Source organism: Telmatherina bonti (genome assembly GCF_933228915.1).
Source record: "Telmatherina bonti genome assembly, chromosome: 11".
Taxonomy (NCBI): Eukaryota; Metazoa; Chordata; class Actinopteri; order Atheriniformes; family Telmatherinidae; genus Telmatherina; species Telmatherina bonti.
The window spans coordinates 10189898-10261986 of record NC_136629.1 but is presented as its reverse complement, the minus strand read 5'-3'; the positions used below and the strand labels follow the sequence as shown (position 1 = coordinate 10261986).

The window sequence follows — 72089 nt, the reverse complement described above, 5'->3', positions numbered from 1 at the left end:
CAGTTTAAAAAGAGTCTAGAGGTTGGTTTGGGTTTACATTTGAAGGAAAACGGTACACATTTACTAGATTACCACAAGTAATGCCTTGCCACCAAGTCGGATCCCCTCAACACCTCGGCTGCGCCTAGAAATTCTGTCCATATAAGTTATGAACAGAATCGGTGATAAAGGGCAGCCTTGGCGGAGTCCAACCCTCACCGGAAACGAATCCGACTTACTACCGGCAATGCGGACCAAGCTCTGACACCTGTCGTACAGGGACCGGACAGCTCGTACAAGGGGGTCCGGTACCCCATACTCCCGGAGTACCCCCCACAGGAGCCCCCGGGGGACATGGTCGAATGTCTTCTCCAGGTCCACAAAACACATGTAGACTGGTTGGGCAAACTCCCATGCCCCCTCCAGGACCCCAAAGAGGGTATAGAGCTTGTCCACTGTTCCGCGACCAGGACGAAAACCACACTGCTCCTCCTCAATCCGGGATTCGACTATCCGGCGGACCCTCCTCTCCAGGACCCCTGAATAGACCTTACCAGGGAGGCTGAGGAGTGTGATTCCCCTGTAATTGGAACACACCCTCCGGTCCCCCTTCTTAAAAAGGGGGACCAATCCAGCGGTACTGCCCCCGATGTCCACGCGATGCTGCAGAGGCGTGTCAGCCAGGACAGCCCCATAGCATCCAGAGCCTTAAGGAACTCCGGACGGATCTCATCCACCCCCGGGGCCTTGCCCCCAAGGAGCTTTTTGACCACCTCAGCGACTTCAGCCCCAGAGATATGAGAGTCCACCCCTGAGTCCACCAGCTCTGCTTCCTCATCAGAAGACCAGAATCTCCTCGAAGCCATCCGAAAGTCTTTCTCCATGGCCTCGCCGAACTCCTCCCATGCCCGAGTTTTTGCCTCGGCAACAGCCGAAGCCACATGCCGCTTAGCCCGCCGGTACCCATCAGCTGCCTCCAGAAGGCCCGATAGGACTCCTTCTTCAGCTTGATGGCATCCCTCACTGCTGGTGTCCACCAACGAGTCCTGGGATTACCGCCACGACAGGCACCAACGACCTTACAGCCACAGCTCCGGCTGGCCGCCTCAGCAATAGAGGCACGGAACACAGCCCATTCGGACTCAATGTCCCCCGCCTCACTCGGGACATGTTCGAAGCTCTGCTGAAGGTGGGAGTTGAAGCTCGCTCTGACAGGGGACTCAGCCAGACGTTCCCAGCAGACCCTCACAACACGTTTGGGCCTTCCAGATCTGACCGGCTTCCTCCCCCACCATCTGTGCCAACTCACCACCAGGTGGTGATCAGTTGACAGCTCCACCCCCCTCATCACCTGAGTGTCCAAGGCATGTGGCCGCAGGTCCGACGATACGACTACAAAATCGATCATCGAACTGCGGCCCAGGGAATCCTGATGCCAGGTGTACATATGGACACTCTTATGTTGGAACATGGTGTTCGTTATGGACAATCCATGACGAGCACAGAAGTCCAATAACAAAACAACATTTGGGTTCAGAGGGGGGGGGGACCATGCCTCCCAATCACTCCCCTCCAGGTCTCACTGTCATTGCCCACGTGAGCATTGAAGTCCCCCAGCAGAACAATGGAGTCCCCAGAAGGAGCACCCTCCAGCACTCCCTCCAAGGACTCCAGAAAGGGTGGGTACTCTGAACTGCTGTTCAGCGCATAAGCACAAACAACAGTCAGGACCCGTCCCCCCACCCGGAGGCGGAGGGAAACTACCCTTTCATCCACTGGGGTAAACCCCAACGTGCAGGCACCAAGCTGGGGGCTGATGAGAATGCCCACACCTGCTCGGCGCCTCTCACCATGAGCAACACCAGAGTGGAAGAAAGTCCAGCCCCTTTCGAGGGTACTGGTTCCAGAGCCCAAGCCATGCGTCGAGGTGAGTCCAACTATATCTAGCCGGAACCTCGCGCACAAGCTTAGGCTCCTTCCCCACCAGAGAGGTGACGTTCCACGTCCCTAGAGCCAGCTTCTGCAGCCGGGGATCGGACCGCCAGGGTCCCCGCCCCTTGCTGCCGCCCAGCTCACATTGCACCCGACCCCTACGGCTCCTCCCGCAGATGGTGAGCCCACGGGAGGTGGGGCCCATGTAACCCTTTCGGGCTGAGCCCAACCGGGCCCCATGGGCGAAGGCCCGGCCACCAGACACTCGCTCTCGTACCCCACCTCCAGGCCTGGCTCCAGAGGGGCGTCCCGGTAACCTGCGTCCGGGCAAGGGAACATTCATTCCCAGGTTGGTCGTCATCATAGAGGTCGATGAGCCGTGCTTGGTCTGGTCCCTCCTCTAGACACCTGTTTGCCATGGGTGACCCTATCAGGGGCATAAAGCCCCCAACAACATAGCTACTAGGATCTTCGGGACGCACAAACTCCTCCACCACGATAAGGTGACGGCTCAGGGAGGGGATGACACAAATCTTTAAGAATAAATCTGTTGTTAAAAGCAATGATCTGCCAGTCTGTTCTCCTCCTCTGCAGGAATCATCGGTCCTGGCCGAGCAGAAAAATTGGGCTTCTCCGAGGTGGGCAGGTCCATTTTGTGTCTTACACGCAACCCCCACCGCTGTAAAACTTGAAGGCAAATCTTCCTGGACTCATGCATCGCATGTGAAGCGTGTGTTTCAGTTCCCAGCCGAAACGGAGGACACTGACTAGTGTCTTACCTAACATGGCAGGAACGACTGTGTGGCACACCTGAGAAGCCTCTCCTCTGTGGAGGATTGAGGGGAGGATTGCCATGAAGAAGAGCCGTGAAGAACCGTATCTGGACATTTCCTTTCGGTGGTTCAGAGTCGTTGGTATCTGTAGAAAAGTTGAGCTAAGGATTTTTCCCTTAGTAGATCCACATGGAAGTGCTAATGTGTTTTGGAGGCCTTGTCTTCATTCATTTGTGGTCTATTCACCCTATCTAACGGATAACTTTGTGTACTGCATAGTCACATATGTTTCTTTGTAAGATGGCCAAATTAATGATGGAAAAGAAAAACACTTGGCCCATTACTATATACAAGTAATATGACGTCACTTTCGAAAATGCTTTGGCAAGTGAAAGGCGACTGATGTTGACATAAACTTGTGTATTTTTCTGTCAAAGAGGAGGGAAATGTTGGGAATTTCAGTTTATATCATTCTTAGTTTATATTATAACTTCTCATTAATCTCACACTGATATGTTACTCATCATGTACAAGTTAAGAAGACTTCAGTTTGGATAAACAGGATGTCTGGGCAATATGCCATGAAACACTGAACAGCGGACGTGGAAAACATCTGTTCCCCAGAAGAACGATTACGGGAAAAGGATTACGCACACACATCGAACTTCTGAACCAAGCATAGCCACACACACACACACACACACACACACACACACACACACACACACACACACACATTGTCCACACACTCACATGGACTGAAATCGCACCCACATACGTGCACCGTTTGTGCACGTACATATACATTGTATTGTATCATTTTGCATGAATGTCACGTGGTACCTTTCAATAAAGGGCTTGGAGGTTTTTTGAAGCTCAGGCTTCTGAGATGAGCCTCCTTGCAAGTTGAACAAGATCGTCTCGTCTGGCTTCCTCCTTATTTAATGATAACTATGTTAAGCTGTGAAGGGTTTATACTTAATAATCTGATCTTTGAAAAATCCTTGTCTAGATTTTCCGGTCCATTATAAGATTTTTTTTGGAGTATGAACACGATGACACAACTTCCTCTTATTTCCAAAAGATCCAGTTATTGTTGAACATGGCAGTCCCCACAGTCTTCACATTAGCCAGAGCAAACATGTCCTCTTTTAGAGCTACAAATGCATCTTAAATTCAACAAAACTGTCCAGGCATCAACTATGATTTAATGGGATTTGTGCCGCTGTTCCACTCTCTGACAGAGCAACAGGATAGGTAAGAGGAGGAGGGACGTAGAGCGCCAAGAGCTCAGAGTTAACTGGTAAGGATGGCACCTACTTTGGGTGTGTTTGATCAAAAGTGCAGAGAAAATGTGTAGAGAAAGAATCTCCCTCCTTGTACAGTCTTGAATGGGCTTTGCACCAATGAGAGATTCAAAGCCAGTCTAACTTTTCCAAGGGAGATGTTTCAACTCCTTTACTTTCTCCATAGTTTAACAGCTTAATAAGACGAGATGAAGACCAGAAGCCTGTGTGACGAAGTTGGAGTTTCTTTTATCAAGGTAACTTCAAGGTTAACACGGGATTTTCTGTACTATTGTAAGTTCGAGTTTCCCACTGTGGTGGTGTGCGTGAATGCATCTTCAGCGATGCACCTTCCCCGTTACTTCCGACCTCCCGTGACTATTGATAGATTAAAGGTGTGCATCCCAAAAGTGTTGGGGTTTTCTGGCTGCTGGAATGAACAAGTTGTGTCGGAAAGCGATGAGGGTCGGTGGTGGCGTCCTGAGCTCCATTTGAGCTGGAGATGGAGCTGATCAAGTGAATAGCTAAACTCATATTGCAGTATGAGACTGTTAAAGTTGGGATGAGATTAATATGTGCAATTTCTATTTGCAGCGGGCCTCTGCTGTTTAGTTTATGCTCTCGAAACAGGATCTGTCAGTGTTGCGTTCGTACAACTCTCCGTAAAGACTTTGGTTAGGTTAAGTGGACTACCTAATTTCTCTATTGATATTTAGTAAAGAGTCTTTACACCATCAGTAGAGGTAGAACTCGGTTACACTATGACACTGGTTCTTGGTTACTTGTGCTGACCTGCTCTGGAGCAGTTTATGTTCTGGACAAGAGATCAACGAGTATAAAAACACCACCTCCTGATCAATTAGTTTTCTTTAAAAATTGCTGCCAGTTCTTAAAAGATCCTGCTATGTTGTGTTAGTTTGAGTGATGTAACATGTGTTATTTTATCCTATTGGTTTGCTTTTTAAAAAATATTTCTATCGAACCAGAATTAGAAAATAATATCATTAACACTTTTTTAATTTTTTTTTTTATTATTACTATTGTCAATTTCAGCTTATTTCCCAGGCAGCAGTTTTTCTCCTTCTTCAATGGGAGGGTTAGGGTTAGGGTTATGAATACATATGACTGTATTCGACTGTATATGTGTCTAACAAGGATTATTTTCCACTGAAGTTAACGTCAGCTTGACAGGATGAGCTGTCAGCCAGAGGAGAGCTCGTCTCGGCCGCCTCCTCCTTATGTTTGTAATTTAGATACAAATTAAAATCAAAATAAATCTAAATTAAATTACTGGCACAATTTTCTGTCACTCAAAAAAATATTTACGTGTCTTTTTGTGGAAGAATGGAATCAGTAATTGGATAAACTTGGCATATATATTTGCCAGGCAACAGAGGGCCAGAGCACTATGGGTAATTCTCGTCCACTAGAGAGGCTGTCTCATTTTACTGGCAGTAAGCGCACTCCGGTGTGTGCAGACCACGTAGGACACTTCTTTGCCTGCACAGTCTGCACCCTTGGAAGTGTGTGGACCCTGAATTGAGAACATAGGATTGAGAAACACCCCATGTTTACCTCCTAGCAGAGTTTTTTTCTTCTTGTCCTCTTTTGCTAAATACTAGTGCAGTGCCACCTTTGGTGGGAATGGGGATTTAATATTGTAAAAGTTTTGCTCGTTTGACCAAAGTGCAGCGTGAACAGATCATCATATGACAGCTGAATGAAACAATTTCCTGTGTACCAGATAAGGACTCCTTAAAGGATCCAGGATGAAGCTGTAAATTAGTTGCACTAATTGTACTTGATCTGACATTCTGTGTTTCTTGTCAACTGAATGTTTTTGAGATTCTCCCCCTCCTTCCAGGAGAACCGTTAAATGACAGAACCCTTTGTTAGTCAGGGCTTCCGGGCGGAACCTTGAACATGGCGGCAGCATAGAAATACAGCTCCCCGACATTACGCAGCAATAACACCCCACATGACCCAAACTCGAGAATTGATGGACAGTATGTAAATATTATTTGGGGCCGGGATTATGAAAAGAGGAAGACCAAAAAGGACGACATATAAAGTGGGGTTGCATACAAAAGACGGCATTGGAAAAGCTAAGCTAACATCGGAGCTAGCCAAGTTGCCATCAGGGGCTGCGTCTGAGCTAATGGAGGAGCACCTGGAAATGCAGAGGCAAGTGACCGCAAACATGACCGACCTAGAATTAGTACTGCGAGAGATAAGAGAGTTCCTCCAGGAAAATGCTGCCAACCTTAAAGACATAAGAGAAGAAATCACTAAAACAAATGGCAGTATAGATGCATAGTTGAGACAGAAGACCGTGTTCAGAGCATGCAGGAAGCGACATTGGAGCTAATTAAACTTCAGAAAAAACTTGAAGAGAAGCTGATAGACCAAGAAGGCCGCTCCAGGAGAGAAAATATAAGACTGCACGGTGTTAAGGAGGGGGCAGAGGATAATACAGAGTCGATGGCCATTTTTTGTAGAAAAACTGCTCCGGGAACAACTGGAGTTGCCACCGACATCCACACTCAACATTGAGAGGGCTCACAGAGCGCTGTCAACACGCCCCCCAACTGATGCACCCCCACGGTCAATTGTGGTCAAACTGCTAAGTTACAAGTGCAAACAGGATTTAATTAAAGTTGCTTGGGAAAAGAAAGGGTTCGTTTTTGAAGGGAGACGAGTTACTGTGGACCATGATTATGCTCCTGAAGTGATGAAGAGGCGAAAGGAATATACTGAAGCAAAAAAGGTCCTAAGAGAGAAAAAGATTCGCTTTCAGACACCTTTCCCCGCAAAGCTCCGTGTCTTCTATGAGGGTGAAACACGGTTATACAACACAGCTATGGAGGCGACCAAAGACATGGCAGAGAGGGGATTTCAGGTGAAAGTCATTAAACCAACAGATGACCCATTCAAGACGATGCAGAGACAGATGTGGCGCCGAGCCGAAGCACTGGATAAGCCGGAAGGGACAACGAGGTCAGGCTGCAAACAAAAACTGCAGGCTTTTGGAAGAACCAGCGACATTGAAAAAAATTAGAAAAATAATGTCAGAATTGGGTATTCTAGATATATGGAGGGAACTTTACTCTACTAAACGAGATTACACTTTTTTTTCTGCACCACATGATATGTACTTACGGATTGATTATTTTCTAATGTATAGCAGCGATCAATACAGGGTTGAAAGCTGTGAATTTGGTGTAAGGGATTTATCTGATCATTGTCCAGTGTGTTTAAGAATACATTTGGGGATTGAAAAGAAAACTACATTATGGAGACTTAACTCAAATTTACCTATTGGTCATAGGAGGGAAGAAATTGAGAAAGAAATTCAGGAGTATGTAGATATCAGTGATAATGGGGAGGTGTGTCCATTGGTTTTATGGGACGCTTGCAAGGCTGTAATGAGAGGGAAGATAATAGCTAGACCTTTTGTTAGTCAGACTCTGGTCTTAATCTTGCCTCTCACAGCTGCAGCTGTTTTATTAAAACCCTCATCGACAAAGATCTTTTACTCCGGTGATTTTTTAAAGTCAGATTTCCATGACAGTTAATAGAGTAAAGTCTAAAGGTACTTGTCAAAGTTTTGTGCTCACCTTTCAGATGACTGTGAAGTATTAAGACAACTTACACAAGAACAGTATGTGGGAGTGGACTGAGGTCCAAGAGAAAGAGGTTGAAAGACAACATAAGTGATGCACCACTGCTGAAATACTATGACCAGAAGGAGGAGTTGACGCTGCAATGTGACGCTTCAGAGACAGGTCTAGGTGCTGCGCTGACTCAGAAAGGCAAACCTGTAGATTTTGTGAGCAGAGCACTGACTCCAACAAAAAGAGGTTGTGCACAAATAGAAAAGGAATGTTTAGCCATTGTATTCTGGATAGAAAAGTTCCACAAGTACACTTATGGTAGAAAGCATAAACAATAAAAATGACAATAAACACCAATTCAGCCTATTTTTTAACAATAAATGTATCACCAAAATAGCACTAAAGGCTACTAAAGACTTTCTGAGGTCATATTCCATCTTAAGAGGATGTTGTGGTGGATGTAAGTAACAGCTGACTCTTGAACAAAATCAGGCCATTTGAGGGTTTGTGAAGATTCCACATTTTATTGATGGAAATGCACCATGATCAATTCAAGTCATAATTCATGGACATCATTGGAAATGATACTGTAGCCTTCTCCACATGAACCTTTCTGTAATAAATGAATGCATAATTCACATTAATTGGCCTTTACATCCTAAATGCAAACAGGCATAAGACAAACGCATTACCATTGGACCTTCAGTAAATTCAACTGAGCTGCACTACTGGAGTCTGCCTATTCCCTCTGACTATAAACAATTCAGTTGACACACCATTGACATCAACAAATACCCATACAGTCCATAACACACAGAGATACAACTTTTTCCATCTGGGATGCTTTGTGTCGTTGCAGCAGAGTTTCACTTCACATGTTAGCAAATTAATATAAACAGAGTGACTGTTTTAAACACGCAAAAAGGCAAATTCACCTACTCAGAATTATGTAGTTCCTAAAAGTGGAGAACAGAGAGTAAATACATAATTGAATATAATAAACACATACCTGTAGACCAATTCAAACTGGTAAGAGCCGGCTGTCAGGAACCCAGTGGTTAACACCTGGAATTGAACTGGGATGGAACTTTTGCATGAAAAGGGACATACGGAGGTTTCAGGTCCTGTTTTGTGCTCATGCAGTGGTTATAAATGAGACTACAGCTCAGTCAGTATCTGGTGAGTCCAAACATTTACTAAACACTTCCTCATCCTCACACAAACCTCATCCTTCAACCTTCCCAGAAGTTATTTTGCCCAAATCAAATTATTTCTGCGATAACTCTCAAATGTTCCAAACACAAATGACTCATCCCCACGTTAAGATCTAAAAACATGCAGATCACCACATGGCAAGCTGCTGCCGGAACACATTATGCTGGCAATTCCTGTCTCCTTTGTCATTACAGCTCTCATAAATCAGCTTTTACACAAGACAAGCTGTCACATTATTGAACCATAAACTGTATAATGGTTCTTTTTACTAAGCAGATTATAAATAAATGTGGTATAAAAATCCAGTGCAGCAAACATCAACTCTTAAGGCCCATTTATGCTCCTTTATGTGCATAAACAGGAACATTCAAATCCATAACAACTCATTTCAAACGTTTCCCTTCCTCGTTTTGACACTGCCTGGTAGCAATAATTTACAGTTATTGACTAATTTACAACAAGCCAAAAACACACGAAGAGGTAAAACAATAGCATTTTTTGTCATTCTCAGCTTTTTCTGTTTCTTTTTCTCATACTTTTTTCTTTGGCGTATTCTGTCTGGGGCATCTTCTTCCTGTTTCTCCCCTTTGGTTTGTTCATTTCGCTGGTTGCACGCGGGCTACACAATTTTTCCCCTACGATTGCCAGTGGTATTACTCCTTTGTGTCAAGTGATAAATCTGCAATAACCCTAAAAATACATTAAATTACATATGTAACTGCGCTCAAGATGGATGAAACTACCCTTCCGTCTGCATTTCAGTCCTTTGTGTCGAGCACAGATGAACCATTAGGCCTGTAGTCCCACCATTAGACTACACTTAATAGTTACAGGATGACCGGTGATAAAAACTAGTTTGGTTTTCTGAAGGATTCCTGAGTCCAGATGATGACATCCTCCACATAATACATTTTGAGACAGAAGGTTTTCGGCCTTGCCCCTTGCAGCGATTTCTCCAGATTCTCTGAATCTTTTGATGATATTGTGGACTGTAGATGATGAAATCCCTAAATTCCTGCAATTGTATGGCGAGAAATATTGTTTTCGAACTGTTGGACTATATAATCACCCAGTTGCTCACAAGTGGTGAATCTCAGCCAATCCTTGTGAACGACTAAGCCTTTCGGGGGATGCTCCTTTTACACCCTAATCATGACACTGACCTATTCCAATTAACCTTTAACCTGTGGAATAATCCATACTCGTGTTTTTTTAAGCATTCCTCAGCATTGTCAGTCCTTGGTTGCTCCTATCCCAGTTTTTTTCAGAACATATTGCAGGTATCACATTCAAAATGAGTGAATATTTGCAAGAAAGCAATAAGGTTTTTCAGTATGAACATTAAGTATCTTGTTTATGTAATGTGTTCAATTTATTAGGGTTGGGAAAAAAAGGAAAATATTGAATATAGGTATTTTTGCTTCACAATTTTAAAATAGATTTTTGTGTTAAAAAAATCTATTTTTTTAAATCAATAAAAATGATCCATTATAAAATCTTTGTCATTTTCTTTGTATTTATTGATCTTTTTACTTGTCTTCTTGGGTATTATAGCAGCTAAATGACGTTCTGGCTACTGTGGTGTTCTTTTTTACTAAATTAAATCAAGATAAATGACGAGCAAAATAAGTTTTGTACTTTTTTTGTTTTAGTTTTTAGTCTCCAAAAATGATCAATATCAAAGAATTGTGAGAATTACCATTAATATTGAATCAGCGCCCAGAAGAATCGGAATCGAATCGAATCGGGACAAAAGCATATTGTCACATCCCTACAATTTAATATGAGTTAAAAAGAATTTGCAAGTTGTCTTCTGTTTTGATTTATGTTTTACACAATGTCCCAGCTTCATTGGACTTCTGGCTGTATAATCTTATAATGTGTATTTCTCTACATTAGCCTGTGAAGCAGCAGGTAAGTAAGTGTAATCATTTCCAGCTAAAACAACTAACTCCTGCTTTTCATGTCAGGGCACCACAGATGACACACCAGTAACACAGACAGCATGACTCCTCTGACAGAAAACAGCAGTACTACAAACTTTTAGTTTACACCGGGAACATATCGGAGGTATTTTGGTGTTTATTTGTACACAGAAAGCTTCACTTTCATTACACAAAAAGTAAGGAGTTCATATCAAACCAAAGACAAATGGACACAAAATACAGACAACTAAAATATTTTTCTGTATTTAAACTAAAATCATATACATCAGAACAAAACACTATAATAATAATAATAATAATAATAATAATAATAATAATAATAATAATAATAATAATAATAATGTTATCTAATCACTTTTCAGGAACTGATTCAGCAGCATCTGATGATTCATTCCTGACATTAATCCACCATCCTCCTGTTAAGCTTCCTGTTCACATAAAAACCCCCATTAGCTAATCACACAGCAGTGTGTATTCATGTAGACAAGGTGAGGACATCTTGCTGAAGTTCAAATGGCACGGTTGCATTTACTGTGAGTTTCACACGCTACCATCTCTAGTGTTGCCTGGACCAAAATGTAGCAGAAGACCACATCGGGTGCCTCCTGTCAGCTGTAAGTTCCACAAGTACACTTGTGGATTACACTGTAAGTAAAGGAAACAGAGGTTACAATTCACACACACTCACCAGAACTGGACAATAGAAGATGGAAAAAATATTCCTGGTCTGATGACTCTCTATTTCAGCTCCACATTCACATGGTAAGTAAGATGAGAATATTCACAACATGAAGCAATCCTTCTTTGGATCAACCGTATCTCTGTCCCCTTCAGAGGGAGTCCTGCTGCTGACCATGTCCATCCCTTTATGAGCACAGAGTAGCATCTTCTCTTCCAGCAGGATGATGCACCATGTCACAAAGCTCACATCATCTCCAACAGAGCAGCTTCGGGATGAGGTGGAACGGGAGATTCTCATCATGATGAGGTGGAACGGGAGAGTCTGATGGTGGTGAGGTGGAACGGGAGATTCTCATGGTGATGAGGTGGAACGGGAGATTCTCATCATGATGAGGTGGAACGGGAGATTCTCATGGTGATGAGGTGGAACGGGAGATTCTCATCATGATGTGGTGGAACGGGAGATTCTCATGGTGATGATGTGAAAACGGGAGATTCTCATGGTGATGAGATGGAACGGGAGATTCTCATCATGAGGTGGAACGAGAGATTCGCATGGTGATGAGGTGGAACGAGAGATTCTCATGGTGATGAGGTGGAACAGGAGATTCTCATCACGATGAGGTGGAACGGGAGATTCTCATCACGATGAGGTGGAACGGGAGATTCTCATGGTGATGAGGTGGAACGGGAGATTCTCATCATGATGAGGTGGAACGGGAGATTCTCATCACGATGAGGTGGAACGGGAGATTCTCATGGTGATGAGGTGGAACGGGAGATTCTCATCATGATGAGGTGGAACGGGAGATTCTCATCACGATGAGGTGGAACGGGAGATTCTCATGGTGATGAGGTGGAACGGGAGATTCTCATCATGATGAGGTGGAACGGGAGATTCTCATCACGATGAGGTGGAACGGGAGATTCTCATCACGATGAGGTGGAACGGGAGATTCTCATCATGATGAGGTGCAACGGGAGATTCTCATCATGATGAGATGGAACGGGAGATTCTCATGGTGATGAGGTGGAACGGGAGATTCTCATGGTGATGAGGTGCAACGGGAGATTCTCATCATGATGAGATGCAACGGGAGATTCTCATCATGATGAGGTGGAACGGGAGATTCTAATCATGATGAGGTGGAACGGGAGATTCTAATCATGATGAGGTGGAACGGGAGATTCTCATCATGATGAGGTGGAACGGGAGAGTCTCATGGTGATGAGGTGCAACGGGAGATTCTCATCATGATGAGATGGAACGGGAGATTCTCATGGTGATGAGGTGGAACGGGAGATTCTCATGGTGATGAGGTGGAACGGGAGATTCTCATGGTGATGAGGTGGAACGGGAGATTCTCATGGTGATGAGGTGGAACGGGAGATTCTCATCATGATGAGATGGAACGGGAGATTCTCATGGTGATGAGGTGGAACGGGAGATTCTCATCATGATGAGGTGGAACGGGAGATTCTAATCATGATAAGGTGGAACGGGAGATTCTCATCATGATGAGGTGGAACGGGAGATTCTCATCATGATGAGGTGGAACGGGAGAGTCTCATCACGATGAGGTGGAACGGGAGATTCTCATCATGATGAGGTGGAACGGGAGAGTCTCATCACGATGAGGTGGAACGGGAGATTCTCATGGTGATGAGATGGAACGGGAGATTCTCATCATGATGTGATGGAACGGGAGATTCTCATGGTGATGAGGTGGAACGGGAGATTCTCATGGTGATGAGGTGGAACGGGAGATTCTCATGGTGATGAGGTGGAACGGGAGATTCTCATCATGATGAGGTGGAACGGGAGATTCTAATCATGATAAGGTGGAACGGGAGATTCTCATCATGATGAGGTGGAACGGGAGATTCTCATCATGATGAGGTGGAACGGGAGAGTCTCATCACGATGAGGTGGAACGGGAGATTCTCATCACGATGAGGTGGAACGGGAGATTCTCATGGTGATGAGGTGGAACGGGAGATTCTCATGGTGATGTGATGGAACGGGAGATTCTCATGGTGATGAGGTGGAACGGGAGATTCTCATGGTGATGAGGTGGAACGGGAGATTCTCATCATGATGAGGTGGAACGGGAGATTCTCATGGTGATGAGGTGCAACGGGAGATTCTCATGGTGATGAGGTGGAACGGGAGATTCTCATCATGACGAGGTGGAACGGGAGATTCTCATCATGATGAGATGGAACGGGAGATTCTCATGGTGATGAGGTGGAACGGGAGATTCTCATCATGATGAGGTGGAACGGGAGATTCTCATCACGATGAGGTGGAACGGGAGATTCTCATGGTGATGAGGTGCAACGGGAGATTCTCATCACGATGTGGTGGAACGGGAGATTCTAATGGTGATGAGGTGAAAACGGGAGATTCTCATGGTGATGAGGTGGAACGGGAGATTCTCATCATGAGGTGGAACGAGAGATTATCATGGTGATGAGGTGGAACGAGAGATTCTCATGGTGATGAGGTGGAACGAGAGATTCTCATGGTGATGAGGTGAAAACGGGAGATTCTCATGGTGATGAGGTGGAACGGGAGATTCTCATCATGATGAGGTGGAACAGGAGATTCTCATCACGATGAGGTGGAACGGGAGATTCTCATGATGAGGTGGAATGGGAGATTCTCATCATGATGAGGTGGAACGGGACATTCTCATCACGATGAGGTGGAACGGGAGATTCTCATCACGATGAGGTGGAACGAGAGATTCTCATGGTGATGAGGTGGAACGGGAGATTCTCATCATGATGAGGTGGAACGGGAGATTCTCATGGTGATGTGGTGGAACGGGAGATTCTGCAGAGGGAGATTGAGGCCTTTGAAATGCTGTCTTCTTTGTTTGTGGGATCTGCTGCAGGAGGGAGGTGCCGGTTTGGAGGAAAAGTCTGTAAACAAGTTAAGGTAGGTGGTAGATGGTCAAGAACACGCATGAGGAACTGACTTCACCAGTCGGAGGTTATAATGTTATCGGCAAGCATCGGTGAGATCATTAAAGATTTGGAGAAAAGAGAACAATCTTACCTCCTGCAGAAGCAGCGACATGTTCACCTCACACAGCGAGGTCTGAAGATGTTTCTACCGGATCATCAGAGGATCAGAACACAGTTACCCACCATGACCTGGACGGACAGGGGTCTGTCTCCGACCTGCAGAAACACAGAAACTTCTCTCATATTCTACATCACATAGTTTCTGCTGTTTACATGTAACTACACTCTCACATAAAGACGTTGTAGCAACTGGTAATGAAATACTGACTTTGAGCAATCTGCAGTGAAACACAGAGGTGAAAAAAGAGACCAGTAACCCCCCACCCCATTACTGGTCAAAAACTGTTTTTTTCTAAGTGATTTCTCTTTTAATAAGTACAGGCGGCTGTTTCCTAGCAACTTCCCTGTCATCCTGGTGACAGACGGTAACAGCAAGAAAAGTTAGTAAGTGGCAAAAGAATCCAACACGTGTGCATTATTCTTAAACAGGACCTGGTCTGATGTCATCTAGATGCCAACCATAAACCAAATAAATAAAATGAGCATTTTTGCATTTTCATAAACAGAATAAAGATTTGCCCTTTTTTTTGTTTCTCAACAACTGATGGATAGAAAACTGACAGTAAAATATTTTTCTGACTGTCTCATTGATGAATGAACTTAATGAATCGGGTTTTCTGTTACCAGAGAAAATGAAAACAACAATAATTTGCAGCTCTACAGATACTTAACTAAATTATTTTACTACTATGCAACATCCTACACTCAGATAATAAGATAAGTTGGTATGCATGGGGTCCATGATTAATTGAAGTGTTTCATTGTCAAATACATTTAATGAAAATCATTAATGAATGAATCATTTAACGAAATTTAATGAAAATCATTTACCCTTCCTATTTTATCTATGTCTTTCCTGTCGTCTCCACCCCAACCAGTCGAGGCAGATGGCTGCCCTCCCTGAGCCGGGTTCTGCCGGAGGTTTTCTTCCTGTTAAAGGGAAGTTTTTTCCTTCCCACTGTCGCCGCGTGCAGCTCAGGATGGGGGATTGAATTGAAGTCATGACTCAATGCAATCAGTTGGTTTCTATTATAGGATATGTATGAATTGGCTAGAAATGATGTGTATAGTGATTCATGTATGTAAAGTGCCCTGTGACAACGTGGTTGTGAAGTGGCGCTATACAAATAAAGTTGAATTAAATTCATATACATATATATATATATATATATATATATATATATATATATATATATATATATATATGTATATATATATATATATATATATATATATATATATATATATATATATATATGTATATATATATATATATATATATAAATTATATAAATGATGATTATATCTAGTTGTTTTGTTTCTATGTATCCAGGTTCCCTCAATAAGCTGTAAATCGCTCCTTAGAAAGATTTCATTCACACAAAGTTTTACAACTTTTATAGTTCTGGAAAATGTGTGGCATAAAAAAAAACATTTGATTAAAATCCTTTTAAAATTTAGCAGCAGCTAAAAATATAAATATAAATATTAATAAACATGCTCATAGCTTATTAGAAACAGTAAATATGATAGTTGTCATTTACGACAGGTATGTAGCATGTAAGCAGTGTGAAAACATTTCACTCACCTTTATAGAGAGTTTCTACCTTTTCCAGCTCACTGGCCTGAGTACCGCCATCACCAAATGTCTGCCTATAAGAATAAAAAACACATCATTTAAACATTCAGGTATTGAAATCACGATATGATTAAACGTCATGATACATTTTCCGGGCTATGAAACACCTGTCTTCATGTCATTATGTGATGAAACTGTGGCAGAACTCAAACTGAGGCGCCTCATAAGAGCTATACCACAACAAGAGGACCACTGTACATAGACCACAACAAGAGGACCACTGTACGTAGACCACAACTAGAGGACCACTGTACGTAGACCACAACTAGAGGACCACTGTACGTAGACCACAACTAGAGGACCACTGTACGTAGACCACAACTAGAGGACCACTGTTCGTAGACCACGAGAGGACAACTGTACGTAGACCACAACTAGAGGACCACTGTTCGTAGACCACAACTAGAGGACCACTGTACGTAGACCACAACTAGAGGACCACTGTTCGTAGACCACAACAAGAGAACCACTGTACGTAGACCACAAGAGGACCACTGTACGTAGACCACAACTAGAGGACCACTGTACGTAGACCACAACGACAGGACCACTGTTCGTAGACCACAACGAGAGGACCACTGTTCGTAGACCATGACAGGACCACTGTACGTAAACCACAACGAGAGGACCACTGTATGTAAACCACGAGAGGACCACTGTACGTAGACCACAACGAGAGGACCACTGTACGTAGACCACAACGAGAGGACCACTGTACGTAGACCACAACTAGAGGACCACTGTACGTAGACCACAACTAGAGGACCACTGTTCGTAAAACACAACAAGAGGACCACTGTATGTAAACCACGAGAGGACCACTGTACGTAGACCACAACGAGAGGACCACTGTACGTAGACCACAACGAGAGGACCACTGTTCGTAGACCACAACGAGAGGACCACTGTTCGTAGACCACAACTAGAGGACCACTGTACGTAGACCACAACGAGAGGACCACTGTTCGTAGACCACAACGAGAGGACCACTGTTCGTAGACCATGAGAGGACCACTGTACGTAGACCACAACGAGAGGACCACTGTATGTAGACCACAACTAGAGGACCACTGTTCGTAGACCACGAGAGGACAACTGTACGTAGACCACAACTAGAGGACCACTGTTCGTAGACCACAACAAGAGGACCACTGTACGTAGACCACAACTAGAGGACCACTGTACGTAGACCACAACTAGAGGACCACTGTACGTAGACCACAACTAGAGGACCACTGTACGTAGACCACAACTAGAGGACCACTGTACGTAGACCACAACTAGAGGACCACTGTTCGTAGACCACGAGAGGACAACTGTACGTAGACCACAACTAGAGGACCACTGTTCGTAGACCACAACTAGAGGACCACTGTACGTAGACCACAACTAGAGGACCACTGTTCGTAGACCACAACAAGAGAACCACTGTACGTAGACCACGAGAGGACCACTGTACGTAGACCACAACTAGAGGACCACTGTACGTAGACCACAACGAGAGGACCACTGTTCGTAGACCACAACGAGAGGACCACTGTTCGTAGACCATGACAGGACCACTGTACGTAAACCACAACGAGAGGACCACTGTATGTAAACCACGAGAGGACCACTGTACGTAGACCACAACGAGAGGACCACTGTACGTAGACCACAACGAGAGGACCACTGTACGTAGACCACAACTAGAGGACCACTGTACGTAGACCACAACTAGAGGACCACTGTTCGTAGACCACAACAAGAGGACCACTGTATGTAAACCACGAGAGGACCACTGTACGTAGACCACAACGAGAGGACCACTGTACGTAGACCACAATGAGAGGACCACTGTTCGTAGACCACAACGAGAGGACCACTGTTCGTAGACCACAACTAGAGGACCACTGTACGTAGACCACAACGAGAGGACCACTGTTCGTAGACCACAACGAGAGGACCACTGTTCGTAGACCACGAGAGGACCACTGTACGTAGACCACAACGAGAGGACCACTGTATGTAAACCACGAGAGGACCACTGTACGTAGACCACAACGAGAGGACCACTGTATGTAAACCACGAGAGGACCACTGTACGTAGACCACAACGAGAGGACCACTGTACGTAGACCACGACGAGAGGACCACTGTACGTAGACCACAACTAGAGGACCACTGTACGTAGACCACAACTAGAGGACCACTGTAAGTAGACCACAACTAGAGGACCACTGTACGTAGACCACAACTAGAGGACCACTGTACGTAGACCACAACTAGAGGACCACTGTTCGTAGACCACGAGAGGACAACTGTACGTAGACCACAACTAGAGGACCACTGTTCGTAGACCACAACTAGAGGACCACTGTACGTAGACCACAACTAGAGGACCACTGTTCGTAGACCACAACAAGAGAACCACTGTACGTAGACCACGAGAGGACCACTGTTCGTAGACCACAACGAGAGGACCACTGTTCGTAGACCATGACAGGACCACTGTACGTAAACCACAACGAGAGGACCACTGTATGTAAACCACGAGAGGACCACTGTACGTAGACCACAACGAGAGGACCACTGTACGTAGACCACAACGAGAGGACCACTGTACGTAGACCACAACTAGAGGACCACTGTACGTAGACCACAACTAGAGGACCACTGTTCGTAGACCACAACAAGAGGACCACTGTATGTAAACCACGAGAGGACCACTGTACGTAGACCACAACGAGAGGACCACTGTACGTAGACCACAACGAGAGGACCACTGTTCGTAGACCACAACGAGAGGACCACTGTTCGTAGACCACAACTAGAGGACCACTGTACGTAGACCACAACGAGAGGACCACTGTTCGTAGACCACAACTAGAGGACCACTGTACGTAGACCACAACGAGAGGACCACTGTTCGTAGACCACAACGAGAGGACCACTGTACGTAGACCACAACTAGAGGACCACTGTAGCTAGACCACAACTAGAGGACCACTGTAAGTAGACCACGAGAGGGCCACTGTACGTAGACCACAATGAGAGGACCACGGTACGTAGACCACAACAAGAGGACCACTGTATGTAGACCACAACGAGAGGACCACTGTACGTAGACCACAACGAGAGGACCACTGTACGTAGACCACAATGAGAGGACCACGGTACGTAGACCACAACGAGACAACCAGTGTACGTAGACCACAACAAGAGGACATTTCTACGGAGACCACAACGAGAGGACCACTGTATGTACCACTGTATTAATGTATTGTTAGTTGTTTACATTACATGTTTATAATATAAAGTATTGCGTGAGATGCATCAGACTCCTGGACCGGTGGACTGGGACCAGCATCTCAAGCATCCAACAGCAATTAGGTTATTTCAAATTCGTTTTAATCATTTTTAACTGCTTGGAGAGAAGTTTATTTTAGCCATAGTACAACTGATGCAGAAAGTAATCAATGTATTTAAAAAAAAAATTTTGTGGATCTGGTGGCCAATGTAGAGAAGAGAGTTCCATACAGCTAAAAGCCAGGATTTAGACTAGGCCCAAAACCTCTTTGGTGTATATGACACTGGTGAACTAACCACGTACACAGAAATGCAGCACTTGGATTGCCTTCAGATGTCAGAATCATGACACGTGTTCTACAGACAATATGTACACACTAAGAGACAATAATCACACCAAAATGACTGGAGGAACTTGGACAAAAGCCTTTACCGAGCACCACTACCCAAAAAAAGCACAATTAAAAACAACAAAAAGTTTTTACAAAAAAAAATCAGTCTGTCCTATCGTTTCCTATGGACGAACCTTTGATTCCAGGCAAAAATAAAAACAAATAAAAACCACTGGTCTACTGTTTCAACTGTTAGAGGTCATTCTAGTTCAGGTTATTTATATACATAACAAGTTTGTTTTGTTGTTTTTGTAGCAGTGTGCCATATTTCTACAATATACTACCTTTGGTTCACTCTCTTCTGGATCCTCATTGGTGTTTTTTAAGGCCTCGACAAATTACCAAAAGTGAACAACGGATTCCTATGGCCATAAAGAACACTTGAACACCTTTTTAAAAATAAAGGAGAGGATCTGCACTCACTTATATGAAAGCCTGGTTCCATGGAGAGACAGAAAGTTAGCAGTAGTATATCCAGTTTCCAAAGATACTGATGAGAAAATCATATCGTGAACCTCAGTAAGGAGGACAGATGCTCAGAATGGCTGGAGTAGAATACTGTTTCTACAAGATTATCTTTCACTACAAAGTGTCACTGGAATGTAAGTGCAACTGCAAAGGACATTATAACCCTCCTGCAGGGGACTATCGTTGGAAAGCGCACTCTGAAGGTCCAACACCAAGAACTGAGATAACAGCGTTCCCAGATGGGGGTTGGGGATGGGATGTATTTAAGGGTGTCATTCTAAGCTGAATGTTAGGGGTTGCAATGGTTCAGGTGGTTGAGCTGCTTGTTTTGTGACCTCGGTCTGCTGTTCTGGTCCTGCTCCCCTATTCTGCTGAAGCCCGCAGGAGGATTGTTCTACATCCATAAAAACAGAGGGCTGCGTCAGGAAGGGCATCTCGTGTAAAACGTGTCAATTCCCCTGTGCAATGATTCGCTGTGGCGACCTCTTTAGAGGCAAGGCAAGTTTATTTGTAAAGCACCTTTCATTTACAAGACAATTCAAAGTGCTTCACATGAAAAATTAAAAGCATTACAGGAAAAAATCACAATAAAATCATAAATTATATTAAAATAATTAAAAGCCGAATTAATTAAATGTTACTGTTCAGATGTCATGAAAAGATGAAAAGAAATGTTTTTAACCTGGATTTAAAGGTTTCTACATTTGGTGAGAGTTTAGTCTCCACTGGCAGATTATTCCACTTGTTTGCAGCTTAACAGCCAAAGGCTGCTTCTCCATGTTTAGTCTGGACTCTGGTCTGGACTAGCTGTCCCGAGTCTTTGGATCGAAGAGCTCTGCTTGGTTTATATTCACTGAACACATCACAGATGTATTCTGGTCCTAAACCGTTTTGGGATTTGTAAACAATCAGCAGGGTTTTGAAATCTATCCTGTGATTGACTGGAAACCAGTGGTTGTCCCTCTGTGGTCAGAGGGACAAGCCGAAAGGGACACAACATTCAAAGCTGAATGTTGGGTCACCTTTTCTGCTAGCTCGTGTTAACTCCTTGCAGTAAGTCAAACTTTTGTGCCTTCTCACTGATCTGAATGATTTTTCTCCAGCGGAAACTGATCAGGTGCATTTAGAAATGACAGATCTCAACCATCCAGCTGAGGTAAGAACCGGTGCTGTTCAGCTCGTCTGAATCGAGCTCAGTTCTGACAGCCTGAGGTGGAGGGTGGCGTCCATCTTGGGGGCCCCACTGCACATGCTTTCTTTCCATGGCCTATGCCAACCGGCCCCAATGGGGCACACAGGAATAAGATAATGGTTATTACCATTATAAATATAATTGATTATTATAAATACAAGCACAAATATTTTACCGCTATTTTTTATTACTATTATTAGTATTTGTGAGTAATTATACATATATACTCAGCATAGTAATAAATTCTTACGGAAATCTGTATGGAACTATTTTTTGGGTTTTTTTTGTGTGCTCTTTCTTATCTTCACAACCAAGAAAAGGAGGTCATGCATCCATCTGCATTGGTTTGTCTGTTTGATATCAATATTAGGGGTGGGAAATCGAATCGAAAAATTGAATATTGGGATTTTTTTGCTTCACAATTTTAAAATAGAAATTTTTTGTCAAAAATTTTTAAAATAAAAAATAATCCATTATATAAAAAAATTTCATTAATTTGCCTTCTTGGGCATTATAGCAGCAGAATGATGGTCTGGTGACTTTGCTAAGTGAAATTAGGAAAATGATGAGCAAAAAAAGTTTTTTACATTTGTTTTTTGTTTTCAGTCAACAAATTTTTAGCAATATTGAAGAATTGTGAGAATCGCAATTTAAATCGAATCGGGACAAAAACATATTGTCACAGCCCTAATTAATATGTTCATTATTCATTAAAATGAAAAGAACTGTCTTTGTGGTCTTTATGGGACTGCTGCAATGATGAGTGAGCAATATAAAGGGAAGAAGTGTTCAATGCTGAACCTGAAGTCTGTTGTAGATCTGGCAGATGAGGAACCTGGACCTACTGTATAAGTTTTCACTCCTCCAGGCAGGTAAAAAGATGAAAAACTCATGTAAAAGATTTAAAAAAAAACCAACTCATGACTTCTTTTTAATCTTTATTTAAATGCCAAGCTTTCCACATTTACCTTTGATCTGCATCACTACAGGATTCATATAAAGATGCACATTCCACATTAACACTACAATGCTGTTGGTCCTGAAAGCTAAACAAACAAATAAAGATGTAACCATGGTGATGAAAGATTTATGCAGGAAATGAGGAAATATAAATCACTTACACACTACTGGGTGAAGATGTCTAACCGCTGAGTTACTTACCAGAAGTTACATTTATTTTGATCCTGCGCAGTTGCATCCAGTCATGTCCAGTTGTGTCCTGTCACGTCTAGTTAAAAATCCCATCCAATCACTGAGGTCACCCACTTGGAGAAAGTCGCATCCATTTGCGTTTAGTCGGGAAAAGCCGTGTCCAGTTGGGGAAAGTTGCGTCCAGTCGGAATAAGTCGTGTCCAGTCGGAATAAGTCGTGTCCAGTCGGAATACATCGTGTCCAGTCGGGGAAATCGTGTCCAGTCGGAATAAGTCGTGTCCAGTCGGAATAAGTTGTGTCCAGTCAGAATACATCGTGTCCAGTCGGAATACATCGTGTCCAGTCGGAATACGTCGTGTCCAGTCGGAATACGTTGTGTCCAGTCGGAATACATCGTGTCCAGTCGGAATACGTCGTGTCCAGTCGGAATACATCGTGTCCAGTCGGAATACATCGTGTCCAGTCGGAATACGTCATGTCCAGTCGGAATAAGTCGTGTCCAGTCGGAATACATCGTGTCCAGTCGGAATACATCGTGTCCAGTCGGGAAAAGCCATGTCTAGTTGGGGAAAGTTGCGTCCAGTCGGAATAAGCCGTGTCCAGTCGGAATAAGTCATGTCCAGTCGGGGAAAGCCGCGTCCAGTCGGCAAAAGTTGTGTCCAGTCGGGGAAATCGTGTCCAGTCGGAATAAGTCGCGTCCAGTCGGAATAAGTCGTGCCCAGTCGGAATAAGTCGTGCCCAGTCGGAATAAGTCGTGTCCAGTCGGAATAAGTCATGTCCAGTCGGAATACATCGTGTCCATTCGGAATACATCGTGTCCAGTCGGGGAAATCGTGTCCAGTCGGAATACATCGTGTCCATTCGGAATACATCGTGTCCAGTCGGGGAAATCGTGTCCAGTCGGAATAAGTCATGTCCAGTCGGGGAAAGCTGCGTCCAGTCGGCAAAAGTTGTGTCCAGTCGGGGAAATCGTGTCCAGTCGGAATAAGTCGCGTCCAGTCGGAATAAGTCGTGCCCAGTCGGAATAAGTCGTGCCCAGTCGGAATAAGTCGTGTCCAGTCGGAATAAGTCATGTCCAGTCGGAATACATCGTGTCCATTCGGAATACATCGTGTCCAGTCGGGGAAATCGTGTCCAGTCGGAATAAGTCGCGTCCAGTCGGAATAAGTCGTGTCCAGTCGGAATACATCGTGTCCAGTCGGAATACATCGTGTCCAGTCGGGGAAAGTCGTGTCCAGTCGGGGAAAGTCGTGTCCAGTAATGCTGAGTCATGTCGAACTAGGGAAAGACTTTTCTGCAGACATGGACAGAGATCAGAATGTAATTTCCAACATGTCAGACAGCAGTTTTAACCCTGACGAGTTAAAACCCACTTCTGCATCCAACTGCAGCATCAGAGAAAACAAACAATACAAAAAGGAGTTCAGGACGCTGAGCATCATCCTGAAGAAAGATTAGGACAGATGAACTAAAACAGTCAAGACTTGTTCTTCTTCTTCTTTTTCTCCTTTTTCTTTTTTTTCTTTTTTGGCTGTTTAGTTTTAGGCGACCTGTCGCTATCGCTGCTCTCAGATCTGTCCTTCTTGTCCTTCTCTCTGCTGGTCTTTGATTTTTTATAGGGGCTTTCCATTCTGGCTTTGCCTGTGATTGGCTTCTCCTTGTTCACCTCCTCTTTGACTTTGATGTTGGGAGGCGTCCGTCCACGGGACACAGTTATGAGCATCCTTTCCTTTTTCATTTCCTCTTTCAAATATGTGTTTTCCTGGCTGGCCCTGTGACCTCTGAGGTCGTCGCTGTGGCGTGGGCTCCTCTGATCTTTCCCATCTCTACATCTCTGCTGGAGGTCTCTGCCATTCCTGTGGCTGCTTCTCTCTGAAGAATGGGTACTGGTGGAGCTGTGATGCTGGGAGTGTCCTCTGCCATCTTTAGTTACCTTGTCCGACTGCTCCATCTAGTAAGAACACGTGAAAACAGTTGACACTGTGAATTTAAGAAAGTAGAAGCAACTAAAAAATTTAGTAAATTTACTTTGAGTCGTTTTGGCGATGGTGCTAAAAGACGAGGGAGAGGTTTTATGGAGTTGCATTAGAACAAAAAAGCAGGTTTTCTAGCATAATTCAGTCCCTCCAGAAATTCATGATTCTGCAACAGAGAAATACTACTCCTGTATGTCTTAGTAACTTTGACCAGTCACAACATTCCTACCTGATAAACATACCATATTAACTTTACTTTCTGTTTCTAATTACTAGCCTGCAGACATGTGAGAAGGAAAGGTGATCTGGATCGTTCTGAACCGCAGATGGCAGAAATGTGATATCGTTATAAAAAAAGTGTAGGATATTCCGCTTTGTGCGTGATGTCAGAATGAAGCTAAAATCCACTGAAACCTTTATGGGTAAACTTCATTAGCATGTCCAATGTTTCAGTGTTTATTCTTCAACATGCTGTTGTAAAACAACACGATTAGCCACAAAAACCCCAGAAGAAGAGTCTACACCACAAATGGAGCATCTGGTTCAGTCACAGCTTGTAAAGAAATAGTCATCATCCTTTTCACATCATCACACCAAGATCAGACCTCACACTGGACACATGCTAGTTTATTACTGCAGTTTAGTGAAAATAAAGCTTCATTCATTCATTCTATTCTGCAGTCATTTGGCAGACGCTTTTATCCAAAGCAACTTACATGTGAGAAGGAATCGATTAACCAAAGCAGTTAACCAAACACGTCTTGTGGGAGGAAGCCGGAGTACCCAAAGAAAACCCACACATACACATTGAGAACATGAAAACTCTACCCAGAAAGGCCACTCTTCAAACCTCCCCCAGCCAAGCCTCAAACCAGTAACCTTCTTGCGATACTAACCATTACACCACCATGCTGATTCATTCGTTGTAGCCGGATGTATGTGAATAATCTGGGAACGCTGGATAATCTGTTAGCATTACTGTGTCGGCTCAAAGGCCTCGTTTCTGCAGGAAAGGACTTCTGATCATTTAAATCCCTCCAGGTTTCCCGGTTTTGCATTAGAGCGTGGCTAAAGATTAAAATGCTACAGATCTTCCTTCATTTTCTTTATTCGAGTTGCATTGTATGGGATGCATGGTGCCGCAGTGGTTAGCACGGTGGCCTCACAGCAAGAAGGTCAGTGGTTTGATCCTTGGCTGGGGAGAGGCTAAAATGGTGGTCTTTCTGTGTGGAGTTTGCATGTTCTCCCTGTGTATACACAGGGAGTACTCCGGCTTCCTCCCAACATCCAAAGACATGCATGTTAGGTTAATAGGTTACTCTAAGTTGTCCCTAGGAGTGAATGTGAGTGTTTGTTTGTCTCTTTGTGTTGACACTGTGTTGGACTGGCATACCCCGCCTCTAGCCCAAAGGCTGCTGGGATAGGCTCCAGCTCCCCCGTGACCCTTGATCGGATTAAGTAAGTGGGTGGGTGGATGGATGGATGGATGGATGAGTTGCATTGTCACACATTATGTGTGACTTTTCCAGAATTTTCCTTGACAGATGCAGACTGACTGACAAGAATGGTGAACTGGAGCAACTTTTCTTTAGACTAATCCCTTTGGTTTTCACCTTGTCTGCTGGAAGTTTACTTGGACCACTTCAGGAGTGTCGGCTGCACTATTTTCCCTTTCTTTGCTGAACATCTTTTTACACCAGGAACTTGGAAATCTTGCCGGTATACACATTCATGTTGGTTTGCTTTTTACATTTCTAAGCTAAATTATGTCAAAATAAGTGACATGCCGATGTAGCAAAGGCAGCTTGTCCTCCACTGACTCGTCAGTAATGCTGCATCTGGAGTAGAAAGTCTATAAAACTATAGATTCTTATATATTATCCCACATATAAATGTTGTAACTATTTTATGTTGCATTAACATATTTTGTTTGGCTCATTACTGCATAAGAATCATAACTTGTAAACACAGAACTATGAAAGGTCCCTCTGTGGACTGGTGAGGTAGATCAGGAGAATTCATGGGGTACGTCAATATTGACCCATATGGGATCAAATTAGTTCCAAAGCAGCTTAGATTCAACTAACAAAATATGACCTTATGGTACACTAAAAAGAACTATAAAAGTTTTTTTTTTTTATTTTCATTTATAGGTGCAGTCTTTCATCAAACTAAAAAACTTAAAATGAACTAAACTTTAAACTAGTTTAAAATTGAAATGGTGAAGGTTAAGACTTCATTTTAACCTGTGAGACTAGAACTTTGAGGGAGTTCATGGGAAGCATGAACTTTCACAACAATAACCTGGGAGGGAACTGGCATTACTCAGAGAGGCGGATGTAAACAGACAACTTAAAATGATAAAGATAAAACATCTGCAAAATTTGTAAATGTTTCCAGTTATACTGATAAGTAAATAAAAAAGATAAATAATGCAAATGGCTTCAAAATAAAATTAAGCCAAGACAGATACTCACACTGAGGTGGGAAACAGCGTGTCTTTCAGCTGAGCTCAAATCTCCAATAAACTCCTGACAATTCTCACAGTAAAATCCGATGACTGGAGACAGGAAACCCTGTCCTGCAGAAGGACAGTAGAGATGGTACAACATATGGGCTACTCCAGGAGGCCGAAAGAAAAAAATGAACTTCTAAAATAAAAAATGGATTACCATCCTGTTTTAGCATTTCCTGCAGTTCTTTGGCCAACGTTTCTATTTTAGATACTTTGGCTCGTCTTTCTCTTTTCCTGTCTTCGTCATTAACCGCCTGAAACACAAGGTTACAGTTTGGAAAACAATCTACTGCAGATTCCCCATTCATCCATGTTTTCATTCATCCTATCACTTACCCTGTGTTTATCAGACGCCTGGTCATTTCTTGCCCGTTCCTCTTTAGTTGCTTCAAAAAGAAAGAACAAAAATAAATTATCATATTTGAATGTTTTTTCATAAAAAACACTCAACTTTAAAAATGGAGAATATAAAACATCACACTAGCTGGTTCCAGCTTCAGACATCCCAACACTCTTCTGCAGAAGACTATTGCTGCTTGTTTTGCTATAATTTCTTTTCCCAACCTTTCTGAACAGTTTGTTTTTTGTCATTCCTTTAAATATATGACGATTATTATTCATTAATACCATATTATAGTCAACAAGTAGTAAAAAGCCCAAAACGATCTTAAAGAAGCTCTACACAACTAATGCAGATTTTCTCATTCATGGCCCCTACGACGGCTTATCCAGCATTATCTTCACCCTACCTGGACTTTGAGATCTCTCCGGCTAGTAAAAGTCAGTCTTGACTGATGTCTTTGATGAATCAGCCACAAAATCCGTTCATAATGGTCAATGTATTTCTGCTTGCTAGTGGGCCAATTCTATATTAATCAATATATTGTGATGCAATACATGCTGATTCAATTACGAGTCATCAATCTTCAAAAACAATCATTTTTCATAACTAAATGAGAGAAACGCAGCTGCAAAATGTGGCAGGAAGCTTAGTCATGTGTGCCACCCAGGACTTTTCAGTGAGACAAAGCAGAAGTCGGTCCCCCTAAAGCTAGAAGTATCTAGGTCAGTCCTCGAAGGCCACTGACCTGCAGGTTTTCAATGTATCCCGACTCCAACACACCTGGCTTCCGTTAAAGGGATTCAACAGCCAATTAAGTTCTTCACAATGAGTGATTAGATTGAATAAAGTATTGGAATAGGTATACATGTAGCCCTTGAGGACCGGAGCTGGGCATCCCTTGCCTCAAGTGCCTCGTGGCATATAGTAAACAACAAAGATGTCAGGAAGCTACCAGCTAGCTTTTCAGCTAGTGCTACTGAGCGTGAGATTTACTCATCGCGTTTGAAGGCTACCACTTAAACACATTTGCTTTTTATGGACGGGAGAGCAGAAAAGGCCTGGTCAAGACTTTATCCATATGGAAGTTGTTTAAAGCCAGAAAAAAAATATTGCAGTAATACTACAAATGTGTGACAGCAGCTCTGTTCCAGCCCAGGTTAAAGGAGTTTGTTGTTCCCAACTATTACCAACACATTTTTGTAGTTTATTCCATTAAATATTTAAAGACAATATGAAATATTTATGTGTTGAATTTATTAAAGGTTTGACATAAATAATGGAGTAAAACATTGTTTGGTTTACTTGAACTAACGGGTAATGAATGGCGTATAAAGTAGTGCAAAGGTAGTCACGGAGTGAGAAAAAACCTTTAATAGGGAAAAAAGATGTATTAAAAAACCTGATAACTTTAATAATCAAATCGTAGCACCCTGAATTACAATTAAATCAAATCGTGAGAAACTCCGATGCAACGTCATGCTGGATTAGATGTTGATAAGGGGGCCAGTTCCTGAGGAAATCGGCTAAAAGTTCTGCAGTAATTGTTTAAACTAGATGTGTTTAAAGATTTAATCCTTAATATTTAGACACAAAACTTTTTATAATGCCCAGAATGTAGATAAGAATATATTATGTGAACAGATGATAGATCTGATTTTAGAATCTAAATATCAGATCAATAAATGTGTTAAGAACCTAGAAAAGATAAGTATGATGGTGTAGTTGCTGGCAACAGTTTTTAGCCTTACAGGCTTTAATCCATCCGTTCTTACACCTGTCATGATCATCAAATGATCAGAACAGGTCATGACAGATTAAGAACGTTCCCCAAACAACAGGTAAGGACAAACATCTGAGACAACAACGGGTGGTAACATCTAAAGAAGAAATTTGTTTTATTTTTCAGCAGCTTGCAGGATTTAAGTTATTAATACCAGTTAACTAGTATCATAACAACTCCCATCCTGTAGCTAATTGGGGTAAGGATGTTTCTCTCTAGCATGTTTTTGACATTTTTTTAACAAGGTTAACTGGAGAGAAACCTGCAAGTGGAGATAGTAAAAGGTGATGGGTTCTCCAACATGGAGGACAAGATCACAGAAATGCTACTTGATGTGGATGGATGTGTAGTTCATGAGAATTCAGTCGTCTGGTTCGGGCAGGCCTAAATCTGTCTTTTTTTTCTCTCTATTTTACAACAGTGTAAATGGGAGCATGTGGGATGAATGGGATTACCCATTTGGGTTGGGTCTGTGAGTCACAAACACGCAAGCAAACCATTTCATTCATTCATTGTAGGATGTAAACAAAATCATAAAACTACCTGCCCTATGTATGTATGTAGAGGGAACAGAAATGGACGATAAAAATATAATTTAAGTATCCAAGAGTGGGTTTTTCCTTTTTTGACAAGTGTAGGTGAGAAAACAGAAAATGTAGTTTATCTTTTATAATGAAACCTGTTGATCAGCACTGCTTCTAACTAACTCCACAACTTTGGATTTACTGATGAGAAATTTCACCAAATTATCCGTCAAAGGTTTCGCTTCAATTAAAACTGGAAGTATTTATGAAAATGATTACTTTTTAAAATAATATCCCTGTTAATGTTGCTGTTTCATTAATCTAAAAATACCATAACTTGTAATACAAACAGCCTGAAAGTAAAATTTTAAACCTAAAATCTGCAGTTAGAGCAATGAAAGACCGATTTAGTGGAGGGTCTAACCTTTGATTAGAGACTGCAGTGACTCCAGAGCCTTCCGGACACTGGGGTTATTCAGTGTAGCTACTACTGTATCTGAACTGAGAGGTGCAGAAGACAGATCATTCCCATCCTTTGGATCTTGTGTCTTCATCTTGCCAGCATCCGAAGATGCTCCCAGAGTTTTCAGTATGTCTTTGACTTTCTCACATTCAGCACTACTCAGACTGGAGGAGGCAAAGGCCGCTGAAACACTCTGAAGACTTTGTTTCTGATTGAGAAGACTGCCCAAACTACTGAACAGGGACAAGTTCTGGTGATTCCCTGCACCAGAACTGTCCAGTTCCTCCAGTTTGGCAAGTCCTCCGACCTGGGAAAATGAATCAGTCCCATACAAGAAGGATTCCTCATCCTCAAGCTCATTGGCTTTCTGGGCTGAGATGTCCTCCATGCTTGTCTCTTGGAGCCAAGAGAAGTCACTGCCCACTCTTTCATGAGGAAGCAGCATGCAATCGTTTTCCAGGGATGCTGAATCGTCCTGAATGGCATGTTCACTCGTATCTTTACACGCAAGTTTGTTGCCTTTATCCGAGGCCTGTGAAGAAGAATTAGAAACTATTATTATGTAGCTCTGTTTGTATTAAAAACTGTTTCTAAGATTAAATATGACATAGTAAACACACATTACCAGGGCCACCTGGGTCAGTATTTTGCATGTTTAATCTGAAAGCAGTATATCTGATGCCTTTACGATTGAAAAATCCATAGATTAGAAATTCCGGAAATGCCTTGAAATTTTGTCAATCTCTAGCAAAAGTTGTCTTTATTGAGTAACTTTGTTACATTTAGAAAATATAGACATGCTTTGAATCTGCTGCAGAAGCACACCCTGTAAATGCTGGGACGGGCAGGTGTACTTCAAATGAGACTTATTAAAGCTTTAAGAACACAGGACATCAATTGTTTTAGTATTTCACATGAATCTGTGTCCATCATGGTTGAATCAAAGACCTGAGCTGCTCAACAGTCTGTGGTTTGCTTTTAACAGTCCTGCTCCACTTCCTTGGATAGTCCAGTTCATTGCTTGATCACTGTGCTGGGTAGAGGGTGTGCAGTGATGTCGAGCAGCATTTGCAGCAATCTTTGTTGTACAATCTTTTTTCTTTATTTTTCATGTTGATGGTGTGGTGGTCTAGTGGGGCATGTAGGCAGGCTCAGGTATTCAGGTTCCTTGTCAGATAACAAAAGATGAACCACTATAGCTCCCCAAGCAAGGCCCTTTACTCCCCTCTCTGAGGGGATAGCCAACTGGTAAACGTCTAGTCAATCTACTGGAGATGGTAAAACTCAAAGCCTAATTTCCCCAACTAGTAATTTATGAGTAAAAATGATCATTATCATTATGATTTTTCTCTTCACTGTTATTTCTCCTAACTTTTTGAGTGCACCGGGTCCTGAAATTCAGCATGGGACTGTGGATGTTTGCACACAAGTTGAAAATAGACAAGATAATGCAGGGTCCTCCTGTAACAATTAAAGCTAACCGCTTTCAATTAGGTCAATTTGGTGTCATTGTTTGCTGCGGGCATAATCAAAAGAATACACCATACTACAGTACAAAAAAATATTATTTTCACAGATCGCACTTTTTATGAAAAGCTTATAAGAAGTTGAAGAGGAAATGATGAGCTTTACCTGAATGGTGAGGATTGCTTCCTTCAGAGATGGTAACCGTGCTTCCATGTCTTTGCTGCTCATAACGAGCTTCAGTCCTTCTAACAGACTATTTTCTGGCAGATTGTTACTGCTGCCACTGAGGCTCCTCTTCCTCTTCTTGTCTTTGCTACGGCTCTTTTCATTGCTGCTGCTTCGTGACTTAGACCTTCTGACCTGGCTCTTTGCCCGTACATGACTCTTCTTGCTTCGGCTTGGGCTTTGACTCTTACTGCGGGTTCTGTTTCTACTTCTGGCTCGACTCTTCCCACGAACTCGACTTTTGCTCCTCCTCCTGCTTCGACTTTGGCTTCTGCTTTGAGCTCGGCTTTTGCTTCGTGCTCTACTCTTGGCTCGGGATCTGCCGCGACTTCTTCCGCGACTTCTGCCACGACTTCGGCTTCGACTACGACTATGACTCTTGCTCCTGGCCAACTGTTTCTTCAACTTTGGGTCCGATTTGATGGCTTCTTTTAAGACAGATGCAGATTTAAATGCATCAGCCAGGTTGTATGCCATATTCCCTTTGAGATAAGCTGGGAGAGGTTTGTTGGCTGCGATACATCGAAGAAACTCCTCACCAGCTTTGTCACTAGAAATTACAAGGCATGAACGTAAAAGTTAGCATATATAAGTGCTTCACCTAATGAATATGAATGACAACCTGCATATCATGCATTCAATACCTGCTGTCTGGGAGATGATGCTCCACAGAACTGGAATTCCACTGTGGGACCTGAAGATGGGACATTTCTGCTGGAGGGATAATCTGCTGGCTGCCTCCCAAAGCAATCACTGTGCTACGGTCTATGGAGAAGTTGCTACAGTGGGGCTGAGAGTATTCAGAGTTCATGTTACAGTGCTGTACATGACAGAACTGCAGTAATCTTCAGTAACAGTTAAGATGAAAGGGAAAAGTCATCAGGACATGTCAGGATTTTTCTGGAGGTTCATGCAAGAAAGTAAAGATACCACATCTCTGTTTTGACTTCTTGGTAAATTAACAGTGAACACCTCATAACCTTCAGTAGTTAAAAAATAAAAAAATCTGCATTTTTTAAATTAATGTACATCTAAAAGAAAAGCTGTAATACATATGAGAAAGTAAGGATTACACAATGAGGAGCCGTGCATTAGACGGTTATAATGCACGACGCAGAGTCTAAAACACATGTTCCTCCGCAAAGTGCATTATAACCATCTAATGCACGGATCTGAGTTGTTTAATCCACTTGTACCATGGTCCCACACTGTAAACATTTGATGACAAATTTGTATTTCTTTTTTACAACACTTGCTAAATATGCTATATAGTTCTGGAACTATTTAATGTTGGCATTGATGTACTTTTTATACCTAACAACTGCTGTCAAGCTACAGCCCTTTTCTCTCATTCACCTGTTAAGACAGCTGATCTGATCCAGCTTATTAACGCATTGCTACAGTGGGACCCCATAGTGGAGGGATATTACAGTGATTTCACTCAGAGAACTACATGCGCGTTTATACAAAAATAATGCACGCCAGTCGTCATTAGAATTATCACTGACCATGGTATATAAACTTTCTGAACCAAGACAGAACTGATACAATAGAACGAAGAATAATTGACTATATATTATTGGTAGCCTAGCAATGGTTACCTAGCAAAATTTTTTTTAGGTTATGCATTTGTCTTCTGGTTTTATGCTGGTACCAAGAGATTCATGGAAAAGCATAAGAAAGTTCTTGTTTGTAATTAGTTTCTTTATTTTTTAAGAAGGGTCTGATATGTAAATAAGGAAAAGAAGTACTTGCTGTAATGTTGCTTGTTACCTGTGCTTAGACAAAGAATACCAGAAAAGACAAAAAAAAAATGACAACAGCAGAAAGAATTTCATGACTCTCTAATCATTTATACACTGGGATGTTTTGTCAAAGGTAAAAAAAAAAAAAAAAAGTCACTTGGATAAAACATGTCAATTTCGTACATAAATATTACACAAAAGGTGTGACACAGCCAAACTTATAGTCAGGAAACTACTTCAGAACATAATCCATGAAAAAAAACCCAAAATATTTATTTAAAAACAGTTATTACTGGGGCTGTATAGAAAAAAATGTGTGTGTATACATACACACACACATATATATACACTGCTCAATAAAATAAAAGGAACACTAAAGTAACAACAAAATCACACAAAAATGATCAATGAAAATCAAATGAGGTATACTAGAGTTATGCTCAAAAATTAAGTGGGAAAACACACTACAGGCTGATCCAACTTTGATGTAATGTCATTTAAACAAGTCAAAATGAGGCTCAGTAGTGTGTTTGGCCTCTGCGTGCCTGTATGACCTCCCTACAACGCCTGGGCATGCTCCTGAAGGATCTCCTCCCAGACCTGGACTAAAGCATCCACCAACGCCTGGACAGTCTGTGGTGCAACTTGCAAATTAGATTCAGGTCTGGGGAACGGACGGGCCAGTCCATAACATCAATGCCCTCATGTTGCAGGAACTGCTGACACACTCCAGCCACATCAGGTTTAGCATTGTCTTGCATTAGAAGGAACCCAGGGCCAACCGCACCAGCATATGGTCCCACAAGGAGTCTGAGGATCTCATCTCGGTACCTAATGGCAGTCAGGCTACCTCTGGCGAGCACATGGAGGGCTGTGCGGCCCTCCAAAGAAATGCCACGCCACACCATTACTGACCCACTACCAAGCCGGCCATGCTGGATTTGCCAATCTTGGTGTTCTCTGGCAAATACCAAACGTCCTGCACAGTGTTGGACTGTAAGCACAACCCCCACATGTGGACGTCGGGCCCTCATACCACCCTCATGGAGTCTGTTTCTGACTGTTGGAGCAGACACATGCACATTTGTGGCCTGCTGGAGCTCATTTTGCAGGGCTCTGGCAGTGCTCCTCCTGTTCCTCCTTGTACAAAGGAGGTGGTAGCAGTCCTGCTGCTGGGTTGTTGCCCTGCCACGGCCTCCTCCACGTCTCCTGATGTACTGGCCTGTCTCCTGGTAGCGCGTCCATGCTCTGGACTCTACACTGACAGACACAGCAAACCTTCTTGCCACAGCTCACACTGATGTGCCATCCTGGATGAGCTGCACTACCTGAGCCACTTGTGTGGGTTGTAGACTCCGTCTCATGCTACCACTAGAGTGAAAACACCGCCAGCGTTCAAAAGTGACCAAACCATCAGCCAGAAAGCACCAGAACTGGGAAATGGTCTGTGGTCACCACCTGCGGAACCACTCCTTTATTGGGTGTGTCTTTCCAATTGCCCATAATTTCCACCTATTGTCTATTCCATTTGCACAACTGTATGTGGAATTGATTGTCAATCAGTGTTGCTTCCTCAGTGGACAGTTCGATTTCACAGAAGTGTGGTTGACTTGGAGTTACAATGTGTTGTTTAAGTGTTCCCTTTATTTTTTTGAGCAGTGTGTATATATATATATATATATATATATATATATATATATATATATATATATATATATACACACACACACACACACACTCATACATTATATGTACACACACTACTATTCATTTCTATACAGCAAATGTTGCAAATCAATGATTAAATTGAGGTAATTCTTATTACATTTTTTTCATTTGTTACAGCAACCTCAATAAGAGAGAAGGGGCATCTTCTCTTTTGCAAATGTATGATGCAAGCAAATCACAACTAGTTTTCCTATCATTGTGGAATAATAATGAAAATGTGTCTTCAGCTCCAGAATACCAGAAGAGCATTAAGACAAACGAGTTAGCGGCTACATGTAACAACAAAGAGCAGCTTATAGGTTGGCGAAACATCTGCTTTTTTAGGAAGATCAAATAGCCTGTATGAGGTGTTTGGACACCCTCTGGACATCAGATAGAAAACAAACCAGGAGATCTCAGAAACGCAAAGCAAAGACACACAAACAGAAACAAGAAAAAATGCTTCTCTTTGTATGCAGCGGGCTCTCACTGTGGAGATAAAAAACATAAAATAAACAGATTAAAAGCATTAATTATGTTCAGTTTAACAACTGCAAATTTATACGTCCAGAATGTTTCTTTACGTTTTCATTATAACTTACACCTACACACATTGATGGAATAATTCAACAGGAGCTCCACAGTAAAACAGATTATGATGCCGCTCTCTGAGCTCTTTTCTTTCAGGTGCTCATTAGCAAATTCTTCATCTTTTCCAGTTACAGAATCCACAATCCTCATCAGGGTTCGGGTCATTGTTTTATACATGCACGTGCAACAGATGCCGAACTATGTAGAAACTTTTTTTCTTATCAATAACAGGTCAGAACAATAAACGTGACAAACTAAACTAACATCAAAACTGCCGACTTTTACTGTTAAAAAACTTTTCTACTTAGAATGTGAAACACAAAGCAAAAAATACAGTCAAAAAGACCTTTTTGAAAATATAACTTTTTTCTTCTGTTATAAAAAATTTTAAGATTTTTTTTTAAAACTTACCTATATTGATGAAGAACAGGTAAATAAACACGAAGAAGTCTGGTCCTCTTGCACTGGAAAATCTGTGCTGTGTTGCTCCAACAGGGAAACCACAATACTGAGATGAAGGGTATTCTTTCATAATGTCTCCATGTACCCATTAGCCGGACCCACTTTCTCAATCAGGACCATTAAAATAAACGTCTAGTTTCTGAACATGAAGGCTAAAGACTGCAGTGATGGGTCATGTGGGGCTGGAAGCAATCTCAGCTGGACAGAGCAGGGGTACAAGCATCACCGACAGCGAGGCAACCATTCACATCGACATTTACAGCCAGGGCCTGTCGCGATAGGCGATACGTCAATTAATTGCACGGTAAGAAAAAATAAACGTGATAAGTTTTCCGGCTGCGATATTATTTCGTTCTCTCTCAAACTGTTTAAGATTTTATCGCGGTTCATCTCGACTGAACCCTCTTGTTTATTGCATAGTGACCTCTCGTGTCATAGGCTGCTTAACAGCAGTGCCGTTTGGAGGCAAGCAGTGCCTTCGCCTACACTGTGTCACAATTTCGCAGCCCATGAGAAGAAGCAAGCCCAAAGCAAGCCAGGGAAACTTGAGCTTTGGAAAGAGAAAAAAGACAATTGAATTAGTTTCAAAGCCGAACATCACATCTGCAGTGTGGGAGCACTTTAGTTTTAAAACTAATGACCGCGGTGAACTGCTTAATCTGTGCGAGCCAGTATGCCGCATTTGTTTTAAGACAGTCTCATCTAAACGTGGCATACAACCAACCTGCATATGCACTTAAAACACAACTATCCACGGCAATTTCCCCATTTGGGGCGGGGCGGCGGACTCAGACAAGCCGTCTCTGTCTTCCCGACAGTCCACCATCACTGGAGCTTTTAACCCTCTGACGAAATACAAACAGGACAGCGCAAAATGGTGCGCATTCACAGACAGTGTGGTTCGTTTAATCGATAAAGAGATGCCGCTCTTTTATATTGTTGAAAGCCCGGCATTTCAAAAAATGCTACGAACATTTGACAGCAGGTACGAATTGCCTGGACGAACATACATATCACAAACAGCAATTCCACGACTTTCAATAACATGAAAGACAACATACTGAAGGAGATCAAAGGGATTCAGTTTTACTCTGCCGATGCTGATATGTGGTCAAGTTCAATATGACTCCTTACATGAGGTTGACCATACACCATGTTCAGCTGTGCTCATATTTGTTCATACCTTACATTAAAAAAGGAAAAAAACAGCTGCCTGTAAAAGATTTATGAAAATCATGACATTATTTTCTAATTCTGGTTCAATAGAAATATTTTTTCTTAAAAAGCAAACAAATAAGATAATTTATTACATATTACATCAGTCATAAAGTAATATTTAGTAGAACAATCCTTTAATGTTTCCGCTCCAGTCAGGTGTTTTCTGTTCCTCTCAGTCAGACTTCTGCACCTGTTGACAGGTATTTTGTCCCACTGTTCAACAGAAAAGTCTCTAATTTGTCCAGGACACATTTGTTTGTTTGTTTTTTCTTTCTTCAACTCATTTAAATGAAAAAACAGCGTCTTATATTACTAAATTATATTTTTGCAAATTTTTAGTTCTTGTTCCTTTTTTGAAGTCTCCAGTTATTTGAGTGACTGTTGTAAATTTAACCTTTTCTTTAATGAAAGGGGATGAAGACATGTGAGCACAACTGTAAATGCTGACTGGACCCTGAACTCCACGTGTTTAGAGACCAGGCACGTTCCGGAGAACCACACTGCCGAAACTGTGGGAGAAAACCTGAAGTCTGCTTTAGTAGACGGGGGACTGGATAAGGAGAAACTAGACTGCGTCACTACAGACAATGGTACAAACATTGTTGCTGCAATCAGGAATCTTGGCTGGCCATGGCTGAATTGCTTTGGCCACAACCTTTATCTTGCTGTGTCCCATGGTCTGGACAGTGACAAAGATCGGACAACGCCTGCTATAGGACTTTGTAAAAGTAAAACACTTTCAACATGTGCTGGCTTAAGAGGAAAGACTTCAGAAAGGCACACAGCGAGGCTAATCTTCCACCACACAAACTTATACTGCTGAGTAATGTTTGATTAATTCATCATTTATTTTTCAACATAAAATAATTTAAGAGTTTATTTTATTTAAACTTCAATATCACTCCCACAGGATGTTCTCACACCACGGGGCACAAAGCAGGAGATGGTAGAGTGACTGTTAGAGCAACTCCCAGCCATACATGGCCACCTCAACCCAACCTGGCAGGATGTTTCCGCGTTGGAGTCCATCAACGCAGCAATCAAACCGCCGGCTGACTTTACAGACATCCTCTCTGGGGTAAAATACGTCAGTGTCCTCTGTTACGCATGTTCTGGAACTGATTAAGGTGATCTCCTCTCTCCAAGCCCAGAAGACACTGCACTGATAGCTAGTATGAAACAAAACATTTGCAGGGTACTGGATGTAAAATACACCTCCCCTGCTGTTCAAGTCCTCCTGAGAAAGGCCACCATCTTGGATCCAAGGCAGCATGGAAGAAGCAGAGGCATTGGATGATATCAAACATCAGCTGGTGCAAAAGCTTGTGGACTTAAAAGAACCAGAAAGATGTGGAGACTATGCCAGCGGTGAGAGCTGCAACAAAGCTGCTGGAAGAAAGAGGATGAAACTACTGTTGCCACGCCAACCAAGCTGAGTGACCTCCTTCAAGTCAGAAAGGCTCATCTTACAAGTCAGACCCAGGTTGCACTTCCAAAACAAGTGCAGAGCTGACCAGGTTCCTCCAAGAAGATGCACTTGATGCTTCTTGTGATCCCTTGATGTGGTGGTGTGAAAATAAAAAACGATATCCTTTGATGGTCAAGTTGGCTGAAAAATACACGTGCATTTGTGCAACAAGCATCAGCTCCGAGAGAATGCTCAGCACAGCTGGCAACATTGCTACTCCTGAGAGATCTTGCCTTAAACCACACAAAGTGAATATGTTGGGATTTCTTTCTCAAAATGTCCGGGACTAAAGAAGCTACGGATATTTCATCTGGTCTGTTAAGATATCTGCTTTTATTTATATGGTATTTTTATATGACATTTTTGTTGCTAGTTTTTTTTTTAGCATAAAAAAGGTAAACTGGTAATTTTTCCAGTTTCTTCTGTCTGAGTTCCATGGTTAATATTTTTTTTTTAGATATTTTAGAAGAGCAATTTTTTTCAGAGCAGAGACTTCATTACTTATCTTTCTTATTTAGTATTTTTGACTGTTTGTTTTTCATTAATTGTTAATGAGACTTAGAGTCCATTATAACTTTGTTTAGTTATTTCACATTTCTTCCAGTTCCAGTGTGAAATGTTCTTTAAAAAAATAAAAGTTTATATTTTTAAAGGTACACTTGCATTATTATGACATTATTTTACTAGTAGAAAACTGTCTAAAAATACAACATTGATTGCATAGCGAAATATTATCGTTTATTGCAATAATTTCTGAGGCAATAAATCGCAAAGCAAAATTTGTTATTATGACAGGCCGAGTTTAGCCTTCCAAATTAATCTTAATAAACATGCCAATCACAAGGAAAACTCAGAAAGGTGCAGCTGTATTTCACTGTGGATGAGAAATGTTCACACCTGAATGAATGTCCACCAAGAGTGCTGATTTATGATCCGACAACATGACAGCTGGTTCATCTATTTATAATCAGCACAACTATTCTATGCAAACAGCTGCTGATATAAGAAGGAGCCAGGTAGCAGTTATTTAATAAAAACATTTTTCTGTCTTGTCTTATCACAAACAAGATGCACAGACGGCACTAACGTAGATCTAAACATCTAGTTACACTTGTAAACATTGTGTTCATACGGCTGTAGTGTTGCTTTTCTGCTGTGTAAATACACAGCAGAGACCATGGAACATTACACAGAATGCTGCAAGCTGTCCATGTCAGAGATCATAGAGCAAAAAGCTTCAGGTGTACAGAAAAAGTATTTAAGTATCATGAAAAAGGGGTGTAATGGAAGGGGGGGATTATTTTTACATACAGCCTGTATTTGGAGAGTGAGGGAATTTGCAAAAAAAATTCTATAACATCCTATATTTCATGCCATTATTTTCCTCAAAATACTGCAAAGGATGAAGAAAGCAGTTAGACGTTACTTCTACAAACGAAATGCTGCAATTCTCTCAAATACACAGGCAGATGTGGAACATCTGGATTTTATTTTTCACGACGACTGGGGATTTTTGCCGTTTTCAAGATTTAATGTACACTAATGGTTACAATCCAAGATTATGTTGCTCTTACGTTTTTGTTTTTATTCACATGAATATTTTTCATTGAATACATCTTAGACCATTAAAAGAATTAAACTTCATGGTATACTGTTGAACCCATGTAATACTTAAACTGGTCTAAACTGTCCTTGTTACTAGATAGATTATATTAATAGAGCCATCTTGTTGCATTTTTTATATTTATGAAGCATCTATTTTATGAATGGCTTCTAGTAATTACTTCTAGTAATTATGCAAAATAAGACTACATCTACTCTTCCAATGTCTTGTTTTACTTGTAGTTATATCATGGAAATGAACAAAAAATGAAGTTGAAATGAGATAATAAATAAAAATGGAATATATATATATATATATACACACACACACGTGTATATATATATATATATATATATATATATATATATATATATATATATATATATACACACGTGTGTATATATATATATATAATATATATATACACGTGTGTATATATATATATAATATATACACACGTGTGTGTATATATATAATATATATATACACACGTGTGTATATATATATATTATATATATACACACGTGTATATATATATTATATATATATATACACACGTGTATATATATATTATATATATATATACACACGTGTGTATATATATATTATATATATACACATGTGTGTATATATATATTATATATATATACACACGTGTGTATATATATATTATATATATATACACACGTGTGTATATATATATTATATATATATACACACGTGTGTATATATATATATAATATATATATACACGTGTGTATATATATATATAATATATATATACACGTGTGTATATATATAATATATATATATACACACGTGTGTGTATATATATAATATATATACAGACATGTAGGTTCCAGTCTGTCCATATTTGATGGGTTATTAAATGGGTTATTAAATTACAAGTTTAAATAATGACAAATGACAAAAAGCACTTTTTTTGCTGGTGGGCAAACATTTGAGAAGGATCTTTGTCATTAATTAAACTTGTAATTTAATAACCCATCAAATATGGAAATACTGGAACCTACATGTTTTAAAAAATAAACTATCTAATTATGATTGTAGTTATTTCATTAGTTAACTTTTTTTTTTTTTTAATATTGAAAATGTTACATACTCTTCCTTTAAAGAGCTACAATATTGTACAAGTGTTTTCATATTTACAAAAAAAAAAATGTACAAGGATGGAATTATGAGACGCTATACACCATTGTAAGGTTTTTTTTTTTTTGGGTTTTTTTTTCTTTTAATCTATCTACAGATACACAAGACAAATGTTTTTGTTTTTTCTTTGCTGAAGTAGTGTTTGGTGACATGGTTAGGGTTTGGGTTTATCTAATTTAGTTAAATCAACTCAATTTAGTAATATTATTATTTGAAAGGTGCTTTATGGGGCAGATTATACAATATTTAATCTTCTATCTGTGCCTATTTGTTCATGTATAACAATGTAAAGTTAAACTGAACATGAAACGAACAAATAAATAAAACTATTTTGCAAGCTTGAGGCTCTGCATCAGGTGAACCAACCGGCTAGAAGCTAACACTATTAGCTGTGTTTACATACACGGAGGTAGTGCCCTCGTTGCGGCCGGGTGTGGAGATATTGGTTATCCGAAGAGGAGGTGGAAAATGGTCCAGGAGGTCTTGGAGGAAGGTTTCCAGGCGGAGGGACGGGACAGGGCCCTCGGTGTTTGAACGGAACATGGGCAGGCGGAGGTCCGAACGGCGGCGGCGGGTGGCGTGCGGGTCCATCTAGGCGGTACATGACCTAGTATAAAATATAAAGGCACTTCAATAGTACCATCCGTGTTTTAAACATAAAAATACAACCAATATCTGTGCAAATGCGTTTATTTTAGCGTGAAACTCACTGACGCTCACTGAAACCTCATTTGCACCGGAAACACATCACATCCGGTGGACACGTTTCAAAATAAGGGTTGACAAGTCGAGGAGAAAGTGAATGTATAAGATCCTACCGTCTTTCAAGTCCTGCACAATGGATTATTCATTTGAATTATGTGTGTTGGAGCAGGGATACAAGGGCGACTGTAGCTCAGGAGGAAGAGCAGTCGACTTTCAACTCAAAAGTTGGTAGGGGTGGGAAAATCAAATAAAAAAAATCTGGATTTGTTTATGCTTCGCAATTTTAAAATCGATTTTTTTTTTGTTTGTTTAAAGAAAATGTAATATTTATTTTATTTTATAAATAAATAAATCTAATCCATTACAAAATTTTTGTCATTTATATTGTTTTTTACTGATCTTTTAACTTGTCTTCTTGGGCATTATGGCAGCAGAATGATGGTCTGGCTCCTGTGTTGTTTTTTCTTTGTTGAAATCAAGAAAAATGACAAGCAAAAAGAAAGTTTTATACATTTTATTTGCTTTTAATCTACAAAAATCAGCAATATCGAAGAATTGTGAGAATCGCAATTTAAATCAAATCGGGACCCAAAAAAATCGGAATCGAATCAAATCGGGACAAAAGCATATCGTCACAGCCCTAAAAGTTGGGGGATTGATTCCAACTTGACCCCTGACTGTGTGCCGAAGTGTCCGTGGGCAAGAACCCAAAGTTGCCCCGATGTGCCTTTCGGGGTATATATGTGCGAATATAAAACCGTCTGGCTAAATGACTGTAGAACAGAATACAGGAAAATCTGCAGGATTGTGGCCGTCGAGGACCGAAACCAGACACCCTTGCTGTAGAGCAGTGTTTCTCAATTTTAGTCCTCAGGCCCCTCTTCCCTGCATGTTTTAGACATGATCCTCCTCCAAAGACCTGAGTCCATTTATTGAACTTCCTCATCAAATTCTTTGCAGCCTGTTAATGAACCCAGGATCCAGATCAGAGCCAGAACTTCTGGATAAGTTCTGTTCAGTCTCTTTAAGACATAAATTCTAGTTCTTCTGCCACAACATACTGAACCTTCCACCACAGATTGAAAAACATCTTGGTGCAAACTTCTCAGATTACTTCAGTAGTAGTTTGCCATGTTCTCTTCTCGAAGCTTCTGTATTGCATTTCCAGTTTAGCATATTGTCCAGCTCACATTCCTCCTCCTGTTCTCCCCTGATGTAAACTCAGTGTTTACCCCTGTCGTCCCCAATATCAACAATCACTTGTTTTATTGATGTTGAGGTGATTGTTTCTGCACCACATCAGAGTCCACAGCTGTCCAAAGCTGATCAACTAAGAAAACCATTTTCATAATACAGAGACAAGAGGATCTCCCATTGTGTCAAAGCCCAAGCCCTGATTTGGACTGAGGTGGACTCAACAGGCAGAGCTTCACAAGAGCATACCAGCTGCAGACACGCAAAGAAACTGAACTTTTCCTTCCCCCAGTGAAAGCAATGAGTCCATGTCTTCAAGTCATGCATTTATAATCTGATACTAACGATTTGCAATAAATGTGTTAAACCTGTTCAGATGTGGTCATTGTAAACAATGCTGCTCTATTTGTGACATCAGGTTTGATTTTATGCCATGAATTAGTTTTTGTCCAAAATTGAGCCATCTGTAGAAATCTGATCTACATTTCAAAGTTCTAAACTTAAAGTGGCTCTTTATGTACATTTCAGTCTAAATTATTTTAATATGCAAGTCCAGAAGGGTAAGAAATGATCAAGCTTTTTTTTTTTTTTTTCCCCACAAACCCCTTCATTCATGTTGTATTGATCCTCTCAGATTAGCTTCTGCCAGAAACAAGGCAACAGAGAAAGCTCCGCCCCCTGCCTGCAGGCTGCGTCTGATTGGTCAACTGCTAGGAGGGCAGTGAAAGTGGGCGTGGCTTTATTCTCGTGAACGTGTACGACCCATAGACCGTATATAAAGAGATGGACGGAGCCTCCGTGACGTAACTCCGTCCATCTCTTTATATACTTCAATTCAGCTTTTCAGAAATCTATGGGTAACCCATAGATTTCTGAAAAGCTGAATTGAAGCTTGGTGGGCGGTTCGTACCGTCGCCATGTTGGCAGCGTCATGCGCGTCGTCTCGCCTGGAAAATACTAATATGTGCAAAGAGGTGGCGCTGATAGGGCAGCCGTGAGCGTCATGGTGGATGATTGACATCGACCGAACTCCAAGCTTTCTGTAGCTAAAAGCAAACCTGGGGATAACGGGAGCTAACCAGCTAACAGAGGTAAGCGGGCTAAAGCTAAGTCACGTTGTTAACCGGCTAAAAACCGCGGTTGTTCTACGTTCTTCTTACTTGAAGCCAGAGATTGGTACCTGTCAATCAAAAGGACACGCCCCTAAATTTGCCGAACTTCGAGATTAAATGACTTTAAAACGGGCAAATTAGAAAAAATTCACTCCCCCCACAGTTGTCATGAAGGTAAACCTGACCTATAAACTGAAAATGGATTTTTGAACCAGGCTGTAAACATGTTTACTTCTGCTGTGAAGTTGGTCTTTTTAACATGGGAGTCTATGGGGATTCGCTCTGTTTAGGAGCCCCTAGTGGATAAGGGGGAACTGCAGTTTTATACACTTCTGCATAGGATTCACCGCCGGAGGTTGCCGCTTGGTACAACCTCAAGAGTTTTTCTCCCAGGGTCATACTAAAATTTTGAAGTAGAAAAAACTCGAACCAATCTTTTTCGTTGCCATGAAAACCGAACATAGAGCGCTAGAAAACTCAAACATGCGTTAGGTGATACAAAACTGCACCACTCATATGTCTCTAAAGTATTCAACATAAGACTGTAGAAAGCTCAGAAAACTAGACATAGGATCATAGAGTCCCTTAAAAAAACCCACTAAAAACGTCATGTCATTTAAATTTTTATTGCTCATCCACACATCCATGCAAATCTTCCAACATCCACATCTGTACTTATTTTTCCATGAACGAAACAACACGAAACAAAAAAAATTAAACCGCCTTCAAGTAATTGCCAAACTGAGTAACCGTAAACGTCAGAAAGCTACGATGTGCAGCGTGCACGCTGGGCGCAGCAACAGTAAAATGGGATAAACTGTGCTTGCTTTAGGAACGGTCAATAAGGCTGATAAATGATCGATATCAGGTCAAAATATCCAGTAAAGCGACCCACCATTCCCAGCAGAGCCGCTGGCTGGAGCACGCAGGGAGGAGGTCAAAAACAAAGACCAATTCAGATCTGAAAGCCTTCCCCAGTCTACATGAGCTCTAAGTGAAACGTGTTTACCTGATTTAATACTCAGGTAACGGTGCTGAGAACAGGTCATGTGACAAGGCATCGGTCCATGAATGGGAGGGGCGGGGCCTGGACCCCCGGGTCTTCAGCTGGTGTAGTGTCTACCTTGGCTGAAACCGGACTGAGTAAACTGCTGTCCTCCATGTTGGAAGAACTGTTCAAACTGTCCTCCTTGATTAAAATTCTGACCTCCTCTGCCTCCCCAACCACCTCCTTGTCCTCCTCTGCCTCTTCCTCTACCCCCTCGACCTCCACGGCCCCCGCCTCTCTCCTGATGCCAGCCTCCATCTTGGTGATGATTATCATGGTAACTGTTGCCTCCTCCATGGTAACCAGGATCTTGGTAACCTCCACGGTGGTTTCCTCCTCCTCCTCCTCTCCCTCCTCCCCCATGATGACCTCCTGCATCTTGATAATGACCATGGTTGTAACTTCCTCTTCCATCTCCCCAGCTTCCCTGTCCCTTCCCCCCCCTGCCTCCGGCTCCTCTACCTCCCCTGTCCTCGTGTCCTCCTCCCCCTCCTCTTTCGTGGCCTCCACGGCCACCTTGGGAGTAGTGATCGTAGCCCCCCCTGCCGCCGTGCCCCCCACCGTAGTGTCCTCCACCTTGGGGAGCATCCTGACGCTTCTGCCAGGAGGGCATCTCTGGAGGTGGAGGCTCGATTTCGCAGGGTCTGCCCCCCCTGTCCGGGACGCGACCCATCAGAACCTGCAGATGGAAAATGAGACGGCTCAGAGAGGAACATGTTGGGAGGAGACGGAGCCTGGATCAGGGTCAGGGCTGGAGATTTACAGAAAGCAGCAGGTTTACATGCTTCAGGGTCCAAATAAAATGTAACTTCCACGGTTTTAGCTGCTACAGCGTTCAGAAAGGAGGAAAACCTTTTATAAGAACATGGAAGAGAAACTGGAACCGTGAAGTTGGATGGACGGTCAGATGGGCGCCCACCTTATTAATGGCACAAGCCGTCTTCTCTCTGATCTTCCCGCTGCTTGTGCGGAGGATCTTGGAGAAGTCTTGTCGTGCAGCGAGAAGATGAGCGACGGAGATTTTACTTCTGGCGCCGAGGGCTGAGCGCAGCGGCCGGTAGACCTTCCCCAACTTCTCGTCATGCGTCTGTTTAACAGTTTAGAAAAGCATGAATGGAGCGACAGCTGGTTGTTCGTTGGGCTGGTTTTTCAAACAGAAAAACAATCATTTAAAGAAGGAGTCCAAGTTTCCATTTACCTTTGCTCTGTCGGACCAACCGAAGGATTGGACCGTCACATCCAGGCGTTTCAACAACATCTTCCTCCTCACGTCATACTCGTTTACCAGTGCTTGATTTATAGCCTCGATTTTTTCCTGGGAAAAAAGGGAAAAGTGAGCGGGAACCGAGTTTTTCAGGGTTCCTAGACAGGAAGGACTTTCTGGGTCAGTTTTACCAAGTGCACGGGTCCAAGAGGCTTCTTCAGCAAAGGCTCTCCGACGTGGTTCTGTGGGACTCGACTTATGGCTTCCTTCAGCTTAGACGTCGGGAGGTTAGAGAGAGAAATGCAGATGTGATTAATCTGAACATCACCTCCAACTTACGATCTCAACTCCCCCCAAAAAAATGAAAGCTGTGTAAAATGTAAATAAAAACAGGATTAATTACTCATAAATCTCATGTTTTATTCTCAATAGGACATTAACAACTTAGATGTGAAACTGACAGTAAAACAATGTTTTGGAAAGAAGGAAGGGAAACCCTGCAGATGATGAGGAGCCGCTGCCAGAGGCCGGCGGTGTGTTGAAACGTGGACTCCTGCAGAAGGCGGTACGCCCTTACTGTCTGTGCATCAGTCATGTTTTACACTGGACTGCATTACCTTGAAAAATGGCCATTTTAAAATCAATGATTTAACATTTTTATTACTATTTTTTTTTCTTTCAAATACTTTTTCAGAAATGGTTTTCAGCAGGAAAGCTTTTTACATCATCTGTCAGTTCACAGTAACAACAAATGAGATTGACATTATGATTAGTCTGACAGAGGCATCCTACATTATATTGTAGCAATGTATCAAATTCATGCAAAACAAAACAAAAAATAAAAAAAGAAAATCATATTAAAAAATAATTTAAAAAAAATATTTTCAGTGATAAATGATTTTTCTTTATTCATCATCATGATTCAATGCATCAACTATATGATTATAATCATGTCTTGTTTGTCTTCTGTGTCATTTATTGCAATGTTCTGTTTTTAGTGTTTCCAGTCTTCCCGTTTTAGTTTTTTCATTAAATTTCTTAGATTTTTTTTCCAGGAACTGGCTAACTCTCTTACTTTCAGCATCTGATATGTTGTTTATCTCTTATTGGGAATAAAATGAGGCCCGATGAGATTTGGAATCATTAAAATGTGATTTTTTGTACATTTTACACACAGACTCCTGGGACTTCTTTGGGAATTTTATGGTGTAGATTTTCCAGGTAATATTGTCGACATATCAGCAGCTTTAACACAAAATGCTGAAATAAGTACAACCAGCATCCGTGCACACACATTTCTAGTCATATTCCAAGTTTTATACATTATATAAATCAAAAACACCCTTGTTGGAGGGCAGTTATTGTGAAGAAAAACACCTGTTTCCAAACAGCTAATTATTTCAAACAACTTTACTTTAAATCTGACAATTGTTTCTGAATTTTCATTTTATTTTGCTTTTTTTTCCCTCTTTATATTATATTAAGAGAAAAAAAAGCTTAAAGCAAACTGACCTTCTTCTCAATTCCAGAGAAAAACTGGAACATCGTGATGCTTGGTGGAGGTTTGGACATGCCCAGCGTCATGCAGATCCCCTTCAGCTCCTGGAAGACGGGGCTGCCGGACTCCTGAGCTTTCTTCTGAGGCTGGTTCACCACGATCATCCTCGACGCCTCCAACTCAGACACTAAAAAGGCTGCAGAACAAAACGTTTTCATTCAATCTTCATCACAGAGGATGTTCCACCCAGAGCCCTGACCAGATCCTCAGCAAGGCGATGGTCTGTACAAGTCATGTCATCCAGGGTCGGTGGAACGAGTAAAGCCGATGATGGCCCAAGCCTTCCATCAGTCACCTTTAAGAGTTTGATTAAATCCATTTATCTGAGCAATAAAGTCAAAGGGTGTTTTAGTCTTTGAACAGAACTACTTCTTCAAGAGTCAAATGCTTCCTGAAACTGAAAAAGTGACACAGCGGTTGTGTTGCAGCAGCCAACTGGATATGGATGTATGTATTAAGGCTGATCAATTATGGTAAGAAATGATAATCATGATGAATTTAAATGAAATTGAGATCTTGTTTCTTTAACACAATTCTTTAACACATTCTCTCAAACAACATGAATATAGTTAACATTAAACAATTTCTTTATGATTCCACAGAATTTAGAGAACAAACAAACACGAAGCTTTGTCAACAAAGTGCAAATACTGATGTGAACTGAATGGATAAATATAAACTATGTTTAGGTGAACTTCCACAACCTACTGCAGTTATTCTACATTGACCTGCAGCCGGAGCCGACTGAGACTGGCCGCCTGGGAGTGCTTTAGGACGGGAGAGGCTCCCGCTGCTCCTTCCTTACAGTAACTGCAGAACAATATGTGTCTTCAAGTCAGTCGCCAAAACACCAGGAAAGTCTCCAATAACTCCAGTAAAAGCTGCTAGATTTGTTGCTTTTAACAAAAAAAAGTCTCCAGATTTAGCGAGAAAGTTGCCAAGTTGGCAACAGTGTCTGAATGAAAGCAAAGCGGCTGTGGGAGGAGTTTACAGCACAGCGCTGCAACGCCAGAGACGCTCGATTAGCAGCTGAAGACCGCAGGAGAGGAAACTGCAGAGAGAAAAATAATCACACTCTTTTATTATTATGATCGTTAGAAACCCAGATCGTAGTTGAGATTAAACTCTGAGTAATCGCCCAGACCTAGTGTATATTCATGTATGGATGGATGAATAGGAAAGCCTGTCATCTTCCTCTCTGTAGAACACCAAACAGGTTGGAAATGACCTGCTATCCCTCCCCAGACTGATGGCCAGTTGCTTCTCTAAGATTATCGCTGATGTCTTTATTACTGGGATTATGTTAACACATGAATGCTGGAGAGCAGCAAACTGGCTGCTTTTATCGAGGTGATGATGTGACAATGTGAAAAGATACATGTGTCTGGTCTATAAGGAAACAACTTGTGTTTTCTATTGAAACGGATAAAGTGAATTCATCTGCAGAGTGACCTCTGTTTGGTTCTGTCTGCACCTGATCACAGGAAACATCACGTCTGTGGTTACCATAGTCAGTGAGAACTGGCTGCATTATTTTCATATAAACGCACACGTAGTTCGGTGAGTTAAACACTGTAATATCGCTCCGTTACGGGGCGTTACCATAGCAACGCGTTAATCAACTGGTTCAGATCTTTAACAGGTGGATGAGAGAAACGCGCTGCAGCCTGACAGCGGTTGTTTGGCATAAAACTACATCCAGGCCGACGTAAAATAGTTCCTATACTTCAGCAAATGTTGTAGAAAATAAATACAAATTTGTTATAAAATATTAACTGTGTGGGACCGTGGTAAAAGCGGATTAAACAACTTGTAACCGTGTGTATAATGCCCGACGCGAGTCGAGAACACCACAATGCGCAGCGTTAATCCTTACTTATATTTATCTAGTCAGTTTACATCAGTATTTGCACTTCGTCAAGAAAAAGCTTCATGTTTGTTTGTTTTCTAAAATATGTGGAATCCTAAGGACATTTTTAAAAAAGTCACGGTTTAATGTTAAAAAAAAAAAAAAAAAAAAAAAAAAAAGTTGTTAAAGATAAAAGGATAATCGTGTTAAATAATCAAGATCTCAATTTCAGTCAAAATAATCGTGATTATTATTTCTGCCATAATGGAGCAGCCTGGTCGCTATATGTATTCATGTCTGTGAAAAGAGCCATAACAAATGTCCAGTAAGTGAATATCGACATCATCACAGTGAGAACAACAGAATTAGCAACTTTGATAAAAACATACATTAGCATGCTTTCCGGAGTTAGTTTCTGTGTAGCTGGATGCACACATGTTCAGGGTTTTACTCCTATTTTTACTAAAGAGACAGAAGCTTATTTTAGAGTTTTGCCATGCAACACGGGGTTCGGGGTGTGTTCAGTATGTATGTGTGTGTGTGTGTGTGTGTGTGTGTGTGTGTGAATGACTGCATGTATTTGTTTTCCTTGTTGCTTTGATGTATGTAAAGCACTTCATGCTGCTTCATTTATGAAAGGTGCTGTACAAATACATTTAGGTTTGAATATTTCAATAGTTTTGTAAAACATAAATGTGTTTTTGTCACCAGCTGAGCACACGAGTGTCTCCATGTAACGGTGTAGCAACAAGACGACATCTTACTGCTGCTAACCTGATACATCATGCTGTTTTATGTTTATTTTATATTCGAGGATACTCCATGACTTAACATCTAACTGTCCACATTTCTCACATTACTGTATCAGAGCACTGATTAGCTCCACCTAACAGCCTCTTAACTCCTACGAAACAACAAGGATGGACTCATGATTCAGCATTTTGGCTTAAATAACTAATTGCATGATGTAATCTGATGTGTGTTTTACATTTAACATGTCTGAGGCCGTTTTAACTCCATGTAAAGACCTATTACTGACCTATTATAGTATTTTATTCATGAAGTTATGGTACTTATAACTATACAATTGACAGAGGGTGTGGTTTTTCATAAGTAAACCTCAGATTAAACATAGTCTCTTATCCAAATAAGGTGTGTAAATGTTACATTTATGTGTGACAGGTATTTGTCATCTGTAGGTGTGGCACTGATGCCTTTCTCCGGTTTTCAGTAAAGATGTGGCACCTCCTGCTAACGTACAGAGGAGCAGCAGACAGTCATCTCTGCGGAGGAATCTCTGGGTGATGTCTCCACTGGTCAGGACGGAGTAGGGACAAGAAAGCTCAGACAACAGGCCACACATCTCCAGCTGAAAACTTTCAGCCTCACTCGGACCTGAAATGGACAAAAAAAAGAAAAGGTTACTCTAACAAACGTAAAGCTGGCCTCCATCACGAACCTTCAGCTGCCAACATCGTTTACAATATTTCCTTAACGCTGCAGCTACGTCCAACATCTAACAGCTCTTACTGTTAGTGGCGTGGACATTTTCTTCAAGTTTGCAGTACAGTCGAAGCTCTGAGACGATCCAGGCACTGAGCTTGGTAAACTCAGGTGAACTTGCTCCACCTGCCACAGCGGAGTCCAGAGCTCCTTCCTCCAACACGGGACCCTGGTACCTTAAAGAAAAAACACACACATAAGCCGCATGCTAAAGGTGTACAAAACTTTGTATTAATTCCATCTGCCACTGTCGCCTTGTGGTTTCCTGATCAATGTCACCAGACAGTGGCATTCACCAGTTAGACTGGGATTTAACCAGACTCCACACATCTGCTGGCTCCCACACGAACCCACGCAAATCAGCAAATTGCAATGACCAGCTGTTATCCTGGTTCAACTGTCTAGGACAGGGTTAGGCAACAAGGCCGGATTATCCAATGGGCATTATGGGCACAGGCCCAGGGGCCCACTTTGGGCCTATGTGGGGCCCATGCCCACTTTGGGCCTATGTGGGGCCCACGTAGGGAAAACACGAGCCGTTTGGACATAAAACAGAACGTAAATAAAAAGCAAGATAGTTACACCACAGTGTCTAGTGTATTGCTACTGGTACCACTGGCTGAGAGATGTTAGAAATTTCGTTTCACAGTGTATCATTCACAATGTTGCGGTGGGGAAGGGGCCCCCTGGAACGATCTGGGCCCAGGGGCCTGTGGACTTTTAATCCGGCCCTGGTAGGCAACTCCAGCCCTCGAGTGCCACAGTCCTGCAAATGTTAGGAGTTTCTCTGCTGTAACACACATCAGACCTAATCAGCAGACTTGTGCAGAGCTTGACAACAAACTCTGCACCAGTCTGCTAATCAGCCATTGAACTGAATCAGCTGTGTTGCAGCAGGGAAACTCCTAACATTTACAGGACTGTGGCTGCCTACCCCTGGTCTAGGAAGTGGAAACCAGACCGGTTGACTGCCAGGCGCTGCAGCTACCCCAGAACTCATCTCAGCGGTACTTCTGCGGACACATGAGCAGCACATCGGGTTATTCCGGCGCACACAGCTACGGCCTCTCAAACAGCAGCCGCGGAAATGTTTGCTGCAACGCGCAGTTGCTTCTGAACAAAAATATAAAACAACAGGAGGCGTAATGGCTGCTTTAACTTACCCTAAGTCCTCAAGAGAGATAAGAATGTCATTCTCCATTATTTATATTCGAAAATCAAGCTCTAAAGAAGAGTTATCACATCAGCTGGGACACGTTTAACGTGACGTCTTCCTGCGCCTTCTTCTTCTGCGTTGGTTTAAAGGAAGTCGGCAAGCAGACACAGTTGGTCTTTACCGCCATCTGCTGGACGTCCTCTGGGACAGCTGCACAAAATTAATTAAAAGATACGGAGGAGGATTAGGGCCACTGAATAAAATAATAACAATAATAATAATTCTGTGAAAAAAAGTCAGAATTCTGACTTTAATCTTAGTTTAACTACAAGTTAAGACTACAAGTTTAACACCTGAGTTTTCAGTAGCTGTATTTCCATTTCATTCTTTCGCAAAATGAAACATTTGTCAATTTTGACAAAAAACAATTGCGATTTACAGGTGTTTCCATTGAGCTGTGTATAGTGTGTAAACCTCAGTTCAGAATTGTCAGAATTTAATCTCAGATTTCTGACTTTAATCTCAGAATTCTTTTCTTTTTTTTTTTTTTTTTTAATTCAGTGGCCCAAATACTCTTCCGGAAAAAGATGAGCAATTTTGACTCTTTTTGTTGTTGTTAAATTGGCCTAATTTAAAACGACTCTTGTGTTTACTGGGACATAATCAAAATAGCTGCTCTACCTGCTCTCTGAGATGTATTCTGTGCACTGAAAGTAAAAACTTGAAAGAAGGATGTGGTTCAGCATTCAACCCTGTGGGTGCGGCTTCTGTGGTCGGGATCAGGCCCATCCTAACAGCAGAACGGTTGCTTATTGGTTAAAAAAAAGACCCTTTATCCACTGGCAGATGTTGTGTTGTATCAATAGCATCTTAAATCTTCTCGAAGTACAGTGTATAGATGAGATAACCAGTTGACTTGTTCCTATTTGCACACCGAATAGGATCCATACTAATTGGAAAGCCAGCCATGATTGGAAATTACTCTTCCTGCTGTTTGCTGCATATTGTGCTGTTGTTAGTAATTTGTCATTCATGAAGGAGCTGGCTCTAAGAATCAATTTTGTGTAGTGAACGAGAAGAACCGATCCCAGTCCAAGAAAGCTGAATCTTTATTTTGATGGGCACACAACACAGTCAATATGAAGAAAGATTAGGATCATACCAGTATGTAAAAAGAAAGAAAGGCCTGCTTGAAGAAAGAAAGTATAGCATATGGCAGGTACACAGCAAAAGCTGGAAGCCAGATTTAAATTTCAAGTGTTACAGACAAAAAAGAAAATGAATGAGTACATTTAAAATGTTTGTTGGATTTGTATGAGGTGGTTTCGTTCAGCTGTTTGTTTAAACATAAATGTATTTTCAAATGTAAAACACAATAAGGATCTTGTAATAAAAAAGTTTAAAAAAAAAAAAATTTGTAAAAAAAAAACAAAAAAAACCCTCAAAATTGCTAAATCAGACTAAAATGGAAACTCTGGATACAAAATGAAGCCATTAATGCTAAAAGAGGTCAAGTCAAATAACTGAGTCAGTGAAAAGACACAATCTACCCTGTGTGACCTGCTTTAGCAAATTACGTTCCCTACTGTCGGAACAATAAAGTTTGTTTTTTTTTTGTCTTATTTCATAGCTGTCTCATAAAACATTTCATGATGTAAAATACCTCTGGTAGGGGGAGAATCTCGGTCCTTGGCATGCCAACAAAGGAGAAATACTGTGGGCCTTTAGGTACAGTGGTTGGGAAGTACAAAATCATATTCCATCCTGCAAAACACTTTCACAAATTTGTCAAACCACTTTTATAAGTTTACAGAAACACTTTAACAAAGATTTCATCCAGAAGTGATACTGTGCACTTGGCGGTGGGAACAAGACAGTGCAAATGTTCCAGAAAGCAGTTTAACCAGCAAAGATGATTGTCCTTTTTTTGGAGCTTAATATTAACTTTTGGAGTCATTTTGTGACGAATGTGGACACAGCTTGGATTTTCTTATGTGGCCAGGAAGGTTTCTGAAGAGACTTGTCCAACTTTTATGCTGAATACTTCCATAAACTCCACCATAAACTGCTCCGAAGCAGAATTGGTCAGCATTGTGGATGCCTTAAAGCATAGGTGTCAAACTCCACTCCTCGAGGGCCGGTATCCTACAGGTTTTTGTTGTCTCCATGCTCCAACACACCTGACTGAAATTTATAAATAGGTTGACAAGAAGCCACTGCCCACCCCAAAATTATGGTTCCATGAAATTGGAATTTCCAGCCCTCAACTGCGCTGAGGCAGAAAAATTCAAAGAATATTTGGTGGGTCAACAACGTACAGTCTACACTGAAAAATCTTCTAAGCCATCTCCAAACAGCCAAGTTGGGAGCGGTTGAACAAAGGTGGGCCTCAGAATTGGGTAGTTTTTACCTTGATATCAAATACAAGCCAGGAAGAGCAAATACCCAATGCAGATGCTTTGTCGAGGCAGAATGTGAACCAAAATCATAAGAGCATGAAAGCTTCTGGTAAATTCCCTAATGAAATATTCTTAAAGCGGCTTTATTATGCTATTTCTAGTTTTCTGAGCTTTCTACAGCGTTAGTGTTGAATACTCATCAGACATATGAGTGGCACCGTTTTTTTTATCACCTATACGTTTGAGTTTTCCAGCAGTCTTCGTTTGGTTTTCATGGCAACGGAAACGGTTTTAGAGAGTTTTTTTACTTTGAAATTTTAGTAATGCCCTGGGGGAGAAACTCGCTGTGCTGAGTTTTTGTTTCATCAGAAATGCTGTTTGACAGGTCTCCGTCGAGGAGAATTTGACAGAGTTTTTGACACTTCCATCTTTACCAGTTAGTTTTGCAACCAAAGAGTTTAATGGGGAAGCATTCATTCATTCATTCATTATCCTAACCACTTAGTCCGATTAAGGGTCACGGGGAAGCTGGAGCCTATCCTGGCAGTCTTTGGGCAAAAGGCAGGGTACACCCTGGATAGCTTGCCAGTCCATCTCAGATGGGAAAGCAATCTGAGAAAAAAAGCTGCCAATAACAAGTAGCAAAGCCCAGTAAAGATTTTAGTTCTTTCACATTCTCCGGGCATTTCCACTTGGTTACTGCACCAAACTTATCTGGATCAGTGGCAACTCCATCCTTTAACACTATGTAGCACAGGTAACTAATTTGCTTTTGAAAAAAGTGACATTTGCTCAATCTGACCTTTAAGTTCTTTTTTTGCAACCACTGCAACACCACACCAGAAATTGTTCTACTGAAGTTGAAACTACTACATCATCCACATAAAGAAGCAGAGACTGCAGACTCTGGAATATTCTTTCCATTAATCTTTGAAAGGTACTGGGTGCATTATGTGATGCGGTGGTCAATGAGATGCCAGTGGCAAAGAGAGACTTTCAGACAAACACTAGACAACACCACCCTGGGGTAATCACCCAGGGAAAGGTATCTGGGTGGTTACAACCCACCCTAGACCCCCAGGTTCATATGCAGGAGACAGAGAATAGTTCCAAGAAAAATAACAATATATTTAATTCACACTAGTAAAATAATTGTATTCTACTAAAAAAAAGTTATGCCAGTGTGGCCGGAGGTAATTTCCTCCACACCACTACTTGGCGCTGCGCTACAGGAGTTATGGTGTGCTGATTGATTAGTGGTGCTGAGTGAGTATTTAGGCACAGGTGGAGCCTATCTGTTGCATCTCGGGCGTGGTTGATCCCGGAGACTAGCAACGCTGTCGGGAGTGCGATAAGTTAACGTAAAGACTGGCAGTAATCCCCAAAAGAAAATATATTGTGAATGATCGCTTTATGGCAGGATCGGGGGGGGGGGGGGGTGGAGTGAGGATAGTATGGAGGAGGGGGGTGAAGAGGATTCTAGAATACAGAGAAAGCGAGTGTTAAGTCGGGGCAGTGATTCTGAGGAAGTGAATGTAAGGCAGCAAGCTATCCGTAGGAAAACAGACCTAGAAGGGCTGAAAGTGCTTGTGAAGTTCAAGGAAGGCCACAACATAAGGGTGGTAGGGCCGGTGGTGCTCTCTCAGTTTTTGCATGACAAACTTGGTGAGGTAGTAAGAGCCAGAGTGCATTCAGATGGTGACTTGATGATAGTATGTAAAAATGCAGCTCAGCAGGAGAAAGCGCTAAGGTTGGCGAGCGTTTGTAAAAAGCAAGTGCTGACTGTAATTAAAAGGAGGGGGGCCGGAGAGATTTGCAGGGGGGTTATATATGGTATCCCCCTAGGTGAGGATCTTGGCAAACTTAAAGAGAGCATTCGGGGTGGGCGTGTGGTGAACCTAAAGAGACTTAAGGCATGGAGGGCTGGAGTTAAAGTTGACAGTCTGTCTGTTCTAGTGGAATTCCAAGAGGAAACGCTTCCTAAATTCGTTACAGTTGGATACCTAAATTACAGTGTGAGGCTATATGCTCCGCCACCATTGCGCTGCTTCAAATGCCAGAAATATGGCCACATAGCTGCTTACTGCAAAGGCACTCAAACATGTGGGAGATGTGGGGGTGAACACGATTACGGGGAATGTGGAGCCGGAGTCCAAGAGAAATGTGTCAACTGCGGGGGGCCGCATAGTGTCGGCCACAGAGAGTGTGCGGCCAGAAAGAGAGCAGCTGAAATCCAGCTTATCAGAACAGAGGAGAAGCTGTCTTATGCTGAGGCAGCGAAGCGGGTACGAACTGAGCCCAGCACAATGAGCTGGGCACCGAGAGCAGAGAAAAGCTCAGTTATTGATGAGGAATCGATGTTCGTTAAAAAGAGAGACTTCCTATATTTTATCGTTGAAGTTATAAATTGTACATCCCAAGCCAAACACAGGTCCGAAAAGACCGCTATTGTGGTCAAAAGCGCAGCAAGGCACCTGGGTATTAAAGATGTTAAGTGGGAGAGTGTTTATGAAGAGCTTCAGAAGAGAGATGAAGTTGAGAGGGCAGCCTCCCGATCACAGTCATCTTCGCAAATGTCAGCCTCGCCCCTGATAACTAAGGCCTAAACATTTATTTTCTGCAATGGAATGCTAGAAGCCTGATAGCAAACGGCCAAGAACTTAAGAGATTTATATTCGACCTAGAGACGCACCCTGAAATTATATGTATTGTTGAGACTTGGCTAAAATCACAATTGAATTTTGTTTTAAATGGGTATGTATGTGAGCGGAGTGATAGAGCTGATAGTAGTGGGGGTGGATGTGCTACTTTTATTAAAGAGGGGATCCCTTACTATTGGGTAAGGGTGATGGTGATCCATTGGAGTATCTGGTGGTTGAAGTTTGGTGTAAAACGGGTAGCCTAGTGGTAGTAAGTTTCTACAATCCTTGTAAAAAACGGGATATTACGACTTTAGAGTTGATTGAAGGCCAAGATAATAGAGAGATAATGTGGTTTGGGGACTTTAATTTGCACAGTTTTTTGTGGGGTGGTAATAGAACAGATCACAATGGATTAGTTTTAGAGGATCTTATGGACAGGAAGGAACTGGTCTGTATGAATGATGGGTCCCCTACTAGAGTGGGCCTGTCTGTGCAGTCAGTGCTGGATTTATCTTTGGTGTCTCAGTCTCTTGCGGATAAAATAGTATGGGAAGTTTATAGTGAGTCTACTATTGGCAGTGATCACTATCCTATTATGTGTAAGCTTGGCGGCAGGGACTACAGAACTGCCCCTACATTATCTGAAAGATGGAATTTTAAAAAAAGCTGACTGGACTATGTTTAAATTTTTAAGTGATAGAAATATGAGCCGAGTTGCAATAATAGATGATGTGGAGGCTTTTAGCGATAATGTTTGTGCTGCGATTTTTGATGCTGCAAAAGCATGTATTGGAGAGTCAAGATCAGGTGGCAAGAAGCGAAAGATGGTCCCGTGGTGGACAGATGAGTGTTCACGAGTAATAAATATTAGAAATAAGGTTCTTAAGGATTTTAAGATTAATCTGAATTTTCATAAGTATTTGGAGTACAAAAGGGAGCAAGCTATAGCGAGGAAAACTATTAGGAGAGTTAAAAAGGAGTATTGGCGTAATCATTGTAACACGATTGGGAGGCAAACCCTGATAAATGACGTATGGAGAGTTGTTAAGAAAATGAATGGGGTGCAGCAATCTTGGAGCTATCCAGTTCTAAAGAGTGGGGAGAGTGTAGCAGTAAAAGATGAAGATAAAGCAACGCTTATGGTCAGAGCTTTTGCTAAGGTTCATAGCAGTGATAACTTAACTCAGGGGGAAAAGTTGGGAAGGGAGGCGACGAGAAACCAGTATCAGTATCTTCTGAATAACGTAGAAAACACAGGCGACAGTATGAATATTCAGTTCTCTCTGGGTGAGTTGAAAAAGGCTATAAACAAGGCAAAGGTCACAGCCCCAGGAAAAGATAGGGTTAGCTATGCCATGCTGAAGCATCTTAGTAATGGTGCCCATAACACTCTTTTGGAGCTTTATAATAAAGTATGGGATCAGGGGAAAATCCCAAGAAGCTGGAAGTTGGCTGTGATTATCCCGATTAGGAAACCAGGGAAAGATGCCACAGTGGCCTCGAATTACAGACCAATTGCATTAACATCGCATCTTGGCAAGGTTATGGAAAGAATGATTGTAGAAAGAATTAATTTTTATGTTGAATCCCGCAATTTACTATCTCCATTTCAAAGTGGATTCAGAAAAGGGAGATCAACTATGGATCCAGTCATCAAGCTTGAGAGTGACATAAGGAAAGCCCAAGTATGTAAAGATGTGGTGGCTGCGGACGACGGTGCTCTTTGGAAAAGGGGGAAAAATATCCAATATACAGTTAAAAGCTTACAAAAGGCTATAGACACTGTTGAAGCATGGGCAGGAAAATGGGGGTTTAGGTTTTCTGTGGAAAAAACCAAGGTGGTGTTTTTCTCATATAAAAAAATTGAGGAAAATCTTACATTTAAACTTTACGGCCAAGATCTGGACAGGGTAAGCTGTATTAGATTCCTGGGAATGCACTTTGATTCTAAGCTCACCTGGCGTAGTCATATTGAAAAAGTGGTGAATAAGTGTAAAAAAGTTATTAACATAATGAGATGCTTGTGCAGCAGAGATTGGGGAGCAAACATGATTTATGTGAAAAGGCATTATATTAATGGATTAATCAGGTCTGTTGTTGACTATGGGTGTCAGGCCTATGGGTCTGCAGCAAGGTCTGAACTGAAGAAGTTAGATGTAATCCAGAGTACTGCGCTCAGGCTGTGTTCAGGAGCAATGAGAACGTCCCCAGTAAGTGCACTTCAGGTTGAGGTGGGTGAAATGCCTTTTGAGTTGAGGCGCCTTCAACTGTCATTGTCATACTATGTCCACCTGAAAGGGCATAAGGGAGATCATCCAACTAAGAATGTCCTCACTCCTACATGGGAGCATGGAAAAGCTAAAAAAGCCTTCTTTGGCGCTTGTGTACAGGGAAAAGCGGAGGAAGCTGGTGTTGCAAACGTTGACCTTAGTCCGTCAGTTGTTTATCCCCCACACCCCCCATGGTTACTGCCTGTTCCAGTGGCTGACACAGCCCTACATGGGAAAATCAAGAACTATGAAGAAAATAGTGGTCAGTTAGCGATGAGGTATGTAGATAACTACTATGGGTACGTTCAAATTTTTACTGATGGGTCAAAGCAACCAGACACAGGGAGAGTGGCAGTAGCGTATGTGATTCCTGAATTCAATATTAAGTTCTCTGCAAGAGTAACTGATCATCTGTCCGTGTGCTCAGCAGAGCTTATAGCAATAATATTGGCTTTACAGTGGGTGGAGCGAATCAAACCATTAAGAGCTGTCATATGCTCAGATTCATTGTCAGCGTGTGGTGGAAAATACTCTGGTCTTGAGAAGTTGTAATACATCTAAGAGTCAATTGTCCTCTTACAATGAACATTTTATTATAAACTAATACAAGTACACGCTGGAGCTTGGAGAGAGAACTCTCTCTGCAGATGCTGAAGTAACACCCGATTATAAACCATGCTTAACTCCTCCTAGTTGCTGGGCACACCACAGAAAACAATCATTCTCTTCCTGACCTTTAACCTTAAGCAACTGGTCAACCAAGCAGCTGACAAAAACAGATGCCCTGCAGGAAACTCTTCCTGTCTCAGACTTTGTCTGCACATTCCAGACAAGGATCATATAACTTAAAGAAAGCTTTGTGCATTGACACAAAACACAGCAGGATCACAGCAAATCAATGCATATATGTCTAATACTTAATTCAAACCAAACTCATAACAATTTTCCCCAACACTCTCCCTCCTCTTGGTCCTACAGGACCAACAATAAGAAGAGAAATTGTTATCAGAACGCAAAAATACATACAGAAGACAACATTCTCAAAACATCAGGAGCCTCATGCCTATCAGGTTTTAAAAGAATCCTTCAGAAATTACAATAGTGAGGAGCCATTTACTTCAGCTTCAAAATCTCAGTCTAAGGATAAATGTAAGAAAAGTGGAAACAAATCATTCCTCTTAGGGGGTGACAGAGGTGTAGTGAAGACACTGTCGGCGTTCTGGTGGGACTTGGCATGTCACAGTCGCAGTGGAGCGCTTCTTTCACCTCTCACTGATCTTGCTTGAGAGCGAAGGCTGGTCTTCAGGTGTGAGAGTAGACAATCTCACTTACCCACGCAACCACAGGGATTATTCTGCCCTTTGTTGGGTGGTGCGTTATTCTTCTGTAATTTCAGACTGAAGCGCTTCAGGAGGTTCAAGCAAGCTGTAGTGCCAAGCAGCTCACTCTGCGACCTTTACCGCTGTCTGGGTCGTCAGGAAAACCTGAAATGGCCTAAACCATCGATGTTGGTTCCAGCGCTGATGTTTAAAGCTTCTTATCAGGACAAAATCTCCCGGCTGAAGTGAATAGAGCTGCCTAGATGCTGATCCATGAAGGCTAGCTTTCACCTGTGTGCAAATGCCTGAAAAAGGGTTCTTATGAGGTTAGGACAGTATGTTAAAACATTACTTTCACACAGAGCTGTGTCTGAACAGGCAGTCTTGGAAGGAATCATGCCCACTTGGGTGAGGGTCCTGCAAAAAGAATCACAAAAAGGCCCATGTTTCCATGTTACGCGTGCGCATGTACATCAGAACCAGAAAAAGTACTTTTGGTCCAAGGAAGACCTGAAAAGAGAGCCAGAAGGAAATTTCCCCGTCTGCAACCTGTGGGAGGAAAACATTCAGGAAAATGGCATCCAGAAAGTCATTCATAAGAGAGCGCCAAAACATGGACTTGTTTTCAGCTAAAGAGTAAGCTCAAGTAACGAGAACTGAGACGGGAGAGCTGCAACCTCCACCGTGTCACAGTCAGAGCAAACAGCATCAAAAGGAAAATCAAGTCAGGGTCAACTAGAGGTCGGTCAGGCAGGCCAGGCCTGGGGGGTGCAGAAGATAGTCAGTTTAAGCTAAACAGTCATGGAGTAAAACATGAACAATACAAAGCAACAGTTAGGGCCACTCAGTTATCTGGTAGGTAATCATTCAAAGTAACCAAATTCATTTAATTACTTATTGCAAAGTTCCTATCAGGTAGTCTCATCTTAATCAACAACCAGAAAAAATCCTCCAGCACTGCATAGCAGAACATGTGTCAAACTGGACTCCCAGCAGTCTGACCAACACTTATCCATGCTGGAATTTCCTTTCTGATTTACTGCTCGTGTTGTTTATGTCATGTCTGCTAAATGACAGAAGCAGAACCAAACTGAAGAATCTCTGCATATATTAAATAAAGCTCATTCAGAACTGTTGATTTAATCAGTAATGTAGTCTAGTTTAGTCTCATGGTCTACTCTGATTTGTCTCTCCCAGACTCCAACAGACCCATTCAGGAGCAACACACACAAAACTGAGATCATGATAAGACTGGCTTTCTATTCCAAATATATTGTAAACATAAGCATAAGCATAAAGCAACAAGATGTAAAACCATCTTTACCAGCTGGACTGCATTTAGAAACAAACTTCTAATACTGATGGCAAAACTGTTTTCATCTACAACAACACGACACACACATGTACGTGCACATACTCACAGTAACACTTCTTCCTTAATGGTTTTAATGCAAAGAAAAGGCCAAGGCTAACTGTTTAGCATAGTTACCTTAACTTTGGAAGTATCAATACTGTTACAAATAATCTGCCTCATATTCATGTTATTTTGAGGACATACAGGGCTTAAATGACTTGTTTGTTTACCTATTAAGTGTGTTAACTAAGAGACTGGTCTGTTTACTGGCAGCCATCGCAAGAGTTGCTTCTACTATTTGAATAAAAATCATCTGATGTGTATTTTAACCACTGAGCATGTCTGCTTTAATTCAAAATAATGAATTCAGATTAGGGATAAAACACCAGCTGTCAGCAAATAAAACAAGGATTGTTGTACTTGTGCTGCATTCACTGAAGTCGGGAAATTACAAAGCTACCTTCTTATTTAATGTCATATAGCGGCTTATTTTTTCTCTTTTGACATCTATTCTGTCTCAAACATTAAAAACTTAGTATTCATCACCTTTTTTATTTTTTATTTTTTAAAATCTATTTATTTTCCTATAAGGCACAGCGTGCCAGAAGTTAACTTGTCTGTATGAACTGTTCAGCTTCCCTGCAGCAGAGCAGAGATGTCTGTGTCATTGTTCAGTTGCAGAAGTCTGCAGGAGTGCAAAATTTTATGCATGCTCATAAATGTGGTATAAAGCTAAGCAGAAACAGTGAGTAAATGTTTGGTTGTAGGGCCTCATTTCTTGGCCTGGTCTTGTGTATAATCATTCAGCTCGTATCACTCGATCTGCTCAGGAGCCAGACGCGCCACAGCCACCATGCTCTCCTCCAATCAGCATACAATCAGAAATTCATGCCAGGAAGTGCCCAACAAAGCTTCCTGGTAGATAAATCAGATTCATATGTGTAAATAACAAAGAGTGACATGTAAAGGATCAGAGAGTGGGCAAAAGTTCAAGGAAGGAGATCCAGGTTTTCCACAGAGAACTGAGTGAACCGAACAGTCTTTCTGACAGAATCAGGGTGCAGCTTATTCCAGAAAACATCATCTGATTCTGTAGTTGGGGTGGGACTTGTGCTGCCTGCCGGCCACATCCGTTAGTCTTTTACTTCCAGAAAATCCCACAACTGAAACACAGTCTGAGGACAAGGAGGATCCATCACCTCCAGAGGTCAAAGGTGAAAATCCAGCTCACATGTCCACCATAGAAGCCATATCCACACTGTTCACAGTCACAACCAACAGGGCTCTGCCAGACCCTCTGGTTCTGGGATCCCCAGGCCATCAGCAGCAGCCGGGTCCATGCAGCCACATCTGCATATCAGGTTCTGCTCCAGGACTCAGAGCTGACACAGGAGGGAGGTGAAAAGATGCTGTAGGTTGTAGGGACCGTTTCTGCTCCAGTTTCCTGACTGACCACATGTGTGACACCCAGAACTCTGCAGTGACCCGGGTCAAGAACTCACTCTCCCCCAGCCCCTCCTCTGAATCCCCTCAGGCAGGATAGACAATTTTAGGACCCTGTGGACCAAGCTGCATGCTGACAAGGGTTTAGAAGGGAACGCTGCAATGTGTCCAACACCATACAGCAGACGAGCTTTTGAGACTGAACCATTTGGTCATGTGGTGTATTTTCTTAATAGTTTTCTTCTGAATCCTGTGGCAAACATATTATGTGGACCATGTTCTGTGCTGTGAACATCATGTAACTTGAATATTACATTGTAATTGTGTGTGTGAGACTATATTATCAGTGGATTCATAACTCAATTCTCTCCTGGGAAAGCTGAACATGATCTTGCTAAGAAGATACACTTGTTCTGAGAACTTCTCTTCTCGCCGTTAGCTCACATTTAACTGAAGTGGACTTATTGCAAGGGAAATTTACTCTAGCAAAGTTACGTTGGTTCACCATTCCTATTTTAAGGTCAAGAATTTTCTTTTTTTTCCTAACATTATGCTTATTTTCAGCATCCTTCAGCTGCATTATTCATTTCCAGTTTATCTAGATTTATTTAGACATGCTAGGCATAAATTAATAATTGCAGTAGTAAAGGAATAAAAATCACCTTATGAACGTCTGAAAGGGAACAGACAGAAACCTAAGCTTATTGCCTACACAATGTACAGTAATTTAACAGAATAAGTTCCTAATACTATAAATCAAATCTCTCACATTTCTGATTTTTCATTCTTAATATGTTGTTGCTCTTTAAAATGTTCTCAGGTGATAATAAAGAATTGCTTTTCCTTAGGAAAAGGTTCCACATTCATACAGGGAGTGGCTTTTATGCTCTTATAAAAGCTTTAGGAAGAAAAGCACTAGCAGCTATTTTACACAGGATTTATATGTTTGTTTCTGCCTAACATGCTATGACATCATCCCCTTCAGTGAGCAGAAGGCCTTTAATAAACACACTCTTTTCCTCACTTCCCTCTCTCATACATTTTTTTTCTTTTTTTTTCTTACTGCAGTAAATTAGATTTTACACAAACAATTCACTTCAACAGTTGGATGAATGCATGTGAATGGGTCGTGCCCCCACGTTTGTCTACCCCCACACAAGCTTCTAGGCTCTCCTGCGAGAGTCCGGTGTGGCTTCACAAGACGTGGTTTTAATTCTCCACACAATCAATCCAATCAAGTTTAACACAGGAAATTTTACACAACCACCCCAGTTTCCCCTCACATGAAGACAGAGATTTCAACTTCTTAATGGTGCTGTACATCAACCTCCTACTGCAAAGGAACTAGTTCTGTTTGCAGCGGATGTACACAGAGGGTCAATCCCACACCTTTGTAGAATTATCAGGCAAAATTCTCAATGTCTCCAGAAACCAGCCCACACAGTTTTTTTTTTCTGTTCCTCCTCACTCAAGATGGCTTTCCTCTCAGTCTTCTAACTCAAGGTTGGCCTGGTCTTGCTTCTCGAGCTCACAGGACTTACTGACTAATTTACTGGTCTCGGTCTTGTAACTCACAAGATTTACTGGTCTGGTCTTGCTACGTCTAGCTCACAGCACTTACGACTTGGTCTTGTTACTCACGATTTTTAACTTAAACTTTAACCTAAACTTAACTTAAACTCACAGGATTTTATTTATGACGTCAACCTGATCTCGTCTTAAGTTATTCTCTTATCCCTTGAGTTATTTCGATGAGGAGGTGAGGAGGAGAATCCCTGTCACAATGAGAATAATGAAGACAATTGACCACAAAACAGAAAAATATTGTGATTATTAATTAAGATATTGATTATTAATTTGTGATAAATTTCTAGTAATGTTTGACTCCAGTTTGAGTCTGAAAATTAATGTAAATTTAGAATAACACTTCTCACCATTGTCTTTTCACACTGGTTCAGAAGGAGTCCTGGCGTAGTCGACCACGGGTGGGAGAAAGACGTCCTGTCCTCTGAAATTCTCTAATTGAGGTTCTTAGGATGAATCTGTGGATTCAGGTGGCCAACCCGTCTATCCCCAACCTGGGCGGACTGACGCAGGATCCCGAGACGAGCCCCCAAAAACTGTGGTGGAAAATACTCTGGTCTTGAGAAGTTGTAATACATCTAAGAGTCAACTGTCTTCTTACAATGAACATTTTATTATAAACTAATACAAGCACACGCTGGAGCTTGGAGAGAGAACTCTCTCTGCAGATGCTGAAGTAACACCCGATTATAAACCATGCTTAACTCCTCCTAGTTGCTGGGCAGACCACAGAAAACAATCATTCTCTTCCTGACCTTTAACCTTAAGCAACTGGTCAACCAAGCAGCTGACAAAAACAGATGCCCTGCAGGAAACTCTTCCTGTCTCAGACTTTGTCTGCACATTCCAGACAAGGATCATATAACTTAAAGAAAGCTTTGTGCATTGACACAAAACACAGCAGGATCACAGCAAATCAATGCATATATGTCTAATACTTAATTCAAACCGAACTCATAACAATTTTCCCCAACAAGCGCTAGAAGACATCAAATCGGGTAACACAAGTGAAAGGTATGACCTTATTTGTGAAATTTTGGTTCTGCTTCAGGGTATTCAAGGTGGAGGGTCACATGTCCAATTTGTCTGGGTACCGGCTCATGTGGGCCTGCCTGGAAATGAGCTGGCAGATAAGGCAGCTAAACAAGCCCTAAGTACAAACTCTATTTCTGTTCATTGTAAAATTGCAAAATCAGAGGCAAAATCAATAATCAAGAGTAAAATCAAGACATTATGGCAAATTAAATGGGACACACATGACAAGGGCAGAGAACTGCACAGTGTCAGCCCCCAGGTGGGGTCAGGTCGCCAAGGGGGAAGGTGCAGGAGAGAGGAGGTAATTTTGTTAAGGCTGCGAATTGGGCATACAGGATTAAACAAAACCTTACATTTAATAGGGAAGCACGGGACGGGAAACTGTGACACTTGCAATGTATGTGAAACAGTGGAGCATGTGATAATGAACTGCAGAAAATACAACGATGAGAGACGCCTCACTAAGAGGAAAATAGTGGATTCTGGGGAGACCTTTAGCTTGAGAAATATTTTAACCAAACCATCGGATCACATTACAGTGAAATACCTATTCCAGTTTCTTAAAAACACAGGGCTTTACAAAAGAATATAGTCAGTTTTTTTTTGTTTTTTTTTAAAATAGCTTGTACGCTATCTTTCTTAAGCTGTAAGCTATAAAGATGATTGTTCACAATAAACTGGGAGGGTGGCGGTAGTGCGCAAAGCCAGTTCGCATCCGCCGTTAAAAGCCAAACGAAGAAGAAGTCTGTCGCATCTCCTTTGCTGGCTTTCTGGGTGGCTGCAGCGGCGTGGATTGGTACCGTGGCAATCTTTCATTAAATACATCTTAAAGCAGGTAAGACTCGCTACCATACCTTTCATCCACTCAGATCATTCCCATGTTGTAAACTTAGCGGCCCTCTTTATTTGTAGCGGGGTTAATCGCTCCTGTGGGGTGAGAGTGGTGCGCCGTGCATTGTTGAGGTGTGGCGCCGTAGAAGTGAGGGATTATACCATTCGGCTCCCTCAGTGTTCTCCGAGGCTGTGTTGCTATGTATGGGCTTAATTTTGACCATGTAATTAAAATCTGCATAGTGTCATGACAAACCTGTTTCATTTTAGCTACGCCTGGTAAAATCCCCCCCCCCCCCATTGTAATCTCTGCCCAGCACTGCTGTTTTGGTATCCTGGGTGGCACTGACAAGCCTGTTGGTGCTGGCTACACGGCACTACTCCTGCCTGTTTGTGGAAGCATTTTGGTCCTGAAATACTGGGCTCATCCCACCCAGCTGACTGGGTTCTCTTTTTAAAACTAATTTAGGGTTCCTTTTCTACTTTTTGCATTTGTTCTGTCTATTGTATTTTGGGACATTTTTTTTTGTTCATGTGCTACTTTAGATTGTTTGGGTTTTAATTCTTTATTTTCTTGTGCAGGTACGGTAGGCCTGAAGCGGCATCCCCTCCCCTGATGGTGGTTTTCTTCAAGTGTTTCTTTGGTGTGTAGTGCACTGGTGGTTTGGTTTGTGAGTTTTCCCCTTTCTGTTTAGATGCTGCTACGGCCATGCCTCACTCTTGACATTTGAGCCGGTTTAGCTCAAATGTTGTTTTTTTTTAATATACCTGATTTTAGTTTTGTGTTTAAATAAAAATTGTGTTCAAACAGTCTATGCCTGTGTGTGTGTGTGTGTGTGTGTGTGTGTAACTAACCTGTGAGCCAAATTAGTGGTTACCAGGTTAGGAGTTTCCCAGGGGTTGAATTCCCTTGGGTGGTGTCAGAGCTATCTGTTCCTGGATTGTGTCACTCCATCACGCCACAAGGATGGAGCAAAAGTTAGCCTGGGGATGAGACCTACTGGAGTGGGAAGAGGCCCAGATAGGAAGAGGAAGGAAGGTCCTAGACACACCACATGTAAAGTTATTATAATTCAAATTTGTTATTCACATTTGTAACTGGGATGTAGGCCAGTCTGTCCTGTAGTCTAATTAGTGCTGTCGATGCTAATGGGCTTGCAGAAATATGAGTTGCAATGTTGCTGGGTTCCAAAAGGAGTGCAAGTGAATTGTACAGTTTGCCTTGGGACCTGTGGCTGGGACCATCACAGTGGCACCTTCGTCATTCTGCTCAGTCTCCACACATAGCACTCCCCTCCAATATAACCTGATGGATGGAGAACATAGGACCATATTCCTCATAAAGGTCAGTATATTGACAAATATTAATTACCAACAGCCCAGGTGCCATTTCTTTCAGCTCATGTAATGGTGTAGAACTGGGTGGGTCCTCAACTAGAACACCATAGTCATAAAGCACTAGCCCCAATATAGTGACCTCCACCTCTACATACATACCCCAAACATGGGATGGCAAGCCCATTGGCAGCAGAGGTTTAGTCACTTACAGTGATTGATTTTAGGCTGATCTGAATGGAAATTGGACATGAAAAAAGGGTCACATTTGAACCAGTGTCCAATAATGAAGGGACATTCACCCCATTCATGGTGCATTGCACTATAGTGCATGGGCCCACCAGCCACTTCAGCTGTTCTGTGGAGACCAGACTAGCTTCAGAATAGATTTAGATCTTTTACCTTGGTTCCATCGTTCCATCCAGGCAGTGCTCTTCCTCCACTGCCTGGATACTGACACCCATGGTCGTTGTCAAGGTTGTTGGTGTGGGCTGGTGGCAATATCGAGCGATATGTCCCGGTTTATTACAACACGGGCATTTGCATTCCTCACTTAGTTTAGCTATGGTCTGGTGAAAAATTAACTCTAGGTACTGAAACTGTTGTGCTAAAATGAATAATTGGGTCTGATGAATCTTTATCAGTTCTGTGATGGCTAGAAACTGCAGACTGCTTTGGCCATTGTACTGATGTAGCAGCTGTCAAGTTAGCACGTGTGACATTGCACTGGGACAAATGAAAAATTTTCCCAGTGCAAAATTCTTCTGTCAATATCCTCACTCCATCTATTAGCGTCCTCTCAAATGTCAATCAGAGACATCTTGGGTTTACACCTCACCACCTTCCTGAGATGATGGTGTAATGCTCTATCCCAGATGAATTCCACAAACTAGTCCCTCAGAGCGACCTCCAAATTAGGAACTGCATCTGGATCATAGCCAGAACAGCATCCATGAGTGACATTAATGCATGAGAAAATTGTCTCAAAACTGGGAGACTGGCCACTCACCGCCATGCAGACTGGGAGAATACTAGCTGCTAAGCAAAGAAGTTTTCATCAACAAATGAAATGAAAAACACCACACGAATAACTATATACATTTTAATTATATCACAATAAACTAGAACAAACAGCAGCCAATGTTGTGCCGAAAAAAAAATGTTACACTGCTATAGCAAAAAAAAAAAAAAAAAAAAATTTAAATGCTAACAAACTTAAAAACTTATAAAACAATCAGAAGTCCTGAAGTCTCCTACCCCTGGTACAGAGGATGAAAAAATCTGGACGTCTTCTTTCCGAAACAGAAGTTCTGTCCTTTATTTTAAGTTGTCAGAGTATGTAAACTTCCCTTAGCTTAGCGATCCAAAGACACGATTATGCCCGTTATGTTCATGTTGTGTTTCTTTTATGCACAAAAAGATTTAATTAAAGAAAAGTTTTTAAATTGTGACAATTTTATGAGAGCAATAGCATTGCAAAATACAGTATACAGAGTTAATTATGAAATGTGTGTTGTGCGGCGAGTAACAGGAAAAAATATAAAGAACAGCAAAGTGAGATTGCGCTGTTCACAATAAAGAAAAAAAAAAAACAGCCCTACGACTTAAAACATACTCACGTTCCCAATGGAATTGATGAGAAAATGTGTCCAAACACGATTGATACTAGGGCCGTCTTCGAACCAATGACTTACAAATAAAACATTAAATGGCATAAAATGAATCAACTGTTCATTCTGAGTGTTTGAAAGGTCAGCAAGACTACCCCAACAATTAGCACCAAAAAAAAGGATAGAATTTGTTGGAATGGGAATGAGATAGCCCTTGACTTAAGTCATGTGTAAATCTTTGTCATTTCTGGCGTAACGCTGTCCAACAGGGGGACCATTCCAAGGCTGAATGGACTTGAACAGATATGCTTTAAAGAGGAGGAACTCCAAGGTAACTGGCTTGATAGTCTGAAGGCCAGCCAAGCATTGATTTTGTGTAGCAGCCAGTTCCAACGTAGGGTAGGTGCAGGGGAACTGGAGCCTGTCCCAACAAAGGCAAGAATTAGACAGGCTAGAGCTTTTCTCTGCCTAGACTCACAATTTGTGCAGAGTTTCACTTTTGAGGCCTCATTGGCGCAGTAGGTAGCACATCAGTCTCATAATCTGAAGGTTGTGAGTTAAAGCCTCACACAGGGCATGTATTTTCACCTCTTTGCACTTTCATTCAACTGCAATCACATCAAGCAGACAGAACCATCTATGAAACCAGTGTCTTGCAGCTCACGGGTGTCCAGAGTCTTTCCTTTAGGGCCGCTGTTCTGCAACTTTTCCATGTCTTCCTGATCCAGCATACCTCAAGTACATTCAATGGATCAGTGTATTGTATTAAACTGGAATACAGAGTTAAACAATTAATGTCAATGTTTTCCAAGAAAAAATTCCAACGCGCTAAATTTCCAGCTCCATCTCCTGAAACGCCTGAACAAGTGCGTAAACACCCTCAGCCCAAAGGTGTTGGGAAGACAATATCTGCCAGGATAGAAAAACTATTGAATATTGATTTAACACAATTGGAATAACACAGAGTTGAGTTTGACACCACACAGTAAGGCTTGAGGTCAAAACATTCGCAGATACGAAAAATGACATCA

At 41.8% G+C, this 72089-nt stretch overlaps 2 protein-coding genes across 3 annotated transcripts; both read right to left on the bottom strand.

Moving 5' to 3' along the window:
* Window positions 1-22489: 22489 nt before the first annotated feature.
* Window positions 22490-42661, bottom strand: LOC306762766 (uncharacterized protein). 2 transcript variants are annotated; one of them, XM_079249369.1, is made up of 9 exons: window positions 42618-42661; window positions 42311-42514; window positions 32588-32733; window positions 31884-32493; window positions 30213-30783; window positions 27478-27527; window positions 27299-27395; window positions 27104-27207; window positions 22490-24601 (listed from the first exon to the last, which is right to left on the bottom strand). In XM_079249369.1, the coding sequence occupies exons 2-9, from the start codon at window positions 42509-42511 to the stop codon at window positions 24128-24130; spliced, it is 2253 nt and encodes a 750-aa protein (XP_079105495.1). In that variant the 5' UTR covers window positions 42512-42514; window positions 42618-42661; the 3' UTR covers window positions 22490-24127. The 2 variants fall into 2 exon arrangements, with proteins under 2 accessions (XP_079105495.1, XP_079105496.1); XM_079249370.1 differs by having other exon boundaries at window positions 42311-42631.
* A 2871-nt stretch (window positions 42662-45532) lies between these two features.
* fam98a (family with sequence similarity 98 member A) lies at window positions 45533-53362 on the bottom strand. The gene is made up of 8 exons (XM_079248664.1): window positions 53244-53362; window positions 52108-52256; window positions 51838-51972; window positions 48683-48864; window positions 47362-47442; window positions 47165-47281; window positions 46886-47053; window positions 45533-46645 (listed from the first exon to the last, which is right to left on the bottom strand). The coding sequence occupies exons 1-8, from the start codon at window positions 53279-53281 to the stop codon at window positions 46022-46024; spliced, it is 1494 nt and encodes a 497-aa protein (XP_079104790.1). The 5' UTR covers window positions 53282-53362; the 3' UTR covers window positions 45533-46021.
* Between the last annotated feature and the right edge of the window lie 18727 nt (window positions 53363-72089).

Coding starts and splice junctions, on each gene's coding strand:
- LOC306762766 (XM_079249369.1), bottom strand. CDS start 42,511: ATGTACCGCCTAGATGGACCCGCACGCCACCCGCCGCCGCCGTTCGGA. Junction 27,396..27,477: donor AGGCGTCTGATAAACACAGG/GTAAGTGATAGG, acceptor CTTGTGTTTCAG/GCGGTTAATGACGAAGACAG. Junction 27,208..27,298: donor GGAAATGCTAAAACAGGATG/GTAATCCATTTT, acceptor GTCCTTCTGCAG/GACAGGGTTTCCTGTCTCCA.
- fam98a (XM_079248664.1), bottom strand. CDS start 53,281: ATGGAGAATGACATTCTTATCTCTCTTGAGGACTTAGG. Junction 47,282..47,361: donor CTCTTGGACCCGTGCACTTG/GTAAAACTGACC, acceptor CTTTTTTCCCAG/GAAAAAATCGAGGCTATAAA. Junction 46,646..46,885: donor CGGCTTGTGCCATTAATAAG/GTGGGCGCCCAT, acceptor TTCCATCTGCAG/GTTCTGATGGGTCGCGTCCC.